Source organism: Mobula birostris, chromosome 6, assembly GCF_030028105.1.
Source record: "Mobula birostris isolate sMobBir1 chromosome 6, sMobBir1.hap1, whole genome shotgun sequence".
NCBI classification, from domain to species: domain Eukaryota; kingdom Metazoa; phylum Chordata; class Chondrichthyes; order Myliobatiformes; family Myliobatidae; genus Mobula; species Mobula birostris.
Window position 1 is genome coordinate 105,096,070 of NC_092375.1, and position 72,089 is coordinate 105,168,158.

General features: G+C 44.9%; 1 protein-coding gene across 1 annotated transcript; it reads right to left on the reverse strand.

Annotated features, from left to right (window-relative positions):
- Positions 1-9,444: 9,444 nt before the first annotated feature.
- LOC140199858 (cytochrome P450 27C1-like) lies at positions 9,445-59,793 on the reverse strand. The gene is made up of 9 exons (XM_072262364.1): positions 59,509-59,793; positions 41,820-42,010; positions 34,856-35,049; positions 27,015-27,224; positions 23,151-23,314; positions 21,643-21,809; positions 18,207-18,285; positions 17,361-17,564; positions 9,445-9,561 (listed from the first exon to the last, which is right to left on the reverse strand). The coding sequence occupies exons 1-9, from the start codon at positions 59,791-59,793 to the stop codon at positions 9,445-9,447; spliced, it is 1,611 nt and encodes a 536-aa protein (XP_072118465.1).
- Between the last annotated feature and the right edge of the window lie 12,296 nt (positions 59,794-72,089).

Here is a 72,089-nt window from a genome sequence, read left to right on the forward strand (position 1 = left end):
CCTTCTTACAGAGTTGAGTGACATTTGCAACCTTCCAGTCCTCCAGGACCATGTCAGAATCAAGTGATTATTGAAAGATCATAACCAATGCATCCGTTATCTCTTCTGCAACCTCTCTCAGGACTCTGGGATGTAGTCCATCTGGTCCAGGCGACTTATCCACATTAAGACCTTTGAGTTTGTCTAGCACTTTTTCCTTTGTAATAGCAATGGCACTCACTCCTGCTTCCTGACACTCACGTACCACTGATACACTACTAGTGTCTTCCACAGTGAAGACAGATTCAAAGTACCCAATAAGTTTATCTGCCATTTCTTTGTCCCCCATTACTACCTCACCAGCATCATTTTCCAGTGGTCCAGTATCAACTCTCACCTCCCTTTTACTCTTTAAATAACTGAAAAAGACTTTGGTATCCTGCTTTATATTTTTGGCTAGTTTGCTCTTATATTTCATCTTTTCCCTTCTTACAGCTTTTTTTTGATGCCTTTCATTGGATTTTAAAAGCTTCCCAATCATCCACCTTCCCACTCAATTTTGCTACCTTATATGCCCTTTCCCTGGCTTTTATGCAGTCCTTAACTTCCCTTGTCAGTCATGGTTGCCTAGCCCTGCCATTTGAGAACTTCTTCCTCTGTGGGACTTATTTATCCTGTACCTTGTGAACTATTCCCAGAAACTTCAGCTGTCATCTCTGCCAGTATTCTCCTCCAATCCACCTGGGCAAGCTCCTCTCTCATTCTCTTTATTCCATTGTGATACAGATACATGTGACTTATGCTTCTCCCTCTCAAATTGCAGTATGAATTCAATCATATTATGATCATTGTCTCCTAAGGGTTCCTTTATGTTCAGCTCCCTAATATAATCGGGATTATTACACAACACCCAATCTAAGATACCCTTTCCCCGAGTAGCCTCAAGCACAAGCTTCTCTAAAAAGCCATTTTAGACATTCAACAAATTCACTCTCTTGAGATCCGACACCAACCTGATTTTCCCAAATGCTTTTCATATTGAAGACCCCATTACAATTGTGACATCACCCTTATTACAAGCCCTTTCTCGCTCCATTTGCAATCTCAACCCCACATCTTGGCTACTATTTGGTGGCCTATGGATGATTCCCATAATGTTTTTACTACCCTTGCAGTTTCTTAACTCCACCTACAAAAATTCAACCTTCTCTGACCCAATGCTTTAAATTCCTCGGGGTCAATATCACAAATGACCTGACTTGGTCCAACCAAGCAGAGTCCACTGCCAAGAAGGCCCACCAGTGCCTTTACTTCCTGAGGAAGCTGAAGAGATTTGGCCTGTCCCCTAAAACACTCACTAATTTTTATAGATGCACCATAGAAAGCATTCTTTTAGGGTGCATCACAACCTGGTATGGAAGTTGTCCTGTCCAAGACTGGAAGAAGCTGCAGAAGACCCTGAACACGGCGCAGTACATCACACAAACCAATCTTCCATCCTTGGACTCACTTTACACCGCACGCTTTCAGAGCAGTGCTGCCAGGATAATCAAGGACATGATCCACCCAGCCAACACACCTTTCGTCCCTCTTCCCTCCGGGAGAAGGCTCAGGAGCTTGAAGACTCGTACGGCCAGATTTGGAAACAGCTTCTTTCCAACTGTGATAAGACTGCTGAACGGATCCTGACCCGGATCTGGGCCATACCCTCCGAATATCCGGACCTGCCTCTTGGTTTTTTTGCACTACCTTTTCTATTTATGATCTTATAATTTAAATTTTTAATATTTACTATCGTTTTGTACTCCAGGGAGCACGAAGCGCAGAATATCGCTGTGATGATTGTATGCTCTATTATCAATTGTTTGGCACAATAAAGTATAAAGTATGTCACCTCTTTCTAAAGATGTAATTCCATCTCTTACCAACACAGCCACACCACTGCCTATGCTTTCCTGCCTGTTCTTTCAACACAAAGTTATCCTTTGATGTTAAGCGCCCAACTATAGCCTCTTTCAGCCACGACATTAATCCAACCAATCTCTCATTACACCACGAATTAGTCCACTTCATTCTGAATGCTACTTGTATTTAAATAAAGTACCTTCAGGGCTGCATTCTGCACCTTTTTGAATTTTGCCTCTGGGCACAATTTAACTCTTTGATCTGTCTGCATTTATACCCAATCACTGGCTTGTCCTTCCTTACATTCATATTACACTCATCATCTACTTGTAAACCTGCTGGCTCATCTTCAGCTCTATCATACTGGTTCCCATCCCCCTGCCATATTGGTTTAAACCACTCCCCCACTCCCAACAGCTCTAAATGACTCTTACAGCCCACAAGGATATTAGTTCCCCTTGGATTCAGGTGCAACCTGTCCCTTTTGTACAGGTCACACCTGACCCAGAAGAGGTCCCAATTATCCAGAAATCTGAATCCCTGCCCCCTGCTCCAATTCTTTTGCCACCTCATTCTATTCCTATCCTCACTGGCAGCAATACACACTTGAGGACTTGCTTCTCAGCTTCCCTCCTGACTCCCTGTATTCTGTTTTCAGGACTTCCTCCCCATTTTTCTACCTATGCCGTTGGTACCAATATGTACCTCGACCTCTGGCTGCTCACCCTCCCTTTTCAGCATATTGTGTATGTATCCAGAAACATCACGAACCCTGGGACCTGGGAGGCAGACTACCATCTATGTTTCCTTTTTGCTTGCACAGAATCACCTATCTGTCTCCCCGACTATGGAGTCCCCTATGACTGCTACCATCCTCTTTGTTTCCCTACCCTTGCCAGAGGCACGGCAACTGCTGCTTCCCCCTGGGAGGTCATTCTCTCCCCCCAAACAGTATTGAAAATGGAGTACTTATTGTTGAGGTGGATGGCCAGAGATAGCTCTCCACAGTCTGACATTCCCCATTCCCTCTCCTGACAGTCACCCATTTATCTGCCTCCTGTAGCCTTGGGGTGACTACCTCCCAGTAGTTCCTGTCTATCACTGCCTCACTTTCCCTAACAAGCTGAAGGTCATTGAGCTGCAGCTCCAGTTCCCTAACCAGGTCTCTAAAGAGCTGCAGTCAATGCACCTGGCATAGATGTAGCCATCAGGGAGGCCAGGAGACTCCTGGAAATCTCACATCTGACACCCATGTCACTCAAAAGTGTTTAATGTCATGCTTTTGATAATGGACAAGTTAGAGATGGGAAACCATTTCAATCCATCAGAACTGGGCTCAACATTTAAGAAAGGATGTACTAGCATTTCAGAGAGTCTAGAGGATATTTACAAGAATGATCCTGGCAATGAACGGGTTACATTAATAGGAGCAGTTAATGGCTCTGGGCCTGTACTCACTGGAATCAAAGGATGAGGGAGATCTCACTGAAACCTACTGAATATTGAAAGGCCTAGATAGAGCAGATGTTGAGAGGATGTTTCCAATAGCAAGAGAGTCTGGGACCAGAGGACACAACCTCAGAATACAAGGATGCCCCTTGAGAACAGCGATGAGGAGGAATTTCTTTAGCCAGAAGATGGTGAATCTGTGGAATTCATTGCCACAATCTATATGGAGGCCAAATCATCAGGTATATTTAAAGCAGAATTTGAGAGCTTTTTATTAATAAGGATGTCAAAGGTTATAGGGTAAAGGCAGATGAATGAGGTTGAAAAGGAAAACACATCAGTCATGATGGTATGGCGGGTGGCTCAGTGGGCTGAACTGCCTAATTCTGCTCCTATGTCATAGAAACATAGAAAATAGGTGCAGGAGTAGGCCATTCGGCCCTTCAAGCCTGCACCGCCATTTATTATGATCATGGCTGATCATCCAACTCAGAACCCCGCCCCAGGCTTCCCTCCATACCCCCTGACCCCCGTAGCCACAAGGGCCATATCTAACTCCCTCTTAAATATAGCCAGTGAACTGGCCTCAACTGCTTCCCGTGGCAGAGAATTCCACAGATTCACCACTCTCTGTGTGAAGAAGTTTTTCCTAATCTCGGTCCTAAAAGGCTTCCCTTTTTTCCTCAAACTGTGACCCCTCGTTCTGGACTTCCCCAACATCGGGAACAATCTTCCTGCATCTAGCCTGTCCAATCCCTTTAGGATCTTATACGTTTCAATCAGATCCCCCCTCAATCTTCTAAATTCCAACAAGTACAAGCCCAGTTCATCCAGTCTTTCTTCATATGAAAGTCCTGCCATCCCAGGAATCAATCTGGTGAACTTTCTTTGTATTCCCTCTATGGCAAGGATGTCTCTCCTCAGATTAGGGGACCAAAACTGCACACAATACTCCAGGTGTGGTCTCACCAAGGCCTTGTACAACTGCAGTAGTACCTCCCTGCTCCTGTACTCGAATTCTCTCGCTATAAATGCCAGCATACCATTCACCTTTTTCACCGCCTGCTGTACCTGCATGCCCACTTTCAATGACTGGTGTATAATGACACCCAGGTCTCGTTGCACCTCCCCTTTTCCTAATCGGCCACCATTCAGATAATAATCTGTTTTCCTATTTTTGCCACCAAAGTGGATAACTTCACATTTATCCACATTAAATTGCATCTGCCATGAATTTGCCCACTCACCCAACCTTAACCAAGTCACCCTGCATCCTCCTCACAGCTAACACTGCCACTCAGCTTCGTGTCATCCGCAAACTTGGAGATGCTGCATTTAATTCCCTCATCCAAGTCATTAATATATATTGTAAACAACTGGGGTCCCAGCACTGAGCCTTGCGGTACCCCACTAGTCACTGCCTGCCATTCTGAAAAGGTCCCGTTTATTCCCACTCTTTGCTTCCTGTCTGCTAACCAATTCTCTATCCACATCAATACCTTACCCCCAATACCGTGTGCTTTAAGTTTGCACACTAATCTCCTGTGTGGGACCTTGTCAAAAGCCTTTTGAAAATCCAAATATACCACATCCACTGGTTCTCCCCTATCCACTCTACTAGTTACATCCTCAAAAAATTCTATGAGATTCGTCAGACATGATTTTCCTTTCACAAATCCATGCTGACTTTGTCTGATGATTTCACCGCTTTCCAAATGTGCTGTTATCACATCTTTGATAACTGACTCCAGCAGTTTCCCCACCACCGACGTTAGGCTAATCGGTCTATAATTCCCCGGTTTCTCTCTCCCTCCTTTATTAAAAAGTGGGGTTACATTAGCCACCCTCCAATCCTCAGGAACTAGTCCAGAATCTAACGAGTTTTGAAAAATTATCACTAATGCATCTACTATTTCTTGGGCTACTTCCTTAAGCACTCTGGGATGCAGACCATCTGGCCCTGGGGATTTATCAGCCTTTAATCCCTTCAATTTACCCAACACAACTTCCTTACTAACATGTATTTCGCTCAGTTCCTCATCTCACTGGACCCTCTGTCCCTTACTATTCCTGGAAGATTATTTATGTCCTCCTTAGTGAAGACAGAACCAAAGTAATTATTCAATTGTTCTGCCATGTCCTTGCTCCCCATAATCAATTCACCTGTTTCTGTCTGCAGGGGACCTACATTTGTCTTTACCAGTCTTTTCCTTTTTACATATTTATAAAAGCTTTTACAGTCAGTTTTTATGTTCCCTGCCAGTTTTCTCTCATAATCTTTTTTCCCTTTCCTAATTAAGCCCTTTGCCCTCCTCTGCTGAACTCTGAATTTCTCCCAGTCCTCAGGTGAGCCACTTTTTCTGGCTAATTTGTATGCTTCTTCTTTGGAATTGATACTATCCCTAATTTCTCTTGTCAGCCATGGGTGCACTACCTTCCTTGATTTATTCTTTTGCCAAACTGGGATGAACAATTGTTGTAGTTCATCCATGCGATCTTTAAATGCTTGCCATTGCATATCCACCGTCAATCCTTTAAGTGTCATTTGCCAGTCTATCTTAGCTAATTCACATCTCATACCTTCAAAGTTACCCCTCTTTAAGTTCAGAACCTTTGTTTCTGAATTAACTATGTCACTCTCATAATTGATAACAGCTGCCATCTCACAGAGGTACGTTCTAGCCTGATCAGTAAGGTACGCTAATGGTTCTGGTCATGCAATGAGTTAAAAATTTGTTTCAGCCAACATGTGTGATTTCAACAGTGTTTGAACCTACCCTGAGTTCACGCTGGGCCACTTGTGCCAGATTATGGGCTTGTCTGCCAGCCAGCAGTCACCTTTGTTTATTGCAACCACAGATCCCAAACAGGACATGGAAGAAAATGACTTTCCTCCACAAAATGCTTCTGTCACAAAACAATGTGAGAGGCCATTTTGTCCGTACTCGCCAGTGACTGCAGTGTTACAGACCAAGAAACAGCCACCTGAGGAACTCCGAGGGTCTGGTGCCTTTGGTTGAAATGGTGGGGGGGGGAGGGGTTTGGCTGGAGCAGATCATCAGGTCAAGACCCCGCATCGGAAATGAGGGTGGAGAGAGGTGGCGGTAAATGTAGAGAGGAGAGGGAGGGTTTGGGGTAGGAGCTAGTAGGTGATTGGTGGATTGAGGAGAGGGTAAAGATTGATGGGCAGAAAAGGAGACAGAGGTAGATGGATGACAGATGGAGGTAGGCAAAGGGGCAAATGGAATGAAGCAACACAAAATGTAGAGGAACTCAGCAGGTCACGCAGCATCTACGTAGGGAACTTTCCTTCACCAGTCCTGACACAGGGTCTCGGCCTGAAATGCCAACAGTTTATTCCCCTCTATGGATGCTGCCTGACTTGGTGAGTTCCTCCAGCATTTTGTGTGTGTTGCTCTGGATTTCCAGCATCTGCAGAATCTCTTGTTTATGATGTGCCTCACAGATCTCCATTATATTTTCTCCTTCCCACATTAAAACGGTAGGTAGGAAACTTTGTCACATGGTGTGAGCAGAATTATCTGCAGCTTAATGTGAAAAAGACTAAGCAGCTGGTGGTAGACCTGAGGAGAGCTAAGGTACCGGTGACCCCTGTTTCCATCCAGGGGGTCAGTGTGGACATGGTGGAGGATTACAAATACCTGGGGATACAAATTGACAATAAACTGGACTGATCAAAGAACACTGAGGCTGTCTACGAGAAGGGTCAGAGCCATCTCTATTTCCTGAGGAGACTGAGGTCCTTTAACATCTGCCAAATGATGCTGAGGATGTTCTACGAGTCTGTGGTGGCCAGTGCGATCATGTTTGCTGTTGTGTGCTGGGGCAGCAGGCTGAGGGTAGCAGACACCAACAGAATCAACAAACTCATTCATAAGGCCAGTGATGTTGTGGGGATGGAACTGGACTCTCTGACGGTGGTATCTGAAAAGAGGATGCTGTCCAAGTTGCATGCCATCTTGGACAATGTCTCCCATCCACTACATAATGTACTGGGTGGGCACAGGAGTACATTCAGCCAGAGACTCATTCCTCCGAGATGCAGCACAGAGCGTCATAGGAAGTCATTCCTGCCTGTGGCCATCAGACTTTACAACTTCTCCCTTGGAGGGTCAGACACCCTGAGCCAATAGGCTGGTCCTGGACTTATTTCCTGGCATAATTTACATATTACTATTTAATTATCTATGGTTTTATTGCTACTTAATTACTTATGGTGCAACTGTAATGAAAACTAATTTCTCTCAGGATCAATAAAGTATGACTATGATTATGACTAAAACGATGCACTCTAATATTTGACATTTCCACCCACCCCAACAGCAAGCTGGAGCAGCAGGCTGCTGCAGGGACTCAGTGGGTCATGCATGCTGTGGTGGTAAAGGTATTGTCGATGCTTTCATAAAGCAGTGAATTAGTTTATCAATGTCACATTAAATTCTCAGTCCTTTTGCACAGTTTCAAGCTGAAACCTCTACAGAAAGATTAAATAAAGAAAGGTTAGCTTTATTTGTCACACGTGCATTGAAACATTGTTGTTGTGGCTATCCCTCGAGGTCGAGGATGATGGTCTTCATTCTGTTGGTCTACTTATGGGCTCTCAAGCGGCTTATGAGTCCAATCTTGGCTTTGAAAGTTCTTCCGCATCCAGGAAGCAATGTGATATGATGCAATGTGTCATATGCATCAAATCAAATCAGTAAGAATTGTGCTGGAGAGCCTGACAAGTGTCACCACACTTCCTGTGCCAATCTGAAACCTCAATTGAAAGACTAAGTAAAGATTAGCTTTATTCGTCACATGCACGTTGCTTTGTTTACAAATTAAATCAGCAAGAGTTTTGCTGGGCTTCTAGCTCCAAGATGCCAGTCACCCTCACCAGTAAATCTTTGAAACGTGGGAGGAAACCAGAGCTTCCACAGAAAACTCAGGCAGTTGAAAGGAGAACTTACAAACAACGGCAGGATTTGAACAGCTTGCTGGCACTGTACAGTGATACGCTGACCGCTACCACCTCCCCCAATCCACACAGATGCGTCTTGACCTGCTGATTTTCTCCAGCACAGACTTACTGCTGCTTCCTCCCTGCAGTGACTGTTTTAAGGACGAGGGACAAAGATACAATTTGATGCAAAGAGGAATTTCTTTTATACTAGTTACCTGGGACTCTGGAAGTAAACACTCAGGGATTTCCAAAGGGAACTGATCAGGTATTTTATTTTTTTTTAGGGATACAGCATGGTCCTTCCAACCCAATGAGCTCACACCACCCAGTTACACCTGTGTGACCAATTAACAAAAACCTTTTGGATGTGGGAGGAAATGGGAGCACCCAGACAAAACCCACACCGTCACGGGGAGAGCATATAAACAACTTACAAGCAGTGGCCGGAATTGATCCAGGTCACCAGCACTGAGGATGAGAGGGAAAGAGCAACAACAGGACTGAATAGCTTGTTCCACAACTTGGGCATGGAGTGAGTTCATGACCTCTTTCTGTGCACTAAAGATCTTACGAAAGGGCAGGAGGTCATTACACGCTGAGAACTCATGCTCTCAATATTACTCACTGTGATTCTTTTTTCTTTTCGTATTTGTACAATTTGTGGTCTTTTGCACAATGGTTGCTTTTCCATCTTTGTGTGTATTTTTACATTGATTCTGCCGTATTTCTTTGTTCTACTGTGAATGCCCGCAAGAAAATGAACCTCTGGGTCATATAGAATGAGATATACCTACTTTGATAATGAATTTACTTTGAAATCTTAGAATCTTTGATTAGAGCTTACAGGGACAGTGACCAAAGATGACGTTTTATTCTGTGACTCTTCTTCGACGGGTTAAAATTATTCTCAGCTCAGCCAGTTCACCAGAAGGTGACTCATAACACTGGCCAATCGCTGATCTATGGAACGGGTTAAGTTAAACAAAGCTGAACTGAATAAAGTCTTACACCATGCCTCATATGGATAAGTTGCCTTGCAAACCATGAGCATTATGAAGCAAATCCATCCACAGCACTTATCAATGGTTTCTGAGGGGGTCCGGTCTATGTCACACCGATCAGTGACCTTTAACCTTTGCTGTCCACTACTTCCGGTCCACAAATTTGAGGTGTATGGGTTTGCTAGGAGACAGTAAGCCACGGGTCTTGGCTAGGACAGTGCCTGTGTTGGGAGCCACTTGGATCTCAAACGTTTGCAGGAGCTGAAAAGATAAAGTTTGAATAGATTCAGATTAACAGTAACAAAATACATTTACGTCGTGCCTTTATCAGTCATAAAGCACTGCAGTATAGAAATAGTTCCATCTGGTCTATGTCAAGCTGTTATTCTACCTGCACCTGGATGTAGCCTCCATTCCCTCCTATCAACATACCGACCCAAACTTCTTAAATGCTGAAATTGAACTGGCATCCACTATCAGCTCCTTTCATACTCTCACTACCCTCTGAGTGAAGAAGATCCCTCATGTTTCCTTTATATATTTCACCTTTCACCTTTAACTCATGACCTCTAGTTTCCAGTTTCAGTCAACCTCAGTGGTAAAGCCAGCCTGAATAAGACCTATCCATACCCCTCTTAACTTTGCATACCTCAAATTTCTTTCGCCAGAGGGTGGCGAATCTGCGCAATTCATTGCCATAGATGGCTGCGAAGGACAAGTCAGTGGACATATTTAAAGCAGAAGTTGATATGGTCTTGATGTATCAGGGTGTCAAAGGTTATGGGGAGAAGTCATGGCAGTGTGCCTCAGGGATCTGTACTGGTCCAATGTTATTTGTCATATACATTAATGATCTGGATGATGGGGTGGTAAATTGGATTAGTTAGTATGCAGATGATACTAAGATAGGTGGAGTTGTGGATAATGAAGTAGGTTTTCAAAGCTTGCAGAGAGATTTAGGCCAGTTAGAAGAGTGGGCTGAAAAATGGCAGATGGAGTTTAATGCTGAAAAATGTGAGCTGCTACATTTTGATAGGACTAATCAAAATAGGACATACATGGTAAATGGTGGGGCATTGAAGAATGCAGTAGAACAGAGGGATCTAGGAATAATGGTGCATAGTTTCCTGAAGGTGGAATCTCATGTGGATAGGGTGGTGAAGAAAGCTTTTGGTAGGCTGGCCTTTATTAATCAGAGCATTGAGTATAGGAGTTAAGATGTAATGTTGAAATTGTATAAGGCATTGGTGAGGCCAAATTTGGAGTATTGTGTACAGTTCTGGTCACCGAATTATAGGAAAGATGTCAACAAAATTGAGAGAGTACAGAGGAGATTTACTAAAATGTTACCTGGGTTTCATCTCCTAAGTTACAGAGAAAGGTTGAACAAGTTAGGTCTTTATTCTTTGGAGCGTAGAAGGTTGAGGGGGGACTTGATAGAGGTATTTAAAATTATGAGGGGGATTGATAGAGTTGACGTGGATAGGCTTTTTCCATTGAGAGTGGGGGAGATTCAAACAAGAGGACATGAGTTGAGAGTTAAAGGGCAAAAGTTTAGGGGTAACATGAGGGGGAACTTCTTTACTCAGAGAGTAGTAGCTGTGTGGAACGAGCTTCCAGCAGAAGTGGTTGAGGCAGGTTCGATGTTGTCATTTAAAGTTAAATTGGATAGATATATGGACAGGAAAGGAATGGAGGGTTATGGGCTGAGTGCAGTTCGGTGGGACTAGGTGACAGTAAGAGTTCGGCATGGACTAGAAAGGCCGAGATGGCCTGTTTCCGTGCTGTAATTGTTATATGGTTATATATGGTTAAGTCAGGAGAATGGGGCTGAGAGGGATCATAAATCAGCCATGATAGAATGGCATAGCAAACTTGACGGGCTGAATGGCCTGAATCTGCTCCCCTGTCTTATGGTCTAAATATTTTTTACCTTTCACCCCTTTACCTATGACCTGCAGTTCTCATCTTGCCCAACCTCAGTGGAAAAAGCCTGCTTGTATTTGCCCTATCCATACACCTCATAATCTGTGCATCTCCACTAAATCTCCCCTTTTCTCTTACACTCCACTGAGTAAAGTTCAAACTGACTCAACCTTTCCATATGACGTTAAAATATTAAGGTGATGCTAGGCTTCATTAATAGGGGGATTGAGTTCAAGAGTGGAGAGGTCATGTTGCAACTCTACAAATCTCTGGTGAGACCACACTTGTGTTCAGTTCTGGTCACCTCATCATAGGAAGGATGTGGAAGCTATGGAGAGGATGCAGAGATTTACCAGGATGTTGCCTGGATTGGAAAACAAGTCTTATGAGGCAAGGTTAGCAGAACTGGGACTTTTCTCTTTGGAGCGTAGAAGGATGAGAGGGGACTTGATAGAGGTCTACAAGATTATGAGAGGCAAAGATAGGGTGGATAGCCAGTACCTGTTTCCCAGGGCACGAACGGCAAACACCAGAGGGCATATGTACAAAGTTAAGGGAGGGAAGCCTAGGGGAGACATCAGGGGTAAGTTTTTTTACACAGAGGGTTGTGGGTGTCTGGAATGATTTGCCAGGGATGGTGGTGGAGGCTAAAACATTAGGGGTATTTACGAGCCTCATTGTCAGGCACATGGATGAAAGAAAAATAGACGGTTACCGGGTAGTGTGGGTTTCGTACTTTTTTTAAGGAATATATGGGTCAGCACAACATCAAGGGCCGAAGGGCCTGTACTGTGCCGTAGTATTCTAGTGTCTGGTGAAAACATTCTGCAGTGCATCAGAAAAGCCATGAGTGACACTGAGCCGTGGGTATCCGAGGCAGGCGTATGAACAAAGGGAGTATGGACTCTGGTAAGTTAAGCTTGGGAAAGGAATTCCAGAACTTAGACCTCGGTAGCCAGTGTCATGGGAAACGCAGGGACTAAAGACCAGAGGGCAAAGTTGGAGAAGTGCAGGGATTTTAGTACATGGGGTCCAGAGATTGAATACAAAACTGGCCACATTTTCGAGGACAGGGGATTGTGATGGAGGGGTGTTATTCTGGCTGGAGGTCTATGATCAGGTGGTGTTCTGCTGGGACACCTGTTGTGAATGACATTTGGACAGAAATGTAGATGTGCAGACGCCATGAAAATCTGCAGAGTTATGGATTATAGAACCAAGAGCATAGAATACGGGTAGCACTGTAGCACAGTGGATAGGGAAACACTGTTACAGTGTCAGCGACCTGGGCTCCACTCCCACCGCTGCCTGTAAAGAGTTTGTACGCTCTCCCTGTGTCTGCGTGGGTTTCCTCACACCTCCCAGAGACAGTCAGTTAATTAGTCACGTTGGTGAAACTGGGCCGTGTGAGCCTGGTTCCACATTGTAGCTCAAAATGCATCGAACAAACATGAGAACAGGACAGTACAGCACACAGCAGGCCCTTCGGCCCACAATACTGGGCTGACCTTTCAACCTACTCTAAGATCAATCTCAACATTCCCTCCTACACAGCCTCCACTTTTCTTTCATCCATGTGCCTATCTAAGAGTTTTTTAAATGACCCTAACATATCTTCCTCTATCACCACCGCTGGTAGCGTGCTCCACACACCCACCACTCCCTGTGTCTAGAGAACTTACCTCTGATATCACCCCCGCCTACACTTTTCTCCAATCACCCTAAAAATATGCCCCTGCTACCTTTATCACATCACCTTACACCCTTCCCTCCAGCAAGAAAAGCTCATACTCGCTTAAGCTATCCTCATAAGATATGCTCCCTGATCTGGGCAGCATCCTGGTAAGCCTCCTCTAAAGGCTGAGTGTGTGGTCTGGTAGCACAGCAGTCAGTGTAATGCTTTACGGTGCACTGTCTGTAAGACCAGAGTTCAATTCTCACCACTATTTGTAAGAAGTTTGTACTCTCTCTCCATGACCATGTGGGTTTCCTCTGGGTGCTCTGGTTTCCTCTGAAGATGTACAGTCCCATTATGATGAGTGAGCTGTGGGCCTGCTGCACTGGGGACACTTATGGATTGCATCCAGTACATCTTCGTACAATGAGGGTCATTGACACAAATGAGATATTTCACTGTATGTTTCAATATTCCATGTACACGTGACAAATAAAGCTCACCTTTATGATCTTTCTTTAAGGATACAGCAGTGTACAGATCAGTTGGAAACATGGGTGGAGAAATGGCAGAGGAGTATAACGTGGGTAAATGTGAGATGCTGTAAGTCAAAGGTGAGAGAAAAGTATTCAGTAAATGCCAGGGCAGTGAGGAACACTGATGTGCACAGGGAAACTCGAAAACGTTCACTTCTACATTGTACCATAGTGAGCATTCAGACTGGCCGCAGCACCATCTGCTATTGGTGGGGGAGGTGCTACTGCACAGGATCAAAATAAACTGCAGACAGCTGTAAACTCAGTCAGCTCCATCATGGGTACTAGCCCCCATAGTATCCAAGACATCTTCAAGGAGCGATGCCTGAGAAAGGTGGCATCCATCACCCAGGACATGCCCTCTTCTCATTGTTACCTTCTGGAGCGAGGTACAGGAGCCTGAAGACACACACTCACTGATTCAGAAACAGCCGCTTCCCCTCTGCCATCCGATTTCTGAATGAACATTGAACCCATGAACACTGCCTCACTACTATTTTTTCACTATTTGTGTCTTTGCACTATTTATTTTAATGTAACTTTTAACATACATATATACTTACTATAAATCAGTTCTTCTTTTCTGTATTTCTCATGTATTGATCGTACTGCTGCCACAAAGTTAAATTGCACGACATATGCCAGAGATATTAAACCTGATTCTGATCTGGGGATGCAAGTCCATTGCTCATTGAAAGCGGTGCACAAAAGCACAGCAGTACACTGTACTTGTCACATTGGCCAGGGCATTAATGATAAAAGTTGGCCTGTTTTGTAGCAGCTGTATAAAATGTTCGACCCAGGGGCCAATGTCACACCATCCTTCAGGATACTGACATCTTTAACCTCTTGCTTCGGCAGTCTGAAGTACCTACTTGCCTAAAGTAGACTTCAATCATACCAGCGCCCAAGATGAGAATGCTGACTTGCCTCAATGACTATTGTCCAAGAGCACTTACATTAACTGTGATGCAGAGCTTTGAGAAGCTCACTCACTCACCTCATACTGAACAGATTCTACAACCTATGGACTCAATTTCAAGGACCCTACAACTCATGGTCTCAGTATTATTTATTTATTTATTAATTATCATTATTAGCTTTTTTTATTTGCAGTTTTTCTTTTGCACATTGTCAGTCTTTGTGTGTAGTTTCTCACTGACTCTATTGTATTCCTATGTTCTACTGTGAATGCCTGCAAGAAAATGAATCTCCAGGTGGCATATGGTGACATTTAGTACTTTGATAATAACTTTAGCTGGGCTGCATTTCAAGAACTCTCTTGTGTTCTGATACAGGAAGGATGTGAAGACATTGCAGAGTGTGCAAAAGAGTCTCAACAGGATGTTCCCAGGTTAGAGAGTGTTAGTTCTAAGGAAAGAAAGAGTTTAGCTTTATTTGTCACATGTATATCAAATCAGAGTGAAACCTGTCCTTTGTATCAACAATGAACACAGCCCAAATATAAGCTAGGGGCAGCCCACAAGTCTTGCCACGCTTCCGGTCAACGTAACGTGAACACAACTCACCATCTTCCGGTAAGATGGCGATGTGCTTGGTCACAGCAGTCTCTCTGGGTTCAACAAACGGTGCAAATATTTATCTTCAATGTTTTGTTGTGCGATCACAAGACCTTGTTGGACATTGGTAATATAAAATCCTGAAAGTCAGGTTCATTGGTGAGACCGACCGTGGAAAAGCGGCATGGTCTTGGGTTATTGCAGGGATCAAGCCTTCAGGCCTTCAGACAGCCACTCAGGGAGGCAGCCTGCCTGTTACACACCATTACAGCCTGATACAGACACCCAGGGAGGCGGTGTGGGAGAGATTAGAGGCACAGCAGGAGTGCTGGAATCGGTGCTGGGTTGGGCCTGGCTTGGTCCATCCGTGTTGCTCTCTGGTGTTCAAGCTGACTCACCTGTATCTGTTGGTATGGAACTGCTGTGCTTGTTCTTGCAGAAACAAAGATCCAGGACGACATCGATCATCAGGGACTTGTGCCAGTATTTTTTATGACTATATATGCTGTGTGGGACTGTGTGAATGGCACTTTGCATGTAGGCCCCAGAGGAACACAGTTCTGTTTAGCTTTATACACGTGTATGGCTGAATGACAACTGAATTTGAAAGCCACATGGTCACGGGGAGAACCTACAAACTCCTGAAAGACAGTGGCAGGACTGGAGTTCAAACGCAGGCGTTTAAAGTGACACACTGACTATCATGCTACTGTACTGCCCCACTGGGCACCCAGACACTGACACACCAAGGATAAAATGGATCAGCTGGACTGTTTTCTCCTAACGTCACAGCTCAGTATGACAAACATCCTGCCCAAGACTATGAGAAATTTCAGAGAGTTTTGAATGTTGTCCAATCTATCACACAAACTGTGTTTCCTTCCACTGACTATCTACACTTCCTGCTGCTCAGGAAAGCAGCCAACATCATCAAGGTCACACCACCCACCCTGGTCAGTTCCCCCAAACTGGACTTTCCCCCACCCTGGTCATTCCCCCACACCCTGGTCATTTCCCCCCACCCTGGCCAATGTCCCCCCCCCCTTGGCCATTCCCCCCACCACCCTGATCAGTTCCCTCCACCCACCGGAGCATGAGAGTAGGAACCACGAAGGGACCTCTCAAACACCGGAGAATAGACTCTAACCTGATCTTCCACCCTATCTCCAGGTGCCCCTCGCACTTGTCTGCCTTCGCCCACGATGTTGTGCCAACTCTATTATCTACCTTAAGGTCAATCCATCCTCGGGGCAGCCCGACACAGAACACAGAACATGTGTAGAACAGTACAGGCCCTTCAGTCCACAATGTTGTGCTCTCCTTTTAACCATTCCAAGATCAGTCTAACCTTTCCCACCCATGTAGCCCTGCATTTTTCTATCAACTATCATCACATTTAACGGCAATGCAGGCTCAAAGGACCAAATCACCTTCTCCTCTTACCTTGTAGCAATACATGACTGACAAATAGGACATTTTGCAATAGAATACATAAAGTACCAAAATTTCAATATTCAATCCATGATAAATGGTTTTCATTTCCTTTTTCTCAAAGAACATAGGAGAGTGCTGCACAGTCCAGGCCCTTCAGCCTGCGATGTCATGCTGGCCTTTTAACTTACTCCAAGTTCAGTCTAACCCTTCCTTCCCACACAACCCTCCATTTTCTATCACCTCTGTGCCTGTCAAAGGGTCTCTTAAATGTTCCTTGTGTATCTGCCTCTCCCACCACCCTTGGCAGCGCTCCACACACCCACCGCTCTGTCAAAGTCACCTCTCGTTGTCCTTTGTTCCAAAGAGAAAAGCCTGAGCTCACTCAACCTGTTGTCATAAGACACGCTCTCTAATCCAGGCATCATCAGTTTACTTTGTACTACCTCAATGTACTTGGATCCTTGTACGGTTCTCAAGCGACATGAGCTTTTCACTGCATCTTGGTACACGTGGCAAAAAGAACCAACGATGCTGGTATGGGAAGCAAGTGACAGCCCACGTCCGTGATCAGGAAGACCTGCCAGTGACAGTGACAGACCACATCCGTGATCAGGAAAACCTGCCAGTGACAGTGACAGTCCACATCCGTGATCAGGAAAACCTGCCAGTGAAACAGTGACAGACCACATCCGTGATCAGGAAAACCTGCCAGTGAAACAGTGACAGACCACATCCGTGATCAGGAAAACCTGCCAGTGAAACAGTGACAGTCCACATCCATGATCAGGAAAACCTGCCAGTGAAACAGTGACAGACCACATCCGTGATCAGGAAAACCTGCCAGTGACAGTGACAGTCCACATCCATGATCAGGAAAACCTGCCAGTGAAACAGTGACAGACCACATCCATGATCAGGAAAACCTGCCAGTGACAGTGACAGCCCAAATCCGTTATCAGGGAGACCTGCCTGTGTAATTGCAAGCTGGATTTGCAGCTCTGCGATCCTGCGCCCCACGCAGCTCCTCACTCCATAACCGAATGGGATGGCTGCAAAGTTATCCACCCTGTCCGTGTTGGCCTTCCGCAGCCAACGCTGGGGCAGGAACTCTCCCGGACTGTTGAAAACCTCACCATCGTGTGATGTGGAATAGTGGCAGAGAGCAAGCTGGGTCTGTGGGTGCAGAGAGAGAGAGAGAGAGAGGGTGGGGGGGGGGAAATGAGGTCAAGATTCAGGATTTAAATTTATCACAGGTACATCAGATTTACAGAAATGCATCATTTGCGTTAACACAACTGAAAGTGTGCTGTGGGCAGCCTGTAAATGTCGCCCCCTTCTGGTGCTGACATAGCATACCCACAATGCTCAGCAAAGCAATGCAGAACACAACAAACAACTGGACAACAGCAAAACAAGTCCCTTACCTCCCCCCCACACTCCCCTATCCATACACACGGACAGTCCCCCAACTCTGGGACAGATCTCCAGACTTTGGGCATTGGGCTTCAACTTCCTCAGTCCACGAATCATCTCAGACTCCTTTCTCATCACTCCCTTGTCAGACTCATTTTATTTATCACACGCACATTGAAACATTCAGTGAAATGAGTCTTTTGACCAACACATATAGGGATGCACGGCAAGTGTCACCACTCATTTTGGCGCCAACATAGCATGCCCAAATGCTCGGTAGAGCAATACAGAAAGAGCAAACAACAACAGAAAAACAAGTCCCATTCCTGCCAGCCACACCCCGCCTCCCAGCCAGCAGAGAGAATAATCGGTTTTGTTTGGAAAAGTAAATAAAGATCTCACTCCGCTTGGGATGAAATATCCTCCAACAACCATGTCCTCTTGGGTGATTCGACCATTTCCAGGGAGAACAGGAAACATCCTGTTTGGGAGAACAAGAAGGAATTTTATGTTTAAGTCATTTGGGTTTACAATTTAAGATTCCAAGCTAGTCAAAGGTTGACTTAAACTAGGGCCTCTGTTGGGTGAGGTACCTGTAGAGCAACCAGATTGTAGGTAAATGGGTAAATTGGTTTGCGAGTGTTAGATGTACCAACATACAGTGAAAACCTTTTGTTTTACATGCAGTTGATACAAATCATTCCATTAAGGGCATTGGGAGAAACTATGGAATGAAGACCATAAGACATAGGAACAGAATAAGGCCATTCAGCCCATTGAGTCTTCTCCGCAATTCCATCATGGCTGAATTATTATCCCTTTCAACCCTATTCTCCTGCCTTCTTCCTGTAACCTTAGACATGCTGATTAATTAAGAACCTATCAACCAATGAAGGTTCATAGTTAAAGAGAAAGTGCAGATCAAACAGACAGTAAGGTGCAAGGCTGTAACAAGGTACATTGTGAGGTGAAGAATCCATTTTATTGTACTAGATACCATTTAGTAGTCTTATAAGAGTAGGGTACACGCTGTCCTTCAGCCTGGTGGTAGGAACTTTAAGGATTTTATATCTTCTGCCTAATTGGAGGAGGAGAAGAGAGAATATCCAGGATGGGTAGAGTCTTTGATTATATTGGCTGCTTTCTGAGGCAGTAGGAAGTACAGACAGAATCCATGGAGCGAAGTTGCTTTCCGTGATGTGCCGAGCTATGTCTCTAACTCTCTGTAGTTTCTTACAATCTCCAACAGAGCAACTGCCAGACCAAACCATGATGCATTTGAATAGGATGCTTCCTACTGGTAAGGGTCAAAGGGAACATGTCAAAATTCTTAAGCCTCCTGAGGATGTAAAGGCACTGGCGAACTTTCTTGGTCATGGTTAAACCTGGACAGGCTATTGGTGATGTAAGCTCCTAGACACAGCTCTGTAGAGAATTCTAGACACGGGCCCGTAGAGGATCGCGGACACGGGCCCGTAGAGGATCGTACACATGGCTCTGTAGAGAATCGCAGACATGGGTCTGCAGAGAATCGCAGACATGGTTCTGTAGAGAATCGTAGACATGGTTCTGTAGAGAATCGTAGACACGGTTCTGTAGAGAATTGTACACACGGTTCCATAGAGGATCGTAGACATGGTTCTGCAGAGAATCGTAGACACCGTTCTGTAGAGAATCGTAGACATGGTTCTGCAGAGAATCGTAGACACGGTTCCATAGAGGATTGTAGACATGGTTCTGCAGAGAATCGTAGACACCGTTCTGTAGAGAATCGTAGACATGGTTCTGCAGAGAATCGTAGACACGGTTCCATAGAGGATCGTAGACATGGTTCTGCAGAGAATCGTAGACACGGTTCTGTAGAGAATTGTACACATGGCTCTGTAGAGAATTGTACACATAGCTCTGTAGAGAATCATAGACATGCTTCTGTAGAGAATTGTACACACGGTTCCGTAGAGGATCGTAGATACGGTTCACTAAAGAATTGTAGACATGGTTCTGTAGAGAATCGTAAACACGGTTCTGTTTGAGACCACACAAAACAGTAGAGAACTGTAGACACAGTTCAGCATATCATGGAAAGTTCCAATTTAAGATGGCGCTGGTGAAGATCAGCAACTATTTTTCACTGGCAAACAAAGGAAACATCTAAATACTTTCTCAGCAACATTTTTTTCTGATAAAGAATCACTACAAACAATAACTCTGAGTTTCAATCTATTTAGCACTGGGCTGAATTGGAAAGTTCAGGTACAAGCTGAATTGCTGCAGTGGGGTCTACGTCCCAGAGCATATCGTTGTGACAGAACACAACGTCTGGTCACCTCAGCAGATGAAAAGGTCAGGGTGTCAGGGTGGAGATGAGGGACGGTCTGGTTCAGCTCACTGCTCTGCAATTTAAGCACCTCAGCAGATGAAAAGGTCAGGGTGTCAGGGTGGAGATGAGGGACGGTCTGGTTCAGCTCACTGCTCTGCAATTTAAGCACCTCAGCAGATGAAAAGGTCAGGGTGTCAGGGTGGAGATGAGGGACGGTCTGGTTCAGCTCACTGCTCTGCAATGTTTTCTTGGCTCTGCCTGAACTGAGGCTATAGCTTGGTGTCTGTGCACTTCAGTTCTGAACGCGACTTGCTTGCTTTTATTGTTTTTTTCTCTCTGCACATTGGGTGTTTGACAGTTCTGTTTGATGGATTATTTTGGGTTTCTTTTTTTGCGGCTGCCTGTAAGGAGAAGAATCTGAAAGCTGTATAATGTATACATAGTTGGATTATAAATGATCTTTGAACCCAGCCTCCACTCCATGGACCCTGCCTCAGGGAAGCAGCCAGCAAGATCAAAGACACCACCCACCACAGACATTCTGACTTCTCCCCCCACCCACCCACTGAAAGATACAAAAGCCTGAAAGCACGTACCCCCAGGCCCAAGGACCGAATCTTCTTCACTGAGCAATCCCTAGCACAGTGAGGTAGGCTCTTGATCTTGTCCACCTGTACAGCCCTTCATTACACTCTGTGCTGCAGCCTGCTATCGTTTTACCTTGCCCTTCCTCAGTGCACCATATCTCAGGACACGTGCGGTGTGGGGTGAGAAAGGGAGGGAAGGGGGTTGCATTAGAATGGGAGAAGAGTAGCCAATGCACGTCGGAGAAATGAAACCACTGTGCCACTGACTGGGGTTTGATTCCTGCCGCTGTCTGTAAGGAGGTTGTACGCTCTCCCCGTTACCTCTGGGTGCTCTGGTTTCCTCCCACGTTCCTCACACACATAGGTTAGTAAGTTGTGGCAATGCTACATTGGTACCAGAAGCAGGGGCAGCACCTGCGGGCTGTTCCCAGCACGGTCCTTGGACTGTTGACGCAAACCATGCATTTCACCAAGTGTTTTGATGAACATGAGGTAAATAAAGCCAACCTTTAATTTTTACTCAAATGCACATGTTTCTTTGGGTAAAGTAATGACTCTCCCAGTCCCTGCTGAAACAGCTTAATCCCTGCAGCCCCTCCACCACCAGTGAGGAATAAAACCACAAGAAAGGGAGGTTAGAGAGATTGTGACAAGTACATAGACATACAGCGAAATGCATCATGGTCATCGATGACTAACACCGTCTGAGGATTACTTTGGGGGAAGCCTGCTGGTGTCGCCAACATAGCAGGCCCACAGCTAACCCTAATCCCAACCCGTGTTTGTTTAGGAATGTGGGAGGAAACCCACTCGGTCACGGGGAGAACATAGAAGTCCTTACAGGCAGCAGCTGGAATTGAACGCTGGTTTGTGATTGCAGGCTGTAAAGAGATAGGTTGACTGCTATGCTGCCACAAAGTGAAGGTTTTACCTTAGTGTTTCCTTAAGGACACAGCGGACCAGAGGCAATTTGGACAGGTCCTGGACTGTTGGAGTCATATCCTGTCCCAGGTTCCGGAGGATTTCTTCAGACACCGATCTCTGGATGGCCGGATAGCTGGCCAGTAAATATGTGCACCACGACAAAGTAAAGGAAGTCTGCAGGGAACAACCACACAACAACAAGACACAAGACAGGACAGCAGTGTTTCTCTCCTTTCTACCTCCATCGGTATGGACGGTAATTAGAGATTTAGAGATAAAGGCCTTTCTGCCCAACGAGCCCCTGCCACCCAAATTGGACTCTTGCGACCAATTAACCTACCAACTCACAGGTCCTTGGGTTGTGGGAGGAGACCAGAGCACTGGGAGGAAACCCACATGGCCACATCTCCTTATAAACAGTGGCAGGAATTGAAGCCGGGTCACTGGTGCTATAAGCCATTAAGCTAAATGCTACACCGTGCATGTGACAATATATACCAGGCTCAATGACAACTTCTATCCCACTGTTACCAGACTCTTGTATGATAAGATGCATTCTTGGCCTCACAATCTACTATATTATGATCTTGCACTTTATCATTTACCTGCAGTGCAATTTTTTGATATCTTTTACACTTAATTCTGCAATGTTTTTATTTTGCCTTGCTCTTGCTCAATGTACATGATTTGATCTGTATAGACAGTATGCAAGACCATCTTTGCACTGTACTTTGGCACGTGTGACAATAATAAACTGATTTACCAAGCTGGTTTCCTCCAGTGCTTTAAGGATTAGCTTTATTTGTCACATGTATATCGAACCAGCAAAATGTGAACTGCCTCGTTTGTGTCAACGCCCAGCGCAGTCCAAATCTGTGTTGCCACGCTTCTGGTGCCAACACAGCATGCCCACAACTTACGAACCATACACCTTTGGAAGATGGGAAGAACCTGGAGCACCTAGAGACATCCCACGTGGTCACTGAGAGAGCACTGTCCTTACAGACAGCGAAGGAAACTGAACTCCGATGGTGGCTGCAGTAAAGCGTTATGTTAATCGCTACACTAACTGTGCTGGCTTTGTGTGGGTTGCTACTGTGTTACTCTACATCATCACAGTAAGATTTCCTCCTTTGTGTCTTTATAAGACTCTGTAAGGTGGCACTTGCTGATGGTAAAAGCAGTTTAGCATTCCCTGTATATATTTAGAGACACAGCAGGGAAGAGGCCTCCCTGGCTGAATGAGCCAAGCTGGTCAGCAACCCACTGACTGAACCCTGGCCTAATCACAGGACAATTTATAATGACCAATTGGCCTACTAACTGGTTTGTCTTTGGACTGTGGGAGGAAACTAGAGCACCCAGAGGAAACCCACGCGGTCACCATACAAGCTCCTCACAGACCACACTGGAATTGAACACCTCCAACTGCAATAGCATCACGCTAACCGCTACGCTACCGCGGCACTGTGGATGTAACAGGCGCTACACAAAGCAAGGCCTGCTCAGACTTACTGTATCTACGCCCGCCAGCAGCAGCTCAGTCATGTTGGCGTAGATCTCCTCCAGCGTCATCTCCTGACTGACCAGTAGCTGGGTCAGCAGTCCACCCTGGACCTCCTCTCCCTGTTTCAGCTCTCGTGCAATCTCAGCCAGCTTTCTATTAACGTGGATCTCACCTGGTTAGATGTGACGGGGAGGTTGGAAAAGAGGCAGTCAACATAAGACCATAAAACATAGGAGCAGAATTAGGCCACTCGGCCCATCGAGTCTGCTCGCCATTCCATCATGTTTGATTTTACTATCCCTCTCAACTCCAAACTCCTGCCTTCACACTGTAACCTTTGAACCCCCACTAATAAAGAACATATCAATCTCCACTTTAAGTATACCCAATAACTTGACGTTCACCGCTCGTTGTGGCAATGAATTCCTCTGGCTAAAAAAATTCCTCCTCATCTCTGTTTTAAAGGGTCATCCTTCTACTCTGAGGCTGTGCCCTCTGGTCCTGGACTTCCCCACTATAGGAAACATCCTCTGCATGTTTACTCTATCTCGGCCTTTCAATATGCAGTAAGTTTCAATGAGATCCCCCCCCTCATTTTTCTAAATTCCAGCAAGTACAGGCCCAGAGCCATCTAATCCTTGCCGTGTCTTCACCATCCCCTCTGACCTACCCCTCCTTGAAGCTCTGTTTTGGCCTCAGCAAGTGTTTTACCTTTGTCTCCCTTTGGCCGTACCTCAGCGAGTTCTAGGCCTGCCACAATGCTGAGGTCACCTTCTGTCACCTCTGTCTCCGAGCCCACTTCTTTGGCAAGAATTCCACACACTATGCTGATGACTCCTTCTCTCATCTTGAATCCTCCTCCTCTTCTTGGACACACTGCCCAGGTTCTCTGCCTGCTGTGTATCTTTTCACCTCAAATTACCGACAAGACATCAACCAACCTCAGCACCCCTCTCTCCTCCCCGAACCTTACTCCCTCTGAACGTACTGCCCTCCACTCTCTCTGCACCAATCCCAACTTCACAGTCAAACTCACAGACAAAGAGGGTGCTGGAGTAAAGAGTGGACACTTCAGGACTGGAAAGGAAGGGGGAAGATGGCAGAATGAAAAGTTGGGGGGAGGGGAGGTGATAGATGGGTGGGAAAGGTCAGGGTCTGGAGAGGAAGGAATCTGATAGGAGAGGAGAGTGGACAATAGGAGGAGGGGACGCACGGGGAAGTAATAGGGAGGTGAGAAGGTAGGCAGTTGGGTTGGCATGGCAGCGTAGTGGTCAGTTCCTGCCACTGTCTGTCAGGAGTTTGTATGTTCTCCCACGACCACATGGGTTTCCTCCAGGAGCTGCGGTTTCCTCCCACAGTCCAAAGACGTACTGGTTGGTAGGTTAATTGGTCATTGTAAACTGTCCTGTGAATGTGTTAGGATTAAATTGGGGGAGAGCTGGGTGGCTCGGCTCAAAGGCTCGAAGGGCCCATTCTGCTGTATCACCATTGGAAGAGATAATAGGTGAGAGTGGGGATTGGAGGAAGCATGGGGGGTGGGGGAACAGACAGACTGTAAGGTGTGTTCCTTCACCCTGGACCAGCGTGTCAGAACAGGAATGGGAACTGGAATGGAAGTGTTTGGCCAGAGGGAAGCTCCGCTTGTGGCAGATGGACTTGGTTAAACTGGGCCCTAATCTACAAGGGTCTCACTAATATGGATGAAGACACGTCAGGAGGCAACACCTCACCTGTGAATCTATTGTGTCCGGTGCAGCCTCCTCTACATTGGTGAGACCTGTCATAATTCAGAGGACCGCTTCGTCGAACACCTCCGTTCTATCTGCCAAAATCAGAACTTCCCAGTGGCCAATCATTTTAATTCCTAATCCTATTCCCATTCCAACATATCAGTCCACGGCCTCCCCTTGTGACATGATGAAGCCACCCTCAAGGTGGAGGAGCAACACCTCATATTCCATCTGGGTAGCCTCCAACCTGATGGCAAAAAATCCCTCCCCTCCCCTCTTCTTTTATTCCCTACTCTGGTCTTTAACCTCTTCTCACCTGCCTATCACATCCACGTGGGTCCCCTCCTCTTTCCCTTTCTCCTATTGTCCACTCTCCTCTCCTATTAGATTCCTTCCTCTCCAGCCCTTTACCTTTCCCACCCACCCGACTGTAGCTATCACCCCCCAGCTAGCCTCCTTTCCCTCTCCTATTTTTTTGTTCCGGCATCTTCCCCCTTCTTTCTTATCCTGAAGAAGGGTCTTGGCCTGAAACATTGACTGTTTATTCATGTCCATAGATGCTGCCTACCTGCTCAGTTCCTCCAGCATTTTGAGTGAAATATGCAAGACAAGTTTTTCACTGTATCGCAGAACGCAGGAATCATAAACCAATCCCAATTCAGACCCAATAGGAAAAGAGGACTGCTGATGTTACTTTCCAAACCATGAAGGCATGGGACTTGGAGTGAAATCTTTGGGCAGTTGTGTTCCCATGGATCTATAAAGCTCTGGAACATTAAAGAGCCTCATGGACAGGAGAGTAGGGCAATGAGTCCAAAAGTTTGCCCCTTCTTGTTTGGACAATTCGGAATCGGAATCGAGTTCATCACCACCGACATGTATTGTGTAATTGGTTGCTTTGCAGTAACAGTACAGAGCAAGACATAAAAATTACTATAAGCCACAAAATAAACAAACAAACAAACAAATAAATAAATAGTGCAAAGGACTAATAGTGGGGTAGTGTTCATGGACCATGATGAAATCTGCTGGCGAAGGAGAAGAGCAGCTCTTAACACTGAGTGTGCATCCTCAGGCTCCTGTACCTCCTTCCTGAGGGGAGTAATGAGAAGAGGGCATGTCCTGGATAGCGAGGGTCCTTCATAATGAATGCCACCTTCTTGAGGCACTGCCTGTGTATTCAGTCTCATGCCAACCACAAATTAATACGACCTCCAGCTTTCCAGAGTAGATCCAATTCTTGGTGCTTTCTTCCACACCCCAACAAAAAATATCTCTCCCCACCATTGAGGACAGCCTGCAAGATGCAGTGTCTCAGAAAGGCAACATCCATCACCAGGAACCCCCACCATGTGGGCCATGCCCTCTTCTCGATGCCACCATTGGGCAGGGGGTACTGGGGCATGAAGACCCACATCTCGAGGTTCAACAGCAGCTTCTTCCCCACCACCATCAGGTTCTGGAAGTGACCTGAAAAACTTTAGACTGTATTTCTCCCAACTTCCGCTAATGTCATAAGTTTAATTTGTCATAAGGTGTATAAGATGATGAGAGGCATTGATTGTGTGCATAGTCAGAGGCTTTTCCCCAGGCTGGAATAGCTAACACGAGGAGGCACCATTTTAAGGTGCTTGAGAGTAGGTACAGGTGAGATGTCAGGGGTAAGTTTTTTTAAATGCAGAGAGTGGTGAGTGCGTGGAATGGGCTGATGACGATGCTGGTGGAGGCAGACTTAAGAGACTTTTGGATAGGTACATGGAGCCCAGTAAAATAGGGGGCTATGGGTAATTACCCTATAGGTAATTCCTAAAGTACATGTTCAGCAAAGCATTGTGGGCCGAAAGACCTGTATTGTGCTGTAGGTTTTCTATGTTCTATAAGTTATGTATCATTTATGGTCATATAAGCTTATGCAATTTATGTTTGACCTGTTTGTAATGCTGCTGCAGAAAACATTTTTCGCAGCATTTATACCCTACACAATGGGAAAACATTGGGAACAGACATTGAGGGAGGAAAACAAGCCACACGTTCACAAGGACACGATGCTCACTGAATCAGGAAAAAAGATACACGTTTATAAGGACATAATGCTAACTGAATCGGAAAACAACCACACGTTCACAACGACACGACACTTACTGAATCGGAAAAGTCCATCCCAGGACCGACAGAACTCATTCCAAGGCTTTGGGAAGAGAGGGCGGAGCCACTTGGGAATGGCCCCTGCATACATGGTGGTCTTAAACATGCTGAACATGAGCTCTAGAGATTCCATGTACTGCTTGGTCTCCTGGCAGATCTCGTTCTCTAGACAGCCGAGGCGAGCTTCGAAAAGGATGGTGGCAACACCTGCAGGTGAAGAGGACAATATGGTTATCAGCAGCACACAGATGGGAAGCGACAGCCACCATCACAGTCAGCCAGGTGGTGTAAGGCCAGGAGGTGGGTCACTCACACTGGCATCCTCACAGTCATACAGCACCACAGCACAGAAACAGGCACTATCTCCTGTCTAGTCGGTTTCCAGCCTCGTCCCATCCTTCTGCAGATAACCCAGACCACAGCCCACCATAGCCCTCCCACCCATGTACATATCCAAACTTCTCTTCCGTGTGGCAACAAAGCCCACATCTCGTTCCTAGCGGGAAGCTTTGTTAATGCTGCATGGGATGGGGTGGGGGGGGTTAAGCTAGAGCTGCAGGAGATGGAAACCAGAGTGCCAGAACAGATAGTGGAGAAAAACGTTGGTAAGCCCTCAGACAAAGGTAGGAATCAAAAGGTTGAGCATAGTGCAGCTAGTATCCTGAGCTGCCTGTATTCCAATGCAAGAAGTATCATAGGAAAGGCAGATGAGCTCAGGGCATGGATCCACACATGGAATTACTATATTGTAGCCATTGGTGATGCAAGAGGGTCAGGACTGGCAGCTCAATGTTCTGGGGTTTCCATTGTTTTAGATGTGACAGAGTGGGAGGGATTAATAATAATTCAATAATATTAAGTACTTTATTGATCCAAGTGGAAAATTCTTTCGTACCCGCAGTAACATTTAAAAACACTTAGCAGTGTGTAGACTTAACTAATAAAGTACAGAATAATAGCTGTGTGGAACGAGCTTCCAGCAGAAGTGGTTGAGGCAGGTTCGATGTTGTTGTTTAAAGTTAAATTGGACAACTATATGGACAGGAAAGGAATGGAGGGTTATGGGCTGAGTGCAGGTCGGTGGGACTAGGTGAGAGTAAGAGTTCAGCACAGACTAGAAGGGCCGAGATGACCTGTTTCCGTGCTGTAATTGTTATATGGTTATAATAAAATACACAATAATAATCTACCAACGTGCAATAATAATATACAAAATAATAAAACAGAATATTGTACTATGATGTGTGTTCTCCTGTTGCACAGAGATGAACTGTTGTATATGCTCATTGCATTTGGTCAGAAAGATTTTCTGTAACGATCCTTGTGACAGCGGAGGAGGGGCGGCTGTGTAGTTCTCTGTCTGAGATGGTGGTGAGTGACACTGGTGCTCCACAAGCGACTGTCCTGCCTCTGTTTCTGTTCACACTGAACACCTCAGACTTTCAGTACAAATCTGAGTCTTCTCACTTGCAGAAGTTCTCTGATGACTCTGAGGTGGTTAGGTGTGTCAGAAATCAGATACCAGAGATATGATGGGGGGTGTTATTGGGCAGGGAAAACATCAAGGCAGTGCTCAGTCAGGGCAGGCTGGAGAACTCTTCTAGTGAGGCTTTATGGATGGAACTGAGGAATAAGAAAGGTATGACCACGTTAATGGCTATATTATAGACCACGGGATTAAGACGAACAAATTTATCATGAGATCGCAGACTGTTGTAAGAAACATAAGGTTGTGATAGCAGGTGATTTTAACTTTCCACATATTGACTGGGACTCCCATACTGTCAAAGGACTAGATGGGATAGGGTTTGTCAAATGTGTTCAGGAAAGTTTCCTTAATCAGTATGTAGAAGCCTCAAGGACAGAGTGTGCAATATTTGATCTGCTCTTAGGGAATGAGACAGGGTAGGTGGCAGAAGTTTGTGTAGGGAAATGCTTTATATCTCATGATCACAATGCTGCTGGTTTCAAAGTAAATATGCATAAAGATAGGTCTGGTCTGTGAGTTGAGATTCTAGATTGGAGAAAGGACAATTTTAATGGTATCAGAAATGATCTAGCAAGAGTGGATTGGGGCAGGTTGTTTTCTGGCAAAGGTGTACTTGGTAAGTGGGAGGCCTTCAAAAGTGAAAATTTGAAAATACAAAGCTTGTACATGCCTGTAAGAAATGCAAGAGAACACTTAAGAAAGAAATCAGGAGGGCTAAAAGAAGGCATGAGGTTGTTCTATCAGACAAGGTGAAGGAGAATCTTTAGGAATTCTACAGATATGTTAAGAGCAAAAGGATTGCAAGGGGCAAAATTGACGCTCTGGAAGATCAGAATGGTAATCCATGTGTGGAGCCAAACAGCTGGGAGAGATCTTAAATGAATTTTTTGCATCTGTATTTACTCAGGAGATGGTACGGTATCTATAGAAATGAAACAAAGTGGCATCAACTCCATGGACCCTACGTAAAATAGTTAATAGACATAGATTGATTGTCCATAAAGTGACACTAGGTACAGGAGAGTCTGTGCATGAAGTGACTGACAGGATATGATAAAGAGGTGGTTGGGGGAGTGGAGGTGTTGATCAGCCTTACTGCTTGGGGAAAGCAGTCGGATGCGTGGCAGCATAGCGGTTAATGTGATGTTATTACACTAAAGGCATCGGAGTTTGGAGTTCAATCCCAGCATCCCCTGTAAGGAGTTTGTTCGTACTCCACGTGGAATTTCTCCCAGAGCAAAGACATACAGGCTAATAGATCATCGTAAGAAAGCTAGGGTTAAATTGAGGGTTCCTGGGTGGCATAGCTTGAAAGGCCAGAGGGCCTGATCCATGCTGTATCTCTAAATAAATAAAGTGACTGTTCCTGAGGAAAAAAAGCTTGCTTGCATTTACCCCATCTATACCCATCATAATTTTAAATACCTCTATCAAATCCCCTCTTATTCCAGGGAAGAACCTTTTCCCCTAACTCAAGTCCCGGCAACATCCTTGTAAACTTTCTCTGAATTCTTTTTGATCTTATTGATATCTGTCCTGTAGGTAGGCGACTGGAACAGCTGAATTAACAGGTTTGTGTGGCCCCACGACTGCATGGGTTTGATCTGGGTGCTCCGGTTTCCTCACACATTCCAAAGACACATGGCTAATACGTTGTGGGCATGCTGCATTGGTGCCAAAAGCCTGGAGCCATTTACGGCTGCCCCGCCACATGCTTGGACTGTGTTGTTCGTTGCCACCAATGACACATTTCAGAGTGACAGATAAAGCTCACTTATTTATGTTTTCAGTGTTCCAAATCTGTCCTCACCAACTTCAACATAACATCTCAACTCCTGTACACAATGCTCACAATATACAAACAATTATGTATTATAAACAAACATGAAGGCCAATCTGCCAAAAGCTGCCTTTATAAACCTAGTACCTTGTCAACTCTCTACAACAGTTTTAGTACGATCTTCCTGCCTTCGTATTACAGTACCCCTCAGAAGTTCATCAAGGCTCTTGTTACTTTTCCATATCAGGCCAGGGCAGTGCCCAAGTCCCAGAACAATAGCCAGGGAACATAAATCCAGGCTCAAAAAAGCTCTGAAATAAAAACCAAAATGCTGAAGCCTGAAAGGATGGACCAACAGGCTCAAGGACAGCTTCTATCCCACTGTTGAATCTGCACCTCACAATCTGATTTTACACTTTCTGCACGCACTTTCTCTGTGACTGTTACTGTGTTATTGTTTTCCCTTGTTCTATCTCAATACACCAGGCATTCCACCTCTCCCGGAAGTTCTGGGAGTCTCCCGCACATTAATAGTGGCTCCCTGATGCCCGCAAATTATATACAATATCCCGGAAATCAATTTTTTTGAGAGTGAGAGAGAGAGAGAGAGAGAGAGAGGGAGAGAGAGAGAGCGCAAGAGTGAGAAAGCAAGTGCGAGAGAGCGAGCGCGAGTGAGAGCGACGAGAGAGAGAGCGAGAGAGTGAGCGTGAGTGAGAGCGACCACGAGAGAGAGAGAGAGCGCAAGAGCGAGAAAGCAAGCGCGAGAGAGCACGAGTGACAGCGACCACAAGAGAGCGCGAGAGAGAGTGAGAGCGAGAAAGCAAGTGCGAGAGAGAGAGCAACAGCAAGAAAGCAAGTGCGAGAGCGACCACGAGAGAGAGCGCGAGAAAGAGCGCGAGAGCGAGAGAGCGAGAACGAGAAAGCAAGCACAAGAGAGCGAGTGCGAATGAGAGTGACCACGAGCGAGAGAGAGCAAGTGAGAGAGTTCCAAAAAAAGTCAGTGGCAGAGTGTTCCAGAAAAAATATAAAACGTACGTCATCCCAGACTACGCTAAAGTGTACCCCTGCCTAATAGGGGTCAAAAATAATGATAGTGTTGCTCGCTGCGCTGTTTGCTACAGTGACTTTTCTATTGCCCATGGTGGGTTAAGACTGTAAAAGACATGTTGAGGTGAGTTTAACAGGTGTCATTCGTTCATTAGCATAGCTAATGTTATTTAAACTAGCTGGCTAGCTGCTAAGGAGCTACTCTATTGCAGACATCCCACTTCTCCCGGAAATCTCCCGCAAATTGATGGTGCTACCTCCCTGAAATTGGTTTTTGCAGGGTGGGATGTCTGATACACTGTGTAATGATCTGATCTGTATCAACAGGATGCAGGACAAGCTTTTCACTCTAACTTGGTACACACGACAATAATAAACCAATAAATAGTAAGGACTCTCCCCTCACCAACCATTGGTCAAACAACATCTTGGGGGGTAATGGTGGAGACAGTGGAGCTGCTGTTTCCCAGCTCCAGGGACCTGGGCCTCTGGTAATGCTGCTGTGGGTGTGTACAGGTTTCCTCCGGATAACCTGGCTTCCTCCACATCCCAAAGCCATGCGGGCCAGGTCAGGTTCAGATTCAGACCCAGGTACATCGAAACTTACAAATGCGTCATTTGTGTTAACAGCCAATGTGGCGGCTGCAGCCCTCAAGTGTCGTCACACATCCTGGCACCAACACGGCATGCCCACAAGGCTTGACAGAAGGAAATAAAAGCAGCATCCTTCCTGCCCTCCCCACCCCGACTCTCTCTCACGCACGGAGCTCCAACCCAGGACAGGCTGCTGCTAGATCTCCAGATCTTGGCTCCAAACACTTAGATATTGGGACTCCAGCCTTCAGTCTCCAGCCAGGACTTACAGACTTGACCTTCAGGACTTCATTTCCAGACTTGCCAGTTTGGTGAGTTAGTTGGCTGCTGTAACTCGGCTCTGGAGTGCCCTTGTGTGGTAGAGGTGGCAGGAAATGGGGACATAAAATGAGTTCACTGTAACTGAGCACACAAGAGACTGCAGATGCTGGAATCTGGAGAAAATAGGCCCTTGATGGTCAGCATGGACGCTGAAGGCCTGCTCAGTTCTATAAAACTTTGGTTGGATCACATTGGAGTCTGGTGCTCAGTTCTGGTTGTCTCATTATGGGAAGAATGTGGACACTTTCGAGAGGGTGCACAGGAGATTTACCAGGATGCTGCCTGGATTAGAGAACTTTTCTCTTTGGAGTGAAGAAGGATGAGAGTTGACTTGATAGAGCTGTTAATGAAAATAAGAGACATACTGTAGATCATGTTGACAGCCACACTTTTTACCTAGGGAGAAAATGGCAAACTTTAAAGTGATAGGAGGAAATTATAGGGGAAATGTCAGTGGTAGTTTTTTTTTAAAAACACCGAATGGTGGGTACATGGGGTGTGCTGCTGGGATGGGTACATAGAAACATAGAAACATAGAAAATAGGTGCAGGAGTAGGCCATTCGGCCCTTCGAGCCTGCACCGCCATTTATTATGATCATGGCTGATCATCCAACTCAGAACCCCGCCCCAGCCTTCCCTCCATACCCCCTGACCCCCGTAGCCACAGGGGCCATATCTAACTCCCTCTTAAATATAGCCAATGAACTGGCCTCAACTGTTTCCTGTGGCAGAGAATTCCACAGATTCACCACTCTCTGTGTGAAGAAGTTTTTCCTAATCTCGGTCCTAAAAGGCTTCCCCTCTATCCTCAAACTATGACCCCTCGTTCTGGACTTCCCCAACATCGGGAACAATCTTCCTGCATCTAGCCTGTCCAATCCCTTTAGGATCTTATACGTTTCAATCAGATCCCCCCTCAATCTTCTAAATTCCAACGAGTACAAGCCCAGTTCATCCAGTCTTTCTTCATATGAAAGTCCTGCCATCCCAGGAATCAATCTGGTGAACCTTCTCTGTACTCCCTCTATGGCAAGGATGTCTTTCCTCAGATTAGGGGACCAAGACTGCACACAATACTCCAGGTGTGGTCTCACCAAGACCTTGTACAACTGCAGTAGTACCTCCCTGCTCCTGTACTCAAATCCTCTCGCTATAAATGCCAGCATACCATTCGCCTTTTTCACCGCCTGCTGTACCTGCATGCCCACTTTCAATGACTGGTGTATAATGACACCCAGGTCACGTTGCACCTCCCCTTTTCCTAATCGGCCACCATTCAGATAATAATCTGTTTTCCTATTTTTGCCACCAAAGTGGATAACTTCACATTTATCCACATTAAATTGCATCTGCCATGAATTTGCCCACTCACCCAACCTATCCAAGTCACCCTGCATCCTCTTAGCATCCTCCTCACAGCTAACACTGCCACCCAGCTTCGTGTCATCCGCAAACTTGGAGATGCTGCATTTAATTCCCTCATCCAAGTCATTAATATATATTGTAAACAACTGGGGTCCCAGCACTGAGCCTTGCGGTACCCCACTAGTCACTGCCTGCCATTCTGAAAAGGGCCCGTTTATTTTCCCACTCTTTGCTTCCTGTCTGCTAACCAACTCTCCACCGACACCAATACCTTACCCCCAATACCATGTGCTTTAAGTTTGCACACTAATCTCCTGTGTGGGACCTTGTCAAAAGCCTTCTGAAAATCCAAATATACCACATCCACTGGTTCTCCCCTATCCACTCTACTAGTTACATCCTCAAAAAATTCTATGAGATTCGTCAGACATGATTTTCCTTTCACAAATCCATGCTGACTTTGTCCGATCATTTCACCGCTTTCCAAATGTGCTGTTATCACATCCTTGATAACTGACTCCAGCAGTTTCCCCACCACCGACGTTAGGCTAACCGGTCTATAATTCCCCGGTTTCTCTCTCCCTCCTTTTTTAAAAAGCGGGGTTACATTAGCCACCCTCCAATCCTCAGGAACTAGTCCAGAATCTAACGAGTTTTGAAAAATTATCACTAATGCATCCACTATTTCTTGGGCTACTTCCTTAAGCACCCTGGGATTCAGACCATCCGGCCCTGGGGATTTATCTGCCTTCAATCCCTTCAATTTACCTAACACCACTTCCCTACTAACATGTATTTCGCTCAGTTCCTCCATCTCACTGGACCCTCTGTCCCCTACTATTTCTGGAATTACATTTAAGAGAGTCTTAGATAAGCATATAGATGAAAGAAATACGGAGTTATGCAGTAGGGAAGCATTAGATTGATCATGGAGCAGATTAAAATATCAGCACAACATCACAGGCTGTACGATTCTATGCTCTATGAGTGGGTGCTTGAGAGTCAGTGTGGTGAAAGTGCCTGTTTCTGTGCTTTGTGACTCCATGACTCTAAAACACCGAGCTCAGTCAGAGGAGTTGTTTATCTAGTCCTGTACGTGTACATTAATTGAATAACAAAACGCTTACTTCCTGACTATGGGAAACTGATGCTTCCCTGGAACTGCCCTCCACTTAGGATGACTGTGTTGTGTTGGGTTAACAGACTGGGGATGTGAGATGCTTTCTAATGAAGCAACTCACCTTCCAATGCGAATCTGAAGAACAAGTTATTCACGTTGGTCACAGTCTGTGAGCTACTGTCCCTCACATGCTTCACCCTTGTGATCAGGTCAGCGACAGTGTCCGTCACTCCCTGGGAGAACGTGGCCACATCCTTGGGCTTCATGATCCGCTGCTTCAGGGCGTTCCTCATTTTCAGCCACTCTTCTCCCTCCCTGAAATAAACAGCAGTACCAGTGTGACCTGAGTCAGAGAGATTAGAGAATTCTACGTTAAAGCCAACTCCTCATGGGGGCCAATGGTGTACACTGGTGGTCCCGTGACTCTGGGACATTCCTTCTGATCCCAGTCCTTTGACTTAGTCTGGGAAGTAGATCAGATTCAAAGTCAAAATAAATTTATTATCAGAGTACATAGACTAAGTAGCCACTTTAATATTAGCTACTGGAGGTACCTAAAATGGCTGCTGAGTGTACTTCTGTACATTCGTGATCTTCTGCTGCTGTAATCCATCCATTCAGTTTCAACGTGTTGTGCGTTCAGAGATTCTCTTCTGCACACCACTGTTGTAATGTGTGGTTATTTGAGTTACTGTCGCCTTCCCGTCAGCTGGAACCAGTCTGGCCATTCTCCTCTCAACTCTCTCATTAACAAGACGTTTTCACCCACAGAACTGCCGCTCACTGGATTTTTTTTTGGTTTTTGCACCATTCTCTGTAAACTGTAGCCAGTTCTAATGTGAAAATCCCAGGAGGTCAGCAGATTCCAAGATAACCACCCTTTCTGGCACCAACAATCATCCCGCAGTCAAAGTCACTTAGATCATATTTCTTTCACATTCTGATGTTTAGATTTTCAGTGCCAGGGATAACTGATCAGTGTTCGGTTCCTGCTGTTGTCTTCAAGGAGTTTCTGCATTCTCTTCCTGCCCAGTAGGTTTCCTCCGGGAGCTCCAGTTTTCTCTCGCATTCCAAAGACGTATGGGTTAGGATTAGCAAGCTGTGGGCGACCTACACTGGTGCTGGAAGCACGGCCACACTTGCAAATTGCCCACAGCACAATCTGAAAGTGACACATTTCACTGTACGCTTCGATGTCCGTGCGACAAATAAAGCTAATCTTAATCTTAATTCTGTGCCTGTTTTCCTGCCACTGCTTTACAAAGGAAAAAGGTGCCAGGCAGGCTCAAGTCTTAATGTGGATAAGTCGCCTGGACCGGATGGACTACATCCCAGAGTCCTGAGAGAAGTTGCTGAAGAGATAACGGGTGCACTGGTCATGACCTTTCAATAATCACTTGATTCTGGCATGGTCCTGGATGACTGGAAGATTGCAAATGTCACTTCACTCTTTAAGGGAGGAAGGCAAAAGGGAGGAATTTATAGGCCTGTTAGTCTAACCTCAGTGGTTGGGAAAGTGTTGAAGTTTATTATTAAGGGTGAGGTTTCGGGGTACTTGGAGAGTAATGTTAAATAAGTCAAAGTCATAAGGCGTTTGATAAGGTGCCACACATGAGGCTGCTTAACAAGATAAAATGCTATGACATTACAGGAGAGATATTGGCATGGATAGAGGAATGGCTGACGGGCAGGAGGCAGCGAGTGGGAATAAAAGGGGCCTTATCCAGTTGACTGTCAATGACTAGTGGTGTTCCTCAAGGGTCAGTATTAGGACCATTACTTTTCACATTGTTTGTCAATGATTTGGATGTTGGAATCGATGGCTTTGTGGCAAAGTTTGCAGATGATACGAAGATAGGTGGAGGGGTAGGTAGTGCTGAGGAAGCAATGCGATTGCAGCAGGACTTAGACACATTGGAAAAATGGGCATAAAAATGGCAGATGGATTACAGTGTTGGGAAATGTATGATAATGCATTTTGGTAAAAGGTAAAATGTGCTGCGTGAATTAAGTCACCAGGGAAAATTACTGGTAGATACAAGGCAGCTTCTTTATTCAACAAAACAAGGTACAGCAGGCATCATATGGAGAGGCTTTCGGTTGAAAGGTCTCGCTGGCCCAACATGGGGCTAGATATTTTATGTGCCAAACATCAAAGGTCAACTCCATATTTACAATGTATGGACAATGCTTTCTTTGAAACTATATACAACTTTCACACCTCCTGATTCGCATCCACACCACAGACATCCAAATGAATTTTAATCAGCTTTATCTAAATGGGGAGAAAGTTCAAACATTGGAGGTGCAGAGGGATTTGTAGAAGACTCCCAGAAGGTTAATTTACAAGTTGAGTCTGTGGTAAAGAAGGAAATGCAATGTTGGCATTTATTTCAAGGGGAATAGAATATAAAAACAAGGAGATAATGCTGAACTTTTATAGGGCACTAGTCAGCCACACTTGGAGTATTGTCGACAGTTTTGGGCCCCATACTCAGAAAGGATGTGTTGTCATTGGAGAGAATCCAGAGGAGGTTCACGAAGATGATTCCAGCAATGAAGGGGTTAACATATGAGGAGCATTTGGCAGCTTTGGGCCTGTACTCACTGGAATTTAGAAGAATGCAGAGAGGATCTCATTGAAACCTACCGAATGTTGAAAGGACTAGAGAGGGTGGATGTGGAGAGGATGTTTCCCTTGGTTGGGGTATCCAGAACTAGAGGGCACAGCCTCTAAATTGAGGGACGACCCTTTAGAACAGAGGTAAGGAAGATTTCTTTCAGCCAGAGAGTAGTGAATCTGTGGAATGCTCTGCCACAAACTGCGGTGGAGGCCAAGTCAGTGCATATATTGAAGGTGGAAGTTGATTGTTTCCTGGTCAGTCAGGACATCAAAGGATATGGTGTGAAGGCAGGTGTATGGGGATGAGTGGGATCTGGGATCAGCCATGATGGAATGGTGGAGCAGACTCAATAGGCTGAATGGCCTAATTCTGCTCCTATGTCTTATGGACTTGTTAACCACCTCATCGACCTGTGTAGCCACTTCCAAGGAGCTATGAATTTGGATCCCGAGAGCTCTCTGCTCAACAACACTGTAAAGGATCTTGCCCTTAACAATATACTGTCACCGTGAGTTTGTCCTGCCGAGGTGCAACACCTCACACTTATCTGGGTTAAACTCCATCTGCTCATATGTTCAACTGAATAAGACCGTTCTGAATCCAGACAGCCAATTTACCACGGACCCTGTGCATCTTAATCTTCTGGATTGGCCTCCCATGGGGACTTTGTCAAACACCTTACTACAATCTATGTAGACAGCATCCACTGCCCTGTGCTCATCAATCTCTCCCTTCACCTTGTCAAAAAAAAGCAATTAAGTTGGTAAGGCAAAACATGCCAAGCACAAAGCCATGCTGGCTCTCCCCAATTAGGCCATGGGCCTTCAAATGCTTATATATCCCCTCCCTAAGAATTTTCTCCAGCAATTTCCCCTACAACTGATGTGAGACTCATTGGTCTATAGTTCCTAGGATCTTCCCTTGTTCCCTTCTTAAACATCCAAGGCCTCCCTCAATAATCTGAGGTAAATCTCATCAGGCCTTGGGGACGTATCCACCTCAATACTCACTCGGAGGCCCAACCTCCTCCTTGACCTCTCATGGACCTATACACTCAGCACTGGTCTCCTGGTCCTCCATATCCTTTTCTTTGATAAATACTGAAGCAAAGTACTCATTTAGTGCCTCACTCACATTCTCTGCTTCCAAGCAAATGTTACCCACTTTTCTCTTGAGTGGTCCCACCTCTCCCTAGTTATCCTCTTGCTCTTGAGGTATGTATGGAATGCCTCAGGATTCACCTTAATCCTACTTGCCAAGGAATTTTCATGGCCCCTGCTGGCTTTCATAATTTCCTTCTTTAGATCCTTTCTGGTTTCTTTATACTCATGGGCTTTGTTTGATCCTGACTTCCAAAGCTTTAACTACTTTTCCATTTTCCTTCTTGGCTAAATTCATCACCTCTCTGGACATCCAAGGTTTTATTATCTTTCCATCCCTGTCTTTCCTTCTAACAGGAAAATACCTTTCCTGTACTCTGTGCAATTGATCTTTAAACACCCTCCACATGTCTGATGTGGACTTTCTACAAAAAAAAACTGTTCCCAATTAATGCTTCTTAGTTCCTGCCAAATGCCCATGTTATTTGTCCTACTCCAATTTAAAACTCTCCCACAAGGACCATACTTCTCCTTATCTATAGCTATCCTGAAAGATAAGGAGTTGTGGTCACAGTACCCTAACTACTCACCCACTGGAAGGTCAGTCACCTGACCAGGCTCATTATCCAACTCCAGGTCCAGTATGGCCCCTCCTCTCATTGGACCATCCACATATTGATTTAATAAACCTTCCTCGATATATTTAACAAATTCTGCACCACTCAAACCCCTTACACTAAGAAGGTCCCAGTTTATATGAGAGAAGTTGAAATACCCCATGACAATAACCCTCTTATTTGTACACAGTTCCTTAATCTGATTACATATCTGTTCCTCAATGCCCTGATTGCTATTAGGGGGTCTGCAGTACAATCCCATCAGTGTGATTGCCCCCTTCCTATTCCTGAGTTCCACTCAAATGGACTCAGTGTCTGACCCCTCCATTATGTCTGCCCTCAGTGCTGTTGTGATGTTGTCCCTGATTCGTAGTGCAACATCCTCCTCCTCTTTTGCCTCCTCCTCTATCCTTTCGAAAACCTGGAACATTGATCACCTATTCCTGACCCTTTCTCAACCAAGTTTCAGTAATGGCTACAGCATCATAGTTCCATGCACTAAGTTCATCACCCTTACCCATAATACTCCTAGCACTAAAATATACACACTTCAAACTATCTGACTCATCATGCCTGTAATTTCAATTTTGCCTTTTAATACTTCCTCTGATATCTACCTCCTGGTCCAACCCTTCTTACCACTGACCTGGGGCTCCAGTTTCCAGCCCCCAGCAAAATAGTCGTGAGAAGAGGGCATATCCTGGATGGTGAGGGACAAGTGATGGATGTTCTTCTGGAGGCACCACTTTTTGAAGATGTCCTCTGTCTGGGGAGGGTTGTACTGGTGATGGAGCCTGCTGAGTGTCCAGCTCTCTGCAATCCTGTGCATTGGAGCCTCTATATCAGACAGTGGTGCAGCCAGTCAGAACGCTCTCCACTGTAGAAACTGGCTAGTCTTTGGCAACGTACCAGATCTCATCAGATCTCCCCTGCTCTTTCCCAAGTGGTTTAAATCACTTGTATTTAGAAAAGGGAACAGGTAGGAACTCTCAGTTTATAATCTCCCCTGAAACAAATGCACCACTAACTTTGTACCAGTGCTAAGCGTGCCAACTCATTTTGCACTCTGGTCCCTGGAGTAGACCTTGATCCCAAAGGTCTCAGGAGCAGAAGCAAAAGTCACAGCTAGCAGAATTGTTTACTCTGGAGACCTGGCAGACGTTTACTCCGAGATTCAAAGTATGAGATTCATCTTCCCACAGACAGCCACGAAACAACGAAACACCATGGAACCTGCTCAAAGAAAATATCAAACACCCAATGTGCAAAAAAAGAACAAATCGTGCAAACAGCAAAATACAAGCAAAAAACAACAATCAAGGAATGTTTAGTTCAGTTCAATTTAGCGCCGTGTCGTTCATTGACTGCAGGCCGTTCAACATCTTCACGCAAAATAGCAATAAAAAACAAGGAGCAACCAGAAACACATAAAACATGAACTGCAGAGTCCTCTGAAAAAAAAGAGTCTAATCCACAAACTGCACTGATCAAACAATGCCCAAGTTATAAGATTATGAGAGGCATTGGGAGCTTGTATCTTTCTCAAAGAGTTGAAACATCTAATCCTAGTGGGTCAGTATTCAGGGTGAGAGGGGGGTAAGTTCAATGGAAATGGGAGGGGCATGTGTTGTTCTTACGCAGAGAGTGATGGTGCTGAGGCAAATTTGATAGAGGCATTTGAGGATTTTAGACAGACACATGAGTATACAGAGAATGGAAGGATATGCATGACATGCAGGCAGATGGGATTAGGTGTCCCTGGTTCAGTCATATTGGCACAACATCATGGGCTGAAGGGCCTATTCTCCTACTGTACTGTTCTACGTTCTTAACCACTGCAACAGGAAACAAAAACACACATGAAAAAAATTGCATTATTGCGAATGCAGACAAAAGAACTGCAGATGCAGGAATCCAGAGCCACAATAGGGTCAACAAGTTCTGGAGCAGGAGTTCCAAGCAGGTCTCGATGACCCTCTGTGAGACCAGAATTTGAGGCCTAGATTTGGTGGTGGGGGGGGGGGGGCGGGCGGGGTCCAGACATCGGTGAGTCCAGAGTTTGGTGACCAGCGGGTCCTGGAGTCAATGCGGACGATCGAGGCTCGAGAGTCGATGGTTAGTCTGTAAGTCAGGGCCCGACGGCTAGGGCCAGAGTCTGCAAATCCACAGCAGAAGGCACAGCACATTGTCAACAAGCCTGAGTCAGAGTCTGCTGAGTGCTGGAGGCCAAACAAGGCCTGTTATGGGGTTGGAGGGCAGTATGTGTGTGCGTGGGGTGGGGAGGGATGAATGGGACTTGTTTTGCTGTTACTGTTATGTCACTTGTTGTGTTCTGTGTTGTTCTGCCCAGCCCGGCAGGCATACTTCGTTGGTGACAGTTGCGGGCTGCCCCCAGCACACCCTCGGGTGCGTTGATTGTTAACACAAATGATGCATTTCACTCTATGTTTCGATGTACACGTGGTGAGTAAATTTTAATTTTCAATCTTGAAGGCAGCACCCGTGGAGGAAAATGGACAATCAATGTTTCAGGGTGAGAAGTCAGGTGGATGGTCTTGACTGGAAATATTAACGGTCCGATTCCCTCCACAGATGCTGCCCGACCCACTCAGCTTGCCCAGCAGTTTGTTTTCTTTTAATCTCACAAATGGCATCATTTCAACTTAACTGCTAAACTTCAAAGACCATAAGACTTAGTTCCAATGCTTACTCAAACAATCCACAGGCACTCAGTCTCTACTTACGCAGATATCAGTCCCACGGCCCTTTTCCGAAGTTGTCTGTACTCTTGCCACGACTCCATGTTGGCCCTCTGAGGGGCTCTTCCCTCAGCCCTCAGCACCTGGGCCACCATGTCCTGATCAGCGATGGACACTACAAACTGAGGTCCAAAGTGTGACTTAAAGATCTTGCCATACTGCTGTGTGTGCTGGAGCTACAACACAAAAAAAGGATTTAATCATTGCAAGGTTAGTAAGAGACTTCTGTCATCTGTAGGCCCAGTCTTTGCAAACTTGACCTTAAAGAAAACTCCGGTTCTTAGAAGAGACATTAAACACAGCACAGTACAGAGCAACACACACACAAAGATTCTTCACTGGTTAGAGCATCAAGGAATACGGTGAGAGGGCAGGTGTATAGGGTTGAATGGGATCTGAGGTCAGCCATGATAAAATGGCAGAATGGACTCGATGGGCTGAATGGCCTAATTCAGCTCCCATGTCTGAAATGCTGGAGGAACTCAGCAGGTCAGGCAGCATCTGTGGAAAGGAATAACATTACAGGCCCTTCAAGCTCATGATGTTATGCAGAACTTTTAGCCTGCTCTACAATCAATCTAACCCTTCTGTCCTAGGTAGTCCTCCATTCTTCCACCATACATGGCCTATTTAAGAGTTTCTTATATGTCCTCAATGCTTCTGCCTCTACCATCATCCCTGCCAGGGCCTTCTATGCACCCACCACTATCTGTATAAAATTACCTCTGACACCCTCCTTTTCCAATCACCCTAAAATTATGTCCATCTTATTAGCCATTTCCACCCTAGGACGAAGTCTCTGGCTGTCCACTTGCTCTGTGCCTCTTACCTTGTGCACCGCTTTCAAGTCACTTCTCATTCTCCTTCGCTCCAAGGAGAAAAGCATTAGTTTGCTCAATCTATCTTCATAAGACGTGCCTTCCAATCCAGGCTGCATCCTGGTAAATCTCCTCTGCACCCTCTCTAAAGCTTGCCACGTCCTTTCTATAATGGGGGCGACCAGAACTACTTACAGTATTCCAGGTATTCATATTCTAACCTGCTAGGAGTCCCAGATACCTGTACCTCACCTGCACTCCACCACTTCCTTCCCTCTTGCATTATCCAAATAAAACTCCTCATCCCCGAATCATAATTCTTCAGTGCTCTCTGTTCTTCCTCAGTCATAACCATCTGACATTACAAAATTATATCCATACTGACCCGGTCTTCTGCCTTGACCCATCGAACTGCACCCAGACCATATCCCTTCAAACACCTCTAATCCATGTACCCGCCCAAGCTCCTCTATCTAAAGTCCTTCTGGTGAGGAGACTCTCATGGTGCCTTTGAAGAGGACTCTCCTAAAGTTAACAGAGAGGCGTCTATGACCAAACATTCTTTGTCCATCCTTTACAGGAGGGTGCAGAGAAGGTTCACCAGGACATATCACTCCATTTCCTGTATATTCATGTGTCTATCTAGAAGCCACCTAGAGGTCACTATTGTATCTGCTTCCACCACCATCCTAGGCAGCCTGTTCCAGATACCCAATGCTCTCTGTGTAAAAAAACCTGGCCCACAGATCACCTTTCAGCTTTTTCTCTCTTCCTTGGAATGCAGAGGTATACAAAACTACGAAGGGTAAAGATAAGGTAAATGCCAGCAAGCTTTTTCCACTGAGGTTGTGTGAGACTAGAACTAGGGGTAACTGGTTAGAGATGAAAGTGAAGTATTTAATGGGAGCCTGAGGGGGATCTTTTTCATTTAGAACAGAGATGTGGAGAAATTACTTCAGAGGGTGATGCAAGCGTGTAACGAGCTCCCAGTGGAAGTAGATGCAGCTTCAATTGCAACATTTCAGAGAAGTTTGAATTGATACACGGATGAGAAGGATTTGGAGGGATACGGTTTGGGTGTGAGTATTTGGGACTAGGCAGAAGACGAGGTCAGCAAGGTCTATAGTTTCCAAGAGTCTTCCTTGCTCCCTTCTTAAATAGAGGTATAACATCAGCCATTTGCCAGTCCCTTGGGACCTCCCCTGCGGCTAGAGAGGACATGAAGATACTGATCAAGGGCCCAACAATCTCAACTCTTGCCTCCTTCCATAACCTGGGGCAAATCCTATCGGCTCTGGGAAATTATCCACCTTAATACTCACGAGGAGACCCAACACCTCCTCCTCCTTGACCTCTAAATGCCCTAACGTATTTATAGACTCAGCACTGATCTCCTCATCCTCCATAACCTTTTCATTGGTAAATACTGAAGCTAAATACTCATTTAGTACCTCATTGATATTCTCTGCATCCAAGCAATTGTTACCCTCCTTTATCTTTGAGTGGTCCCACCCTCTCCCTAGTTATCCTCTTGCTCTTGATGTCTGTATAGAATGCTTTGGGATTAACCTTAATCTTACTTCCCAAGGACTTTTCATGACCCCTCCTGGCTTTCATAATTTCCCCCTTTAGTTCCTTATAAAACCATAAGATATGGGAGCAGAAGTAGGCCATTCGGCTCATCGAGTCTACTCCATCGTTCAATCATGAGCTGATCCAATTCTTGCAGTCATCCCCTCTACACTGCCTTCTCCTCATACCCTATGATGCCCTGGCTAAGCAAGAACCTATCTATCCTTGCCTTAAATGCACCCAATGACTTGGCCTCGACAGCCGGTTGTGGCAATAAATTCCACAGATTTATTTCCCTCTGACTAAAGTAATTTCTCCACATCTCTGTTCTAAACGGACGTCATTCAATCTGAAGTCATGCCCTCTTGTCCTAGACTCCCCTACCACGGGAAATAACTTCGCCAAATCTAACCTGTTCAGGCCTTTTAACATTTGGAACGTTTCTGTGAGATCCCCCTCATTCTCCTGAACTCCAGGATATACAGCCCAAGAGCTGCCAGATGTTCCTCATACGGTAACATTTTCATTCCTGGAATCATTCTCGAGAATCTTCTCTGAACCCTCTCCAATCTCAGTATATCCTTTCTAGAATAAGGAGCCCAAAACTGCACGCAATACTCCAAGTGTGGTCTCACGAGTGTCTTATAGAGCCTCAACATCTCATCCCTGCACTTATATTCTATACCTCCAGATATGAATGCCAACATTGCATTCGCCTTCTTCACCACCGACTCAACCTGGAGGTTAACCTGGGCATCCTTCACAAGGACTCCCAAGTCTCTTTGCATCTCTGCATTTTGAATTCTCTTCCCAGCTAAATAATAGTCTGCCCATTTATTTCTTTCACCAAAGTGTGTGACCATACACTTTCCAACATGTATTTCATTTGCCACTTCTTTGCCCATTCCCCTAAACTACCTAAGTCTCTCTGCAGGAGCTCTGTTTCCTCAACACTACCTGCTCCTCCACCTATCTTGGTATCATCGGCAAATTTAGCATCAGATTCATTCATACCATAGTTCCAATCATTGATATACATCGTAAAAAGCAGTGGTCCGAACACCGACCCCTGTGGAACTCCACTGGTAACCAGCAGTCAGCCTGAATAGGATCCCTTTATTCCCACTCTCTGTTTTCTGCTGATCAGCCAATGCTTCACCCATGCTAGTAACTCCCCTGTAATTCCATGGGATCTTATATTACTAAGCGGCCTCATGTGCAGCACCTTGTCAAAGGACTTCTGAAGATCCAAGTACACCACATCTACTGCATCTCCTTTGTCTACCCTGCTTGCAATTTCCACAAAAAATTGCAATAGGTTAGTCAGGCAGGATTTTCCTTTCAGGAAACCATGCTGGCTTTGGCCTATCTTGTCATGTGCCTCCAGGTACTCTGTAATCTCATCCCTAACAATCGAATCCAACAACCTTCCAACCATTGATGTCAGGCTAACAGGTCTATAGTTTTCTTTCTGCTGCCTCTCACCCTTCTTAAATAGCGGAGTAACATTTGCAAAGAGAAGTGGGAGAAAGAAGCGGGGTTGGTACTTTCAGAGGAGGCTTGGGGGGAAAATCTGCAGCTTTCAATGGTCCTCGACTAATTCTTTGACTTGGAGAGAACATTGTTGGAAAAACATTATAAGATACTTCAAGACCCCATATCAGGAAAAATATAAAGATACAAACGTGACGTGTTGGAGAAGGTGCGGCTCCAAGGAGGCAAATCATTTTCATATTTTCTGGGATTGCCCTAAGTTAAGTCTATATTGGGAAGGTATTCATAGAACATTAGTTAAGGTACTTAGGTCCCAGATACCTCTGAACTTTGAGACACTCTATTTGGGGCATGTATTGTTTCTTGAACAGAAGGAAGATATAAAGTTGCTGCAGGCCCTCTTAGTGGCAAGTAAGAAATCAATCACTAGAAAGTGGCTAAATCCAATACCACCTACATTAGAAGATTGGCACGAAATTATCTTGGAAATATTTAAAATGGAAAAGTTGACTTACTCCCTGAGAATTCAAAAAGAAAAATTTTATCAAATCTGGAATAAATGGATTGAATATATAACCCCAATGCCAGCAGACTTTAGATGACTCTCCTAATGATTTATACTGCTCTTCTCATCAACACAGTAATATTGCTAACGTAAGCACCCCTAGTCTAAATGTCTTTTTTTTTGTTTTCTTTTGGAAAATAGAGAATTAACACAAGTAAAAGGAAAGATTTGGGAAAGGGATAAAAAATAAAAAAATTAAGTAAATAAGCACATAGGGATTGGATAATTATGACTGCGGGCAGGAGCAAGCATGAACAAATTAAGATATAAACACCTACAATGGTTGTTACATAGGCTTATATACAACATTTTGGACCAGTGGAAATGGTCCAGAAGGGTTATATGGAAACTATTATTACCATTTTTCTTAACAACTAATACCATTACTTAGCCTAATAGATTAGAATTACCACAGTACATAATTATCTGTTTAAGTGTCTAATTTGCTTTTATATCATCTCAATGTGTACTTAAGAATGTATAAATAATTATAGTTTTATACATATAAAGAAATGGAAAAGGTTATATGTGTGAAAAAAGTACATGATATTTGTGAATTCCTTATCCAAATAAAAATAAATTTAAAAAAAAAAGATCATTGTTAATGTTTTCACAATCTTGCAATCTCTCCAGCTACTTCCTTCAGAACCCGAGGGTGCATTCCATCAGGTCCAGGAGATTTATCCACCCTCAGACCATTAAGCTTCCTGAGCACCTTCTCAGTCGTAATTTTCACTGCACCAACTTCACTTCCCTGACACTCTTGAATGTCCTGTACACTGCAGATGTCTTCCACTGTGAAGACTGATGCAAAATACGCATTCAGTTCCTGCCATCTCTGCATCTCTCATTACAATATCTCCAGCGTCATTTTCTATTGGTTCTATATCTTCCCTCAACTCTCTTGCACACTTTATAAAAAAGCTTTTAGTATCTTCTTTGATATTCGTCACCAACTTCCTTTCATAATTCATCTTTTCCTTCCTAATGACATTCTTAGCTTCCTTCTGCAAGTTTTAAAAACTTCCCAATTCTCTATCTTCCCACTAGCTTTGGCTTCCCTGTATGACCTCTCTTTTGCTTTTACTCTGGCTTCACTTGTCAGCCACGGTATGTACTTTCATTCGAAAATTTCTTCTTATTTGGAATATACCTGTCTTGCACTTCCCTCATTTTTCGCAGAAACCCCAGCCATTGCTGCTTTGCTGTCCTTCCTGTTAGTGTTCCTTTCCAGTCAACCTTGGCTAGTTCCCCTCTCATGCCATTGTAATTTCCTTTATTCCACTGAAATACTGACACATTGGAATTTAGTTTCTTCTTCTTAAATTGTAAAGTGAACTCGATCATATTGTGATCACTGTTCCCTAAGGGTTCCTTAACCTTAAGCTCTTTTATCACCTCCGGATCATTGCGTAACACCCAATCCAGCACAGCCGATCCCCTAGTGGGCTCAACAACAAGCTGTTCTGAAAAGCCATCCCTTAGATACCCTACAAATTCTCTTTCTTGAGGTCCAGTACTGACCTGGTTTTCCCAATCCACTTTCATGTTAAAATCCCCAATGATTATCATGATATTGCCTTTCTGACATGCCTTTTCTATCTCCTGCTGTAATTTGTAATCCACATTCTGGCTGCTGTTTGGAGGCCTGTATACAACTGCCATTAGGGTCCCTTTACCCTTGCCGTTTCTTAACTTAACCCATAGAGGCTCTCTACCTTCTGATCCGATGTCATCTCTTTCTAATGATTTAATATTATTTCTTATACATAGGGCCACACCACCCCCTCTGTCTACTAACCTATCTTTCCGATACACCATATATCCTAGCACATTCAACTCCCAATGGCAGTCATCCTTTAGCCAAGTTGCAGAGATGGCCACATCATACTCGCCAATCTGTAGCTGAATTTCAAGATCGTCCATTTTATTTCTTATGCTGTGTGCATACAAATACAACACTTTTAGTCCAGTATTTGTTGCTTTCTGTTTTAACTGCACCACGCATCTATTGCCCTGTAACGCATCCCACCAGCTGTGATTATGCCTCATCTCCTGCCTGTCCTTTCTATCATCTCTGTCACTATCTTTGATTTATTTCTGTTTTCTCCTTCCTCAGCCCTATCACTCCGGTTCCCATCCCCCTGCCAAATTAGATTAAACCCTCTCTAACAGCTCTATTAAACCTGCCTGCTAGAATATTGGACCCCTTTGGGTTCAGGTGTAACGTGTCCTTTTTGTACAGGTCGTACCTCCTCCAGAAGATGCCCCAGTGATCCAGGAACCTGAAGCCCTGCCCCCTACACCAATCTCTCAGCATTACTATGCCTGATATGCTATTCTTGCGCTCATTAGCACGTGGCACAGGCAGCAATCCCGAGATTACTAACCTGGAGGTCCTGCTTTTCAACTTCCTACCCAACTCCCTGAACTGTCTCTTCAGGACCTCCTCCCTTTTTCTACTTATTTCATTGGTACTAATGTGTACCAAGACTTCTGGCTGTTCACCCTCTCCCTTCAGAATACTCTGCACCTGATCTGAGACATCCCGTACTCTGGCACCCGGGAGACAACACACCATGCGGGTACCTCTATCAGACTGACAGAACCTCCAGTCTGTTCCCCTCACTATGGGATCCCCTATGACTACTGGATTCCTCATTTTCCTCTTTCCCTTCTGCACCACAGAACCAGGCTCAGTGCCAGAGACCTGTCCTGCTCCTGCTTAACTTCTCTCTGTAACTCAAACCTTTGAATCCCAACAACGTCCTCATTAATCTCTTCTGCACTTTGTACAGATTAAAGGTGTCTTTTCCACAGATACCAACCTAAACTGAGCACAGTATTCCAAGCATGGCCTCACAAACGTGTTATTTAACTCCAACATACATTTTTTTGGTCATTCCTGTGGAAATGTTTGTACATAGAGTTGTCCACCACAGAATCAGGCCTTTTGGCCCTTCAGATCCATGCTGACCATTAATCTATTTACAATCAGTGACCAGTTTATTAGGAACCTCTTGTAGCTTATGAAATGGCCACTGAGTGTATGTTCGTGATCTTCTGCGCTACAACTCACCCACCTTAAAGTGTTGTGTGTCCAGAGACGCTCTTCTGCACCATGGTTGTAACACGTGGTTGTTTGAGTTACTGTCACCTTCCTGTCAGCTTGAACCAATCTGGCCATTCTCCTCTGACCCCTCTCATTAATAAGGTGTTTTCACCCACAGAACTGCCACTCACTGGATATTTTTTGTTTTTCACACTGTTCTCTGTAAACTCTACAGACTGTTAACACGACTCAAAGTCCAAGATTCAAGATTAATGTAATTTTCTGTACAGTAGTGTAAAGGAGAATGAAATAATTGTTACTCTGGATCTGAGGCAACATAAAAGATAAAGAACACAATAACTACTTTCTAAAAAATACACAAAAATATAAATACATCTGATAGCTTACATACATGGATTGATTATATGCCCATAAGGTGTCTCTAGGCTACACGTAAGGTGACTGATGAGAAATAATAAAGTAGTGGTGGAGCTAGTGGGTGGAGGAGTTGATCAGCCTTACTGCTTGGGGAAAGCAACTGTTTTTGAGACTGGGGATCCTGGTGTGGATGCTATGTAGTCTCCTCCCTGATGGGAGTGGGACAAACAGGGTGGGTGGGATCCTTCAAGTAAAGTCAAACTTCTTGTCATTTAACTATATTCATGTATATGATGACACTGGCCCTTTTCTGACACCTTTCTGTACATACTGTTTGTCCTTGTTGGCGAGCAGACTGGTGTTGGTGATGTGTTGGGCAGCTTTGACTACCCATTGTGGAGCCTTCCTCTCCGCAACAGTACAATTTCCATACCAAGCAGTGATGAAGCTGTTAGGGTGCTCTCCACTACACATCTGTAGAATGGCATAAGTATGGACATGCAAGGTCCAGCTCTCTTCAGCCTCCTCAGAAAGCAGAGGTGTTGGTGAGTTTTCCTGACTGTATGGGATGTGTTCTGGGACCGTGAGAGGTTGTGTGTGATGTGCATTCCCAGGAATTTGGTGTGAGCACAGTGTAGAGCAGTGGGCTCAGCACACATCCGGGGGGGGGGGGGGGAGTGGGGGGGGGCACCGATGTTGAGGATGATGGGAGGTTGTGCATGAAATGAAATTCCAGGAGATCAGCAGTTTCTGAAATACTGAAACCACCCCATCTGGCACCAACAATCTACATGTTTTTACATAATGAGTTGCTGCCAAGTGATTGGCTGATTAGATATTTGCATTAATGAGGTAACTAATAAAATGGCCACTGAGTGTACATTTATCACGTTTACTTGCATTAAGCCCAAAACCTTCTATTTCTTTCGATGCAAGAAAATGAATGATGTTGAACTGCTTTGATAATGGGCTTTAAGAGAGGGCTTACACTGCCATTCCCAATTATTTTTAACAGACTTTCTTGTTCTTTAATGGGCAGCACCTTTACCATGCCTTAGAAGACCATGGCCAAGTCTCACCTTAGATACCTGAGCTTGTAAATTAAGGTTGATAATGCAATGAAGTCACTTACTCAAAGACAACTACAGCACAGAAACTGGCCCTTCAGTCCATCTAGTCCATGCCAACTTTGCTTTCTGCTTAGTCCCATCTACCTGTCATAGCCCTTCTTAACCCTCCCACCCATTTACTTACCCAAATTTCTCCTAAATGTTGAAACCAAACCATATCCCCCACTTCCACTGGCATCTTGTCCCACCCTCTGAGTGAAGAAGTTCTGTCTCATGTTTGTAAACATTTCATGTTTCACCCCTAACCTATGACCTCTAGTTCTAGTCTTACCCAACCTCAGTGGAAAAAGCCTGCTTGCACTTACCCTATCTATACCCCTCATAATCTTGTATACCTCTATCAAATCTCTCTGCAATCTCCAACACTCCAGGGAATAAAGTCCTAACTTATTCAACATTTCCCTATAACTCAGGTTCTTGTCATAGCAACATCCTTGTTAATTTTCTTGTGCACTCTTACACACTTATTGATATTTTTCCTGTAGGTTGGTGACCAGAACTGCACACAACAGTATGGCCTCATAAATATCTGAAACAACTTCAATATCCATCTCCTGTACTTAGTACTTTGATTTATGCAGGCCAATTTGCCAAAAGCACTCTTTATGACCCTACCTACTTGTGATACCCATTTCAAGGAGTTATGGACCTGTATTCCCAGATCCCTCTGTTCTACCACAGTCCTCAGTGCCCCACCATTCACTGTTTAAGTCTTACTCTGGTTTGTCCTCCCAAAGTGCAAAACACCTCACACTTGTCTACATTAAATTCCATCTGACATTTTTTAGCCCAGGTTTCCAGCCTGCCCAGATCTTGCTACAAGCTGTGATTGTCTTCCTTGCTAACCACTACACCTCCAATCTTGGTGTCATTCGTAAATCTGCTGATCCAGTTTAACATATTATCATCCAGATTATTGATCTAGATGATAGACAACAATGGACCCAACACCGACCCTGTGTCACACCATTAGTCACAGGCTCCAATCTGAGAGGCAACCATCTACAACCACTCTCTGACTTTTCCCACAAAACCAATGTCTAATCAACTTACAACACACATCAAAGTTGCTGGTGAACGCAGCAGGCCAGGCAGCATCTGTAGGGAGAGGTGCAGTCGTTGTTTCAGGCTGAGACTCTTCGTCAGGACTAACTGAAGGAAGAGTGAGTAAGGGATTTGAAAGTTGGAGGGGGAGGGGGAGATCCAAAATGATAGGAGAAGACAGGAGGGGGAGGGATGGAGCCAAGAGCTGGACAGGTGATAGGCAAAAGGGGATACGAGAGGATCATGGGACAGGAGGTCCGGGAAGAAAGACAAGGCGGGGGGGGGATCCCAGAGAATGGGCAAGGGGTATGTTCAGAGGGACAGAGGGAGAAAAAGGAGAGAGAGAGAAAGAATGTGTGTATAAAAATAAATAACAGATGGGGTACGAGGGGGAGGTGGGGCATTAGCAGAAGTTAGAGAAGTCGATGTTCATGCCATCAGGTTGGAGGCTACCCAGACGGAATATAAGGTGTTGTTCCTCCAACCTGAGTGTGGCTTCATCTTTACAGTAGAGGAGGCCGTGGATAGACATGTCAGAATGGGAATGGGATGTGGAATTAAAATGTGTGGCCACTGCAAGATCCTGCTTTCTCTGGCGGACAGAGCGTAGGTGTTCAGCAAAGCGGTCTCCCAGTCTGCATCAGGTCTCGCCAATATATAAAAGGCCACATCGGGAGCACCGGACACAGTATATCACCCCAGCCGACTCACAGGTGAAGTGTCGCCTCACCTGGAAGGACTGTCTGGAGCCCTGAATGGTGGTAAGGGAGGAAGTGTAAGGGCATGTGTAGCACTTGTTCCGCTTACAAGGATAAGCGCCAGGAGGGAGATCAGTGGGGAGGGATGGGGGGGACAAATGGACAAGGGAGTCACGTAGGGAGCGATCCCTGCGGAAAGCAGAGTGGGGGAGAGGGAAAGATGTGCTTAGTGGTGGGATCCCGTTGGAGGTGGCGGAAGTTACGGAGAATAATATGTTGGACCTGGAGGCTGGTGGGGTGGTAGGTGAGGACCAGGGGAACCCTATTCCTAGTGGGGTGGCGGGAGGATGGAGTGAGAGCAGATGTACGTGAAATGGGGGAGATGCGTTTGAGAGCAGAGTTGATGGTGCAGGAAGGGAAGCCCCTTTCTTTAAAAAAGGAGGACATCTCCCTCGTCCTGGAATGAAAAGCCTCATCCTGAGAGCAGGTGCGGCGGAGACGGAGGAATTGCGAGAAGGGGATGGCGTTTTTGCAAGAGACGGGGTGAGAAGAGGAATAGTCCAGATAACTGTGAGAGTCAGTAGGCTTATAGTAGACATCAGTGGATAAGCTCTCTCCAGAGATACAGACAGAAAGATCTAGAAAGGGGAGGGAGGTGTCAGAAATGGACCAGGTATCAACTTACCACCTCATTCCGAATGCCAACTGACTGAACCTTCTTGACCAGGCTTTGATGTGGAACCTTGTCAAAATCCTTGCTCGAGTCCAAATAGACAAGGACCAATGTTCATCAACTTTCCTGGCAGCTCGGGACACTGGATTTCTGAGTTCAATTCCAAAGCCATCTGTAAGGTTCACTCCCACAGTACAAAGATGTAGAGTTAATAGGTTAATTGTAAATTGTCCAGTGATTAGGTTGGTGGTAAATGGGTGAGTTTCTAGGCAGTGCGGACTCATTAGGCTGGAAGAGCTTGTTCCACACTCCATCTCAAATACAATAAAAAGTAACCTTCACGAAAAACTCTAAGATTAGTTTGACACGACCTACCATGCACAAAGCCATGTTGACTACGTCTAATCAGTACTCATCTATCCAAATACATATCGGGTACATCAGAAAACCTTCCAACAACTTTCCTTCTACTGACATCAGGCTCACTGGCCTTTTATTTCTCAGCATATTTTTAGAGTCTTTCTTAAAGAACAAACCAACATTAGCTGTCCTCCAATTCTCCAACAACTCACCCATGGCTAAAGACTTTCTAAAAACCTCTGCTAGAGCACCTGAAATTTCACTAGCTTCCCAAAAGGTCTGACCTTATCAGGCCCTAGGAGTTTATCCACGCTAACTTGCCTCAACGCAGCAAGCACGTCCTCCTCTGTAATCTGTATAGGGTCCATCACCTTGCTGCTGGTTTTCCTCACTCCTATAGACTCTATGTCTGTCTCATGAATAACTACAGATGCAAAAGAACCCACCTTAAACCCCGCCCCCCAACTTCTTTTGGCTCCATGCACAGATGACCGTGTGGTTAGCGTAATGTTATTTCTGCACGAGTGACCTGAGCTCATTCCTGCTGCTGTCTGTAAGGAGTCTGTATACAACCGTGTGTGTTTCTTTCTATATATTGGTGAGACCTGATGCAGCCTGGGAGACTGTTTCGCTGAACACCTATGCTCTGTCCGCCAGAGAAAGCAGGATCTCCCAGTGGCCACACATTTTAATTCCACGTCCCATTCCCATTCTGACATGTTTATCCACGGCCTCCTCTACTGTAAAGATGAAGCCACACTCAGGTTGGAGGAACAACACCTTATATTCCGTCTGGGTAGCCTCCAACCTGATGGCATGAACATTGACTTCTCAAACTTCCGCTAATGCCCCACCTCCCCTCCTTACCCCATCCCTTATTTATTTATTTATTTATTTATTTATTATTTCCCCTCTTTCTTTCTCTCTCTTTTTTCTTCATCTGTCCCTCTCACTATATCTTCCTCTGATGCTTCCCTCCCCCTTTCTTTCTCCCTAGGCCTCCCGTCCCATGATCTTCTCCCTTCTCCAGCCTGGTATCCCTTTTGCCAAACAACTTTCCAGCTCTTAGCTCCATCCCTCCCCCTCCTGTTCTCTCCTATCAGTTCGGATCTCCCCCTCCCACTTTCAAATCTCTTACTATCTCTTCTTTCACCAAAAGCGGGAGGTCCCGACAACATCCCTGGATGTGTGCTCAAGGAATGTGCTGATGTATTAGCAGATGTCCTGACAGACATTTTCAACATCTCCCTTAGTCAAGCCATTGTCCCCAGATGCTTCAAAGCCTCCACAATCATCTCTGTAGCAAAGAAATCAGTTGTAGCCTGTCTGAACGATTACCATCCCGTTGCACTGACCCCCATAGTGATGAAATGTTTTGAACGGCTTGTCAAGCCAGCCTCCCCTCATCACTGGATCCTCTACAGTTTGCTTATCGTCCAAATTGCTCTACGGTGGATGCAATATCCACCACACTGCACACAGTTCTCTCTCACTTGGACAACAAAGACACTTATGCCAGAATCCTGTACATTGATTTCAATTCAGCGTTCAATACCATCATCCCGCAGAGACTAGTGGAGAAACTGTCGCTGCTTGGCCTTAACACTGCCATGTGTCGCTGGATTCTGGATTTCTCGACAGAGAGACCACAGTCAGTCCATGTTGGCAGGATCATCTCTGACTCCATCACGCTGAGCACTGGATCCCCACAAGGCTGAGTGCTTAGCCCATTGCTGTTTACACTGCTAACACATGACTGTGCAGCCAGATTCAAGGAGAACCTGATCATTAAATTTGCTGATGATACCACAGTGGTGGGGCTCATCAGCAGAAAAGATGAAACTATGTACAGGGAGGAGGTCAAACACCTAGAGAGCTGGTGTAGGGATAACAACTTGATGCTTAATGTCACTAAAACCCAGGAGATGATCGTTGATTTCAGACGGTCTCAGCCTGAGCACACACCCCTCAGCATCAGCGGCTCTACAGTGGAGAGAGTGGAAACATCAAGTTCCTTGGAGTGCAGATCTCGGACAATCTCACCTGGGATTGTGAAACGGGCTCAGCAGAGATTGCACTTTCTGAAGAAGCTTAAACAAGCATCACTCCCCACTAACATCTTAAATACATTCTACAGAGGCGTGGTTGAGAGTGTGTCGACCTTTAGCATCACCACCTGGTACTCCAGCTGCAGTGCTGTCGACAAAAAAGCCTTGCAGAGGGTGGTTAGGGGAGCAGAGAAGGTTATTGGGGTCTCCCTACCTTCTGTCCAAGACCTCTTTCAGAGTCGATGCCTCCAGAAGACACAGTATATCATTAAAGACCCCTCACACCCTCTCCACGAACTGTTTGTTCTTCTGCCATCAGGCAAACATTACATCAAAACTAAAACCACAAGGCTACTAAACAGCTTCCTCCCACAGGCAGTCAGACTGCTAAATAGTTGCTCCACCTGACTCTGCTTTGGATACTTTTAACTTGCACTGGACACTTATAACTGATTTTAACTGACATGTGGCTGTTGTGTTTTACTATTTATTGTTATGTTTATTATTTAGTGTTGTGTTTGTTATGTTATGATTGCACCGCCCCTGAGAAACGCTGTCTCATTCTGCCCTGCAGAGCTGATGTACGGTTAGAATGACAAAGTTTTTTTTGAATCTTTTGAATCTTTGAATCTTTCAGTTAGTCCTGATGAAGGGTCTTAGCCCAAAATGTCGACTGTACCTCTTCCTACAGATGCTGCCTGGCCTGCTGCGTTCACCAGCATTTTGTGCGTGTGTTGCCTTAATGACTATTGCCCGGTAGCATTCACATCTACAGTGATGAAATGCTTTGAGAGGTTGGTTATGACTGGACTGAACTCTTGCTTCATTACAATTTGCCCATCGCTACAATAGGTCAATGGCAGATTCAATCTCAATGGCTCTCCACACGACCTCAGACAACACAAACACCTACATCCGGATGCTGTTCATCTAGAGCTCAATATTTAACACCATCACTCCCACAATCCTGATTGAGAAGTTGTAGAACCTGGGCATCCGTACCTCCCTCTATAATTGGATCCTTGATTTTCTAACCGGAAGATCACAATCTGTGCAGATTGGTGATAACATCTTCTCCTCGCTGACGATCAACACTGATGCACCACAGAGGTGTGTACTTTGCCCACTGCTCTACTCTCTCTATAACCATGACTGTGTGGCCAGGCATAGCTCAAATACCATCTATAAATTTAATGACGATACAACCATTGTTGGTAGAATCTCAGGTGGTGACGCGAGGGCGTACAGGAGCGGGATATGCCAACTAGTGGAGTGGTGCCACAGCAACAACCTGGCACTCAGTATCAGTAAGACGAAAGAGCTGATTGTGGACTTCAGGAAGGGTAAGACGAAGGAACACATACCAATCCTCATAGAGGGATCAGAAGTGGAGAGAGTGAGCAGTTTCAAGTTCCAGGGTGTCAAAATCTCAGGACCTAATCTGGTCCCAACATATCGATACAGCTACAAAGAATGCAAGATAGCGACTATACTTCTTTAGGAGTTTGAAGAGATTTGGTGTGTCAACAAATACACTCAAAAACTTCTATAGTTGTACCGTGGAGAGCATTCTGACAGGCTGCATCACTGTCTGGTGCAAAAGGTTGTAAATCTAGTCAGCTCCATCTTGGGTACTACCCTACAAAGTACCCAGAACATCTTCAGGGAGTGGTGTCTCAGAAAGGCAGTGTCTATTATTAGGACCTCCAGCACCCAGGGCATGCCCTTTTCTCACTGTTACCATCAGCTAGGAGATACAGAAGCCTGAAGACACACACTCAGCGATTCAGGAACAGCTTCTTCCCCTCCGCCATCCGATTCCTAAATGGACAGTGAACCCATTTCTACCTCAGTTTCTAACATATATTATTTCTGTTTTTTGCACGATTTTTAATCTATTCAATATATGTATACTGTAATTGATTTTCTTATTTCATTTTTTTCTTCTACATTGTGTATTGCATTGAACTGCTGCTGAGCTAACAAATTTCATGACACATGCCGGTGATAATAAACCTGATTCTGATTCGGTTTTTAGCCTCCGCTTTAAATACAGTCGGTCCTCCTTATCCATGGGAGATTGGTTCTGGAACCCCCTGCGGATACCTAAAAACGCGGATGCTCATGTCCATTATATAAAATGGCGTAGTATTTTCATATAACCTACTCACATCTCCCGTATACTTTAAATCATCTCTAGATTACTTATAATACCTAATACGATGTAAATAGTTGTTATACTGTATTGTTTAGGGAATAATGACCAGAAAAAATGCTCAAACAATGAGTACTGGAGAGAGAACTTCCGGGTTTTCCTGATCAGCGGCTGTTTGAATCTGCGCATGCGGAACCCGCAGATAAGGAGGACCGACTGTACACCCGATGACTTGGCCTCCACAGTTGTCTGTGACAATGAATTCCACAGATTTACCACCCTCTGGCTAAAGAAACTCCTCATCTCTGTCCCAAAGGTACTTCCACGGATTGCGCCTACATGCTGCATTGCTCAATGACTCTGCAGATCTGGAGCACACATTGAAGCTCTTGTTCAAAGATCACCTTTGTTGTTCAGGGGTGGGAGCCTGTTGAGGTCTGCTGGAGTGAGAAAGCCAGAGGCTTTCTGTGGCTGTAGAACAAGGCAAGGAACTTGCAATTAAATTCAATCCCTTAAATCAACATTTTAGGGATACAAAATTATAAGGGGAATAGATATGGTAAATGCAAACAGGCTTTGTCCACTGAAGTTGAATGAGACTCGAATCAGAGATCATGGGTTAAGGGTTAAAGGTGAAATGTTCAAGGGGAACATGAGGGGAACTTCATTCAAAGGGTGGTGTGGTGAGAGCGTGGAACTGGGTTTGATTGCAAAATTGAGAGAAACTTGGATAGGTACATGAATGGGAGGGTTATGAAGGGTTATGGTCCAAGTGTGGGTCAATGGGATTAGGCAGATCAATGGTCTGGCATGTACTAGATGGACCGAAGGGCTCGTTTCTGTGCTGTAGGGTCTATGGCGTGATCCTATGTAAGAACAAGTCTGCAGTGCTGAGTGAACTTGTCAGCAAAACTTAGAAGTGGAACCAACAGTGTAAGTCTGCAAATGAACTGGGGAGGGAAGGCAAAGGGTAACTGACACACACAACACCCTGCACGAACTCAGCAGGTCAGGCAGCATCTATGGAAAGGACTAAACAGTCAATATTTCAGGCAAGACCCTTCATCAGGGCTGGAAAGGAAGCGGGAGGAGGCCAGGATAAGAAGATGGGGGGATGGGGGGGGCTGGAAGGTGATGGGTGAAACCAGGTGAGGGGGAGGGGGAGTGGGGGGTGGTGGAGGGGGAGGGGTGGTGAAATGAGAAGCTGGGAGGTGATGGTGGAAAAGGTAAAGTGCTGATGGAAACACACGCACACACAAAATCAAGAATCGAAGACTGAAGAACTAATTAAAAATACATGAGCTTCAGGAAGCTGCGGGAAGTGTTGCGCTAGATTGCAGAAGTAACCCAATCCTCACTCACTCAATCCCAGGGGGCGGGGGGCAACTTCATGCACAGCGTTCAAATGGTTCTTAAACCTTTTTTTTCCCAAACTAAAGCAAACCAATGGTGAGGGAATGTTTAAAAATTACCGCGGAACAGCGATGTGGTTAAAAGACTCGAACCTGTGTTCCTGCAAGTCTCTTTGTCCCGACAAGGAATGGTTCGAAGCGTCCACACAGAGAGCACACGTATAATTTCTCCCGGTTAATGTTTCTCGCAACAGAGGTCCACTGGGTGGGTTAAATAAGGCGCACAAAAGTACTAAGATTGATTACTCACACAACTCGCACACTTTCTGACTCACTTGAATGTCGTGTATTCTACTAAAGCCGTCTCCCCAGAACAACTCGACCAGGTTACGAAGCGTGCTGGGTCCAGGCATTTCGGACAAACCTCTGACCCGCAGCACTCTGGTTCCGGATGGCGCCGAGTAGCCTGCGCAGGTCTCAGAACCTTCGGCATCTTTTGTGTTCTTCGACTCCACTGCCCCGTTGGGCGAGGCCCCTCTCCGAGAGGATTTGGCTATACCGGGGAGCCGAGTCAAAGCCATTATTCTCCTAAGGATGAACCAGATACCGGACCGAGTCATCACTCTTCCTTGCTGCCAACAACTCCTCTCTTCCTTCCTTCCTCTCCTCTCCTCTCAAAACAACAAGTCCCTTCGTTCATTTATTAGAGAGCCGGGCCTGGCTCACGTGAGGGGAGCCGGACAATGGGTGGTCCTCCCGTTTCTCCGTCAGAACGTGGTGGGTTCCAATCCCAACTCATCGGCGTTGAGCAAGAAAGTGCCCCGCTAAGGTAGTGCGGCACTGTCAAAGGCTCCTGGTCCCCCAGAAAGAAACCTACTCTCCTGGCTTCCCGCAAAGGATCTCCTGGCGCTAAAGCGCAACGGAGCGTTTACACTTTTTCGGAAAGGTGGACAGCACCTACAGGAGGAGCTGCTTCATGAAAGTGGCACCTTATCATTAATAACACAAGAGATTCTGCAGATGCTGGAAATCCAGAGAAACACACACAAAATGCTGTAGGAACTCAGCAGCTCTGTGGAGGGAATAAAAGTTGACGTTTCGTGCCAAGATTTCATCAGGATAGCATTGTGTTACCTATGCAACACACATCAAAGTTACTGGTGAACGCAGCAGGCCAGGCAGCATCTCTGCCTGATGCTGCCTGGCCTGCTGCGTTCACCAGCAACTTTGATGTGTATTGCTTGAATTTCCAGCATCTGCAGAATTCCTCGTGATTGTGTTACCTATCATGGTTTTCCGGGCCATATCCTCTTCTCGCCGCTACAGGCAGGAATTAACACACAAAGGAGCTGGAGGAACTCAGCGGTTCAGGCAGCATAGGTGCAGAGAAAGACTGCTGGTTTGATTTTCAATGGACACCAATAGACTTGTCTCTGGTTGTGTTTCTCTTAGTACTAATGACTTGGTCTGCACGCACTTTATTTTCAGTGTCATATACAAACGTTTGTAATTTAAGTTTAATTTATGTCGTATGCGTCTGAATCTGTGACGCTGCTGCAAGGTTTGTGAAACGAGAATTGGTAATGCAAGCTTCTTGAGGAACTCAACCTGTCGAGCGGCATCTGTTGGAGGCAAAGGAATTTCAGATATCAGATATAGCATTAGTTTTTTATTAATAGATTTCGGGCTTTTCTCACTGGAGTGAAGGAGGGTGAGAGTCGATTTGACAGAGGTATACTCCTTTGCCGAGTAAAGTAGCCACTGAGTGTGTGTTCATGGTTTTCTGCTACTGCAGCCCGTTTAGAAGACTATACGTTATAAAATCAGAGTTAGGCCATTTGGCCCATCGAATATGCTCCGCCGTTCCATCATGGCTGAGCAATTTTCCTCAGCTCCACTCTCCTGCTTTTTCCCCATATCCCTTCATGTCCTAACCAATCAAGAATCTGTCAGCTTCTGCCTTAAGTATACATAAATACTTGGCCTCCACAGCTGCCCATGCCAACGAATTCCACAAATTCAACACTCTCTGACTAAATAAATTCTTCTTCATCTCCATTCTAAAAGGACACCCCTCTATTCTGAGGCTGTGACCTCTGGCCTTAGAGTCTCTCACCAGACATTTTCATTCTTTATCTCAATTTAGAAAACAGTGAACCCTTTCTTCTACCACAATGCATGACCATACACTTCCCAACACTCTATTCCATCTGCCATTTCTTTGCCTATTCTCCCAATCTATCAAAGTCCTTCTGTAGCCTCTCTACTTTCTGAAAACTACCCTCCCCTCCACCTATCTTAGTATCTGCAAACTTTGCCACAAAGCCATCAAAATCATTGAGAAATAGTGTAAAAAGAGGTGGTCCCAACACAGACCCCTGTGGAGCACCACTAGTCACTGGAAGCTAACCAGAAAAGGCTCCCTTTATTCCCACTCTTTGCCTCTTGCCAATCAGCCACTGCTTTATCCATGTTTGAATCTTTCCTCTCATAGCATGGACTTGTAGCTTGTTAAGCAGCCTCATGTGTGGCACCTTGAAAATCCTTCTGAAGATCCAAGTACACAACATGAACTGATTCTCCTTAGTCTGTCCTGCTTGATATTTCTTCAAAGAATTCCAACAGATTTGTCAGGCAAGATTTTTCCTTGAGGAAAGCATGCTGACTGCAACCTATTTTATCCTGTGACTCCGAGTACCCTGAAACCACATCCTTAACAGTTGATTCCAACATCTTTCCAACCACTGAGGTCAAACTAGCTGGCTTATAATTTCCTGTCTTCTGCCTCTCTCCCTTCTTGAAGAGTGTAGCGACATTTGCAATTTTCCAATCTTCCAGAACCATGCCAGAATCTAGTGATTCTTGAAAGATCATTACTAATGCCTCCGCAATATCTTAAGCCACCTCTTTCAGAACCCTAAGGTTCATCTGCTCTGGGTGACTTATCTGCCTTCAGATCTTTCAGGCTAAGCACCTTCTCCTTAATAATAAGCAACTATACACATTTTTGTCCCCTGACACTCTTGAACTTACAGCATACTGCTTCTGTCTTCCTCAGTGAAGGCTGATGCAAAATACTTACTCAGTTCATCTGACATTTCTGTTTCCCCCATTACTACCTCTTGAGCATCTTTTTCCAGTGGTTCAATATCTACTCTCACCTCTCTTTTACTCTTTATGTATATGAAGAAACTTCTGATATCCTCTTTAATAATATCAGCTAGCTTACTTTTGCATTCCATCTTGACCTTCTTAGTGACTTTTTAAGTTGCCTTCTGTTGGTTTTTAAAAGCTTCCCACTAATTTTTGCTCTATTATATGTCCTCTCTTTGGCTTTTATGTTTGCTTTGACTTCTCTTGTTAGCCACTGTTGTGTTATCTTTCCTTTAGACTACTTCTTGCTCCTTGAGGTGTATACTGTATATCCTATGCCTTCTAAATTGCTTCCAGAAATTCCAACCATTGCTGCTCTGCCATCATACCTGCCAGTGTTCTTTTCCAATCAATACTGGCCAACTCCTCTCTCATGCCTCTGTAATTCGCTTAATACTGCTGTAATACTGACACATCTGACTTTAGTTTCTCCTTCTCAAATTTCAGGATGAATCTGATCATATTTTGATCATTTTCCCCAAAGGGTTCTTTTACCTTAAGCTCTCTAAATAATTCGGGTTCATTGCATAACATGCAATCCAGAATAGCTGATCCTCTCGTGGGCTCAACCACAAGCTGTTCTAAGAAGTCATGTCGTAGGTGCTCTAGAAATTGCCCCTCTTGGAATCAAGAACCCACCTGATTTTCCCAATCTACCTGCATATTGAAGTTCCCCAGCCCTTTTGTCATGCATTTTCAATCTCCCTTCCTTACTACTCTTTGGGGGTCTGTATATAACACCCATCAAGGTCTTTTTAAATGCGCAGATCCTTAGCTCTATCCACAGTGATTCAATTCTGTACCTGCCGACCCACAGTCACCACGTTCTAAAGATTTGATTTCATCTTTTACCAATGGAGTAACTCCCTCTGTTTTGCTGCCTGTCCTTTCAATGCAATGTGTATCCATGGACATTAAGCTCCTAGTTATAATCTTCTTTCAGCCATGTTTCAATGATGCCTACGACATCATACATGCTAATCTGTAACTGTGCTGCAAGTTACACAGCTTTTGCATCAGTCTTCACCATAGAAGACACTAGCAGTGTGGTGGAAGTTTCCAGGTGTCAGCAGTCATGAAGTGTGTGAAGTCGCCATTCCTAGAGAGAAGGTTCTTGGGAAACTGAAAAGTCTGAAGGTAGATAAGTCACCTGGACCAGATGGTGTCCAGCCCAGGGTTCTGAAAGAGGTGGCTAAAAATACTGTGGAGGCATTAGTAATGATTTTTCAAGAATCACTCAATGCTGTAATGATTCTGGAAGACTGGAAAATTGCAAATATCACTCCACTCTTCAAGAAGGGAGAGAGGCAGAAGAAAGGAAACTATAGGCCAGTTAGTCTGACCTCAGTGGTTGGGAAGATGTTGAAGTCGATTATTAAGGGTGAGGTCTCAGGGTACTTGGAGGCACATGATAAAATAGGCTGTAGTCAGCATGGTTTCCTGAAGGGAAAATCTTGCCTGACAAATCTGTTGAAATTCTTTGAAGAAACAACAAGCAGGATAGACAAACGAGAATTGGTTGATGTTGTGTACTTGGAGTTTCAGAAGGACCTTGACAAGGCGACACAGATGAGGCTGTTTAACAAACTACAACCCATGGTATTACAGGAAAGATTTTAGCATGGATAAAGCAGTGGCTGATTGGCAGGAGGTAAAGAGTGGGAATAAAGGGAGCTTTTTCTGGCTGGTTGCCAGTGAGCAGTGGTGATCCACAGGAGTCTGTGTCGGGCCCAATTCTTTTACATTATATGTCAGTGATTTGGATGATGGAGTTGATGGCTTTGTTACAAATGATATGAAGATAGGTGGGGAGCATATAGTTTTGAGGAAGTGGAGAGACTACAGAAGGGCTCAGACAGATTCAGAGATTGGGCAAAAAAGTGACAGATGGAATACAGTGTCGGGAAGTGTATGGTCATGCATTTTGGTGGAAGTAATGAAAGGGTTGACTGTTTTCTAAATGGAGAGAAGATACAAAATACTGAGGTGCAATGGGACTTGGGAGTCCTTTGCAGGATTCCCTTAAGGTTAATTTGCAGATTGATTTTATGATGAGGAAGGCAAATGCAATGTTCGCATTCATTTCAAAAGGACTAGAATATAAAAGCAAGGAAGTAATGATGAGACTCTATAAAGCACTAGTGAGGCCTCAGTTGGAGTATTGTGAGCTGTTCTAGGCTCATTATCTTAGAAAGGATGGGCTGAAACTGGAGAAGGTTCAAAGAAGGTTCACAAAAATGATTTCAGGTTTGAATGGCTTGTCATATGAAGAATGTTTGATGGCTCTGGTCCTGTATTCACTGGAATTCAGAAGAATGAGGGGTGACTTCATTGAAACCTATGGAATAGTGAAAGCCTTGATAGAGTGGATGTGGAGAGGATGTTTCCTGTGATGTGAGAGTGGTGAATCTGTGGAATTCTTTACCACAGGCAGCTGTGGAGGCCAAGCCTTTATGTATATTGAAGGCACAGGTTGATAGATTCTTGATTGGTCAGAGCATGAAGGGATATGGGGAGAAGGCAGGAAACTGGGATTGAGGAAAATTGGATCAGCCATGATGAAATGGTGGAGCAGACTTGATGGGCCAAATAGCCTAATTCTGCTCCTATATCTTAAGTTCTTCTGCCTTATTCCATATACTACGCATATTCAAATATAACACTTTCGGCCCTATATCCACCCTTTTTGATTTTGTCTATATACTGCGCACATTCAAATATAACATTTTCAGTCCTATATTCATCCTTTTTGACTTTGTCCACCTTTTATATTGTAATTCATCTTGATGGCTGCAATTTTGTCCTGTCATCAGCCTGTTATTGCTGGGAGTTTCACTACACACTGCCTCTGTTTATAAACCAACCACTTCATCTTTAGCACTGTCACTCATCCCTCTGCCAAATGAGTTTAAACCTAGTTGAACAATTGTACCAACCTGCCTGGAAGGATATTGGACCCCCTTGGGTTCAGGAGTAACCCATCCCTTTTGTACAGGTCATACCTTTCCCAGAAGAGATCCCAATGAACCCCTGCCCCCTGCACCAGTTCCACAGCCATGCATTCACCTTCCAATTCATCGTATTGTGACGAAAAACCAAGTTATCAGAAGATTATGTGGATGAGAGAGATAAGAGAGACAAATAGAGAAACATTCAAAATGTTAATGAGAGGTGAGAGAGATTAACGAAAAGAGACACAGTTCTGAGTATTGACAGACCGGTTGCTTTGAACCTGAACTGTTTGAAGTTTGATGGACAGGCGATATCCCAGCAGGGGGATAAAAGGAACAGGTTCGCTAAGGCAAGACAGACACCACGAGATCACAAGATAACGAGACCCTGGAAGTGCGGTGTGCCCCCACAAGTTGGTGGGAGTTTGGAGGTCTGGTCGCGGGACCGACCATAAACGCACAGGGTGAGAAGGTACGATCGGCGGGAACCTGGTGTGTGTGTCCACCCTTGCCTGGGTGCCGGGTTCACCGCGGAAGAACGATCGTATCCAGAACGGAGGGGTCACAGTCGGTGACCTCAGAAGACATTAAAAAGGGCTCGCCCGAAAGCTAACTGCGAGGAATATCAAGGTCTGTCTGAATTTGATTTGCATATCATCATTCGCGCTCTCCCCCTCTCTCTCTCTCTGTCTAATGGCACAACAGCAATTACTGCGAACTGAAACTGAACTGAACTCTGTGTCACTTGAGACTGATCATTTTACCCCTAGACTGTGATAGAGCTTGATTGATCCTATTATCCTAGTTCTGTGTACATGTGTGTTTTATCATTGCTAACCCGTCGCATTTATATCCTTATGATTAGAGTACTGTGTTACTTATTTCTTTAATAAAACTTTCTTAGTTCCAGTAATCCAGACTCCAACTAAGTGGTCCATTTCTGCTGGTTTGGCAACCCAGTTACGGGGTACGTAACAGTATTCTCACCCTCACTGGCATGTGGAATGGGCAGCTATCCAGAGATTACTACCCGGGAGTTCTTGTTTGTCAGTTTTTGACCTGGTTCCCTGAAATCTCTGTTCAGAACCTGCTCACCTTGTCTACAGATGATATTGGTGCCAATATGTACCAAGACTTATGGCTGCTCATTCTTGCCCTTGAGAATGCCATGGACCTGACCCGGGCACTAGAGAGGCATCGTACCATCCGGGTGTTTCTGTCGTGCTCACAGAACCTCATCTCTGTTCCTCTGACTATGGAATCTCCTGTTGACACTGCAATCCTCTTCACCTATTTGCTCTTCTGAGCCACCGCACTACTTCAATGTTCGACATGTTGTGCATTCAGAGATGCCTTTCTGCACAGTACTGTTGTAAAGCTTAGTTATTTGAGTTACTGTCACCTTCCTGTCAGCTTGAACCAGTCTGACCATTCTCCTCTGACCTCTCTCATTAACAAGGCATTTTGCTTACAGAACTGCTTTTGTTTTTTGCACAGCTCTCTGTAAACTCTGGAGACTGTTGTGTGTTAAAATCCCAAGAGATCAGTAGTTTCTGAGATACTCAAACCACCCTGTCTGGCACCAACAATCATTCCACAATCAAAGTCACTTAGATCACATTTCCTCCCCATTCTGAGGTTTGGTTTGCACAACAACTGAACCCCCTGACCATGTCCGCTTGCTTTTCTGGCAAAGGTAATAATCAATCCAACTACAAACACTGTACATGGCAATAATCAATACAAATACAAACACTGTACGTGGTAACGATCAATCCAACTACAAACACAGTACGTGGTAATGATCAATACAACAACAAGCACTGTACATGATAACGATCAATACAACTACAAACACTGTACGTGGTAACGATCAATACAACTACAAACACTGTATGTGGTAATGATCAATACAACAACAAGCACTGTACATGGTAATGATCAATCCAACTACAAACACTGTTTGTGGTAATGATCAGTACAAATACAAACACTGTACGTGGTAACGATCAATACAACGACAAGTACTGGATATGGTAACGATCAACACAACTACAAACTCTGTGTAGATGGTAATCAATACCAATACAAATACAGGAACAAGTGCAAAAACAATAAACAGTATGAAGCTTCGTAGTACTGACCGAGGAAGTCCAAAAGGAAATGCTAAACAACAATAAAAGAAGAGTCGGAATTAAACATTCATGTTATCAATATTTGCATTCAAGACAATGCATCGGGGCTAAGTGAGGAGGGGAATGGCCAGTGTAAAGAGGAGGTGGTTGCCGGGTGAGACAGGGGCCTGAGATAATTGGTGGACGAAGAAGGGATGAAGATGATGGACAAGTCCAGGTAGGTAGCGACTGGACTTATACTTATCCCGTTGGACCTGTTGAGACCAAATGGTGAGGTGTAGTCGGTAGCACTGCTGCTGCACCCCCCCCCCCCCCGCCCCCCCATCTTGGGGGAGTGCACACAGTTTCTTTTCTGGGCAACAGGAAGTTAAAACTGGAGGGCAGAGGTTTAAGATGAGAGGAGAAAGATTTGTAAATGAACTGAAAGGGGAACCGCTTCACTCAGAAGGCTGCGTGTATGGGGAACAAGCCACTGGAAGTAGTGGTTGAGACAATAACAGTTAAAAGCCATTTAGGTAGGTCCATAGATAGGAAAAGTTGGAAGGATATGTGTCAATCGTGGACAAATGGGACTAGATGAGATGGTTGGAATGGATGTTGGTCTGATTCTGTGGCTGAGACGGGCGTTCAACCCCAATCTGCATTTTTGTCTGGGTTTCCTCCCACACCCCACGGACTGTCAGGTTGCCCCAACACCACAGAGGATTAGGTTGCTTTGTGGGTGGAGAGGATTGTGTATGCTCTATGAAACTGGGCTAATAATAGTCCATTGGTTTATTATTACCATGTGCTGAGCTACAGTGTAAAGTCTGTCATGTTTGCGGATGACACGAAGCTGGGTAGCAGTGTTAACTGTGAGGAGGGTGCTAAGAGGATGCAGGGTGACTTGGATAGGTTGGGTGAGTGGACAAATTCATGGCAGATGCAATTTAATGTGGATAAATGTGAAGTTATCCACTTTGGTGGCAAAAATAGGAAAACAGATTATTATCTGAATGGTGGCCGATTGGGAAAAGGAGAGGTGCAACAAGATCTGGGTGTCATTATACACCAGTCATTGAAAGTGGGCATGCAGGTACAGCAGGCGGTGAAAAAGGTGAATGGTATGCTGGCATTTATAGCGAGAGGATTCGAGTACAGGAACAGGGAGGTACTACTGCAGTTGTACAAGGCTTTGGTGAGACCACACCTGGAGTATTGTGTGCAGTTTTGGTCCCCTAATCTGAGGAAAGACATCCTTGCCATAGAGGGAGTACAAAGAAGGTTCACCAGATTGATTCCTGGGACGGCAGGACTTTCATATGAAGAAAGACTGGATGAACTGGGCTTGTACTCGTTGGAATTTAGAAGATTGAGGGGGGATCTGATTGAAACGTATAAGATCCTAAAGGGATTGGACAGGCTAGATGCAGGAAGATTGTTCCCGATGTTGGGGAAGTCCAGAACGAGGGGTCACAGTTTGAGGATAGAGGGGAAGCCTTTTAGGACCGAGATTAGGAAAAACTTCTTCACACAGAGAGTGGTGAATCTGTGGAATTCTCTGCCACAGGAAGCAGTTGAGGCCAGATCATTGGCTATATTTAAGAGGGAGTTAGATATGGCCCTTGTGGCTACGGGGGTCAGGGGGTATGGAGGGAAGGCTGGGGCGGGGTTCTGAGTTGGATGATCAGCCATGATCATAATAAATGGCGGTGCAGGCTCGAAGGGCCGAATGGCCTAGTCCTGCACCTATTTTCTATGTTTCTATGCATGCTGTTCATACAGATCAAATCATTATGCAGTGCATTGAGATAGTAATAGTGCCATCACTCAAGTTGAGTGTGATGTTCTTCTCAGGAGTTGTCTATTGGTGGGCCCTCTGGTGGCTTATAGAGGTTTATCTGAGATCCACATATCCTGGTGCAGTGTGGGCAGGAGAAGATGGTGGCTGTGGTAGTGGCTGGGTCTTGGTTGTTCAGTCTCTCCTTTACAGCTGCTGCTTGTTCTCTTTGCTAGAGTGAAGGTCATTCTCACAGCTCCCTCTTGAACAGACTTCCTCCAGGTGTATCTATTGAATGTAATGTCTTCCCAGTTTTAGATGTAATGTTGAATTTCTTCAGGCTGAATTTGATGTTATCTTTGAAGAGTTTCCTTTGCTCACCAAAGCTCACTGACCTTCCTTCAACTGGGAGTGAAGGCTTGGTTTGGGGAGATGAGAGTTAGGTATCCAAATTACATGATTTATCCATTGGAGTTGGTGTTGCCTTATCATAGTGGGGATGCTTCTCATGTAGGCCTACTCCAATACGCTGGTGTTAGTGAGTCTGTCCTTCCAGCTGATCCTCAGAATCTTCTGTAAGACTCTTTGGTGCTTTTGTTCCAGGCTTTTAGGTGCTGAAGTTGAGGTAGTACAAGGTAAAACAATATCAAGGTGCTGAATAAAGTGTAACACAACTGCGATTGGCCTTATCACAAACAATAATAAATCTGCTTATAGGGAGGAGGTGCTGAAACTGTCCTATTGGTGCAGGAATCACAACCTATCACTCAACGTCAAGAAGACAAGAGAAATGATAATTGACTTCCAGAAGGCAAGAGGTCCCAAACAAGTCCCACTGTTCATAAATGGTGAAGTAGTGGAAAGAGTCTCCAGTTTCATGTTTTTGGGGATGAACATCACCAAGGAGATCATTGTCCATGAATACAACCTCGATAGAAGGGACGACAGAACAGCAACTATACTACCTAAGGGGCTTAAGGAAAGCTAATCTGCCTCAAAAATTGTTGGCCAACTTATATTGATGTGTGATAGAAAGCATACTGGCATATGCAATGACAGCGTGATACTCTAGCTGCAGTGAGTCGGATCACAAAGCAATCCAATGGGTGATTTGGACGGCTCGGCACATCACTGGAACTCAACTCCTGGACTTGGAGACAATCTACAACTCTCGATGCCTATGACAGGCTTGTAACATCATTAAAGACCCTTCCCATCCCAGTTCAATCTGTTCAATCCCCTGCCATCTGGTAGGAGATACAGAAGATGCTTAGCTAAGACAGCTCGACTGAAAAACAGTTTCTACCTAAGGGTATTTGTGCAGCTGAATAATGCTACACCTCGGTTTGCCAATGGCCTTTGAGTGTTATGGACTACCATAGTCACTTGTTGCATGTAAATATGGGAATTGTTTTTTTTAATTAAGTTGTACCAGAATGCATTGTAAATATCTGTTTTTATGGACTGGAGTAGCACCACAATCTCATTGTCTTAAGCAATGACAAAAACTCTCTATTCTATTCTATGCTATTCTATCTACAGAGAAAGTGCAGTGCAGGGAGGTATAAGGTGCAAGGTCATAACAAGGTAGACTGTGAGGTTAAGAGTCTATCTAAACGTACTAGGGAATTGTTCTATAGTCTTAAAAAGGTGGGATAATAGGAGCCCTTGAGCCTGGTGGTATGTAATTTCAGGCTTCTGTATCTCCTGCTCGATGGGAGGGAGAAGAAGGAACATCCAGGGTGGGAGGTCTCTTTGACTATGTTGGCTGCTTTATGGTTTCTTTCCACATTATCTGCCATTGATTTGGATGGTGGAATTGATGGCTTTGTGGCCAAATTTGTGGAAGATATGAACATAGATGGACGGGCAGGTAGTGTTGAGGAAGCAGAGAGGCTTACAGAAGGATTTAGACAGATTGGGAGAATGGAAGAGAAGTGGCAGATGGATATAGTGTATGGAAGAGTCTGGTCAGGCACTTTGTGGAAGGGAATAAAGGCATAGGTTATTTTCAAAATGGGGAGAAAATTCAAAAATCAAGGTTCAAAAGGACTTAAGAGTCCTTGTGCAGGATTCCTTAAAGGTTAACTTGCAGGTTGAGCCAGTGGTAAGGAAGGCAAATGCAATATAGGCATTCATTTCAAGTAGATTAGAAAATAAAAACAAGGATGTAATAGTGAGGCCTTATAAGCCATTGGTCAGATTGCACTTGGATTATTGTGGTAGTTTTGGGACCCTTATCTGAGAAGAGATGTGCTGACATTGGAGAGGCCCCAGAGGAGGCTGACAAGATTGATCCTAGAAATGAAATGGTTGACGTTTGAGGAGTGTTTAATGGCTCTGGGCCTGTACTCACTGGAATTTTAAAGAATGAGGGGTGATCTCATTGAAACATCGCACATTGAAAGGCCTGGATAGAGAGGATGGGGGAGGATTCTTCCTATTGTGAGAGAGACTCACAGAACAGATGAGGAGGAATTTCTTTAGCCAGAGAGTGGTGAATCTGTGAAATTCATTGCCACAGGCAGCTGTGGAGGCCAAGTCGTTTGGTATATTTAAAGTGAAGATTCATAGGTGCTTGATTAGTAAGGGCATAAAAAGGTTACGGGAAGAAGACAAGAGAGTGGGTTGAGAGGGATAATAAATCAGCCATGATGGTATAGTGGAGAATGTCACTGGGCCGAATAGCCTAATTCTGCTTCTATGTCTTATGGTCTTTACTGTGCCCACAACTCTGTAGTTTCTTATGGTCACAGGCAGAGGACCCTTTGCTTATTAAAAGAAAGTTTCTTCCTCATCTTAAAAATATTGAAGGAATCTTCTTCCACTGTTCTTTGAGAGCTCCAAAGGCTCATGATCTGTTGAGTAAAACACAATTGCCTCTTCTCATTCTTAAATGAGTAACTCTGAGAATACAA

Coding starts and splice junctions, on each gene's coding strand:
- LOC140199858 (XM_072262364.1), bottom strand. CDS start 59,793: ATGACTCGGTCCGGTATCTGGTTCATCCTTAGGAGAATAATGGCTTTG. Junction 18,286..21,642: donor GTCCTTAAGGAAACACTAAG/GTAAAACCTTCA, acceptor TCTCCCAAACAG/GATGTTTCCTGTTCTCCCTG. Junction 9,562..17,360: donor TCCAGCTTGCAATTACACAG/GCAGGTCTCCCT, acceptor TTATCTTTTCAG/CTCCTGCAAACGTTTGAGAT.